At 35.8% G+C, this 60,948-nt stretch overlaps 3 protein-coding genes, 1 long non-coding RNA gene and 1 pseudogene across 5 annotated transcripts; 2 read left to right on the top strand and 3 right to left on the bottom strand.

The window, feature by feature from the left end:
• Nucleotides 1–3,078: 3,078 nt before the first annotated feature.
• LOC148804178 (uncharacterized) lies at nt 3,079–4,919 on the bottom strand. Its single transcript, XR_016080678.1, has 2 exons — nt 4,257–4,919; nt 3,079–4,163 (listed from the first exon to the last, which is right to left on the bottom strand). It is a non-coding gene; the product is annotated as an uncharacterized LOC148804178 (long non-coding RNA).
• LOC104596361 (replication protein A 70 kDa DNA-binding subunit A) lies at nt 3,158–12,179 on the top strand. 2 transcript variants are annotated; one of them, XM_088895324.1, is made up of 2 exons: nt 3,158–3,707; nt 9,446–12,179. In XM_088895324.1, the coding sequence occupies exons 1-2, from the start codon at nt 3,640–3,642 to the stop codon at nt 11,841–11,843; spliced, it is 2,466 nt and encodes an 821-aa protein (XP_088751450.1). In that variant the 5' UTR covers nt 3,158–3,639; the 3' UTR covers nt 11,844–12,179. The 2 variants fall into 2 exon arrangements, with proteins under 2 accessions (XP_088751450.1, XP_010255765.1); XM_010257463.3 differs by lacking the exon at nt 3,158–3,707 and adding an exon at nt 5,115–5,822.
• Nucleotides 12,180–12,328: 149 nt separating this feature from the next.
• LOC104596362 (uncharacterized) lies at nt 12,329–16,203 on the bottom strand. Its single transcript, XM_019197648.2, has 2 exons — nt 13,081–16,203; nt 12,329–12,950 (listed from the first exon to the last, which is right to left on the bottom strand). The coding sequence occupies exons 1-2, from the start codon at nt 15,650–15,652 to the stop codon at nt 12,532–12,534; spliced, it is 2,991 nt and encodes a 996-aa protein (XP_019053193.2). The 5' UTR covers nt 15,653–16,203; the 3' UTR covers nt 12,329–12,531.
• An 8,695-nt stretch (nt 16,204–24,898) lies between these two features.
• LOC148804177 (NADPH-dependent aldehyde reductase-like protein, chloroplastic pseudogene) lies at nt 24,899–25,945 on the top strand (annotated as a pseudogene).
• Nucleotides 25,946–26,362: 417 nt separating this feature from the next.
• Nucleotides 26,363–30,726, bottom strand: LOC104596363 (uncharacterized). The gene is made up of 4 exons (XM_010257465.3): nt 30,509–30,726; nt 27,909–28,079; nt 27,405–27,701; nt 26,363–27,275 (listed from the first exon to the last, which is right to left on the bottom strand). Exons 2-4 carry the CDS (start codon nt 28,053–28,055, stop codon nt 26,628–26,630), a joined length of 1,092 nt encoding a protein of 363 aa, XP_010255767.1. The 5' UTR covers nt 28,056–28,079; nt 30,509–30,726; the 3' UTR covers nt 26,363–26,627.
• Between the last annotated feature and the right edge of the window lie 30,222 nt (nt 30,727–60,948).

Genomic DNA, 60,948 nt, shown 5'->3' with positions numbered 1-60,948 from the left:
GAAAACCCCCTCTTTTGACCTCAATTTGCAATTTTTGATATTTTTATAAACAAAAAAAATTAAAAACTAATTAAAACAACATAAAATAAATATAAAATACATATAACATATCTAAAACATAATTATACATTATTTATTGATAAAATATATATTTACACACACACACACACACCCCTTAGGTACATGTGTGGTGGTCTGACCCGTTCGACCTGGACGATCAAACCGATGACCCACGATCGGAAACAAAAATGGTTTGGCCTTCGAGTTGGGTTTTAAAACATTGAGACAAACTAAAAAACCTAACTAATTTTGGCCATTTGGAATCACTAAACAAGATTATGAGATATGAAAGTTTCATTATTCAATTTTTTTTTATTTTCTAATTTCTATTTTAAAATAAATAAAAATTTTGGAATTAGTTTAAAAGTAACTTGAGAACCGCTAGTAAGGTTAAACATTTTAACTGTTAAGCAACCTGGGTTAATGGTTTTCTAACCATTTCAATAGTTGTTTTTGTAAAATAGCAGTTCTAGGCCAACACGGAACCGGTGACCTGACCGGTTCCCAGGCCAAACAATCTGATTGTTCAGTCTGGTTTGATTTTTAAAAAAGTGACTAAAATACTCATTTTTGAATTCATTCCCTATTTAATTATGCCAGATTTAAATTGTAAATTGAACTACTACTTTTCATCTAGACCTAGCAATTGGGTTGGGTGGGTCGGGTTCGGGTTGGGTCAAGGTACTTCGGGTTGATTTCAGGTCGGATTGAATTTCGGGTTGGGTTGTCAAATGCTAGACCCTAACCCTAAATGTTCGGGTTAGGGTTGACCCATGGGTCAATTTGAGTCATCCCAAAAAATAATTGAAATTAACAAAAATAAAGAAAAATTACATGAAAAATGTCAAAATTAAAAGAATTAACCTTAAAATTGCAAATATAAAATAAAAAACTTGAACATTTAACAATTTAAAAAGTAAACAATAAAAAGTAAAGAGTAAATAGAAAAAATTAAAGAGTGGAAACTTCTAACAATGCATAAATAATCCCAATTAGACTTGACAATCAGGTCAGCGGGTTGACCCATGACCCAACCCGTTTTTTGGGTTGGGTCGGGTTGAGTCAGGTCGGGTCGAATCGGATCATTTTCACATTTGGGTAACTACATATGAGACCCTAACGCTGTTTTTCTCGGGTTGGGATGGGTCGGGTTTGCGGGTTTGGTCAACTTTTTGCGAGGTCTTCATCTCATTCAATTCACTTTATTTAAATCTTATATTTTTTTGATAAATAAACAAAAGAAAAAGGACAAATTACAAAGACCCCCCTTGTTCTATGAGGTTAGTGACAAAGTCCCCCTTGTACTTTTTTTTGATAACAAAGACCTTTTTTTTGGTAACAAAGACCCCTTAAACTTTAGCCATTAGACAAAGACACTCTTAACCGTTAAGTCAGATGACAAAAAGTGTTAAATTACTAAAATACCCCAATAAACCCGGATTGGGTAGTTGCAAGGGTGGAAATCCCACTTTTGCCGGAACAATCACCCCTCTCATCGCCAATCTCTCTTTCCTCCGCCTAATCGACTTGTAGAACAATCACCCCTCTCATCATCACCAAGCTCTTTCGGCTAGAGACGCTCGTTCTTAGCTTCCTATGTCATCCGTGGAGCCATACCCTCCTTGCTTAGCCTCTGTTCTAAGCTTCGACTTCTTGATTTGTCTGATAATCAGTTTCACGGGTCAATCCCACCAGAATTAGGTATGCTATCCAACCTTCAAGATTTGACTATTGCAAAGAATAACGTTACGGGTTCAATCCCTTCTTCCTTTGGAAACCTTTCCTCTCTTAACAACCTCATCTTTCTCTCAAACAATCTTCAGGGATTCATTCCAAATGAATTAGGTCAGCTCCATTTCTTGTTACAACTAAGTTTAGCTGATAACAATCTCTCAGGTGAGATTCCCACCTCTCTGTACAACCTTTCTTCTTTAGTAATCATGAGTTTGGCTAAGAACAAGTTTTCAGGTCATTTTCCATCCAATTTGTTCTCTACTTTACCCAATCTAGATACCTTGTTTGTGGGTGGTAACTTGCTACAAAGACCAATCCCTGCATCTCTCTCCAATGCTTCAAGCCTGAAGCGACTTGATCTCTCATCCAGCCAATTCACAAGACAGGTTTCCCTACTCTCGAATCTTCCAAATCTTTTAATTCTGAATCTTGAGATCAATGGTTTGGTAAGCAACGGTGAAAACGGATTGGATTTCATCACCTCATTGCAAAATTCCACCCTTCTACAAGTTTTTTTCTGTTGCTACAAACCAACTCACTGGTCCTACTCCCTCCTCGATAGGTAATCTCTCAACTCAGCTTTCTCTGCTAGTAATGGGTGAAAATCATCTTCAAGGAAAATATACCAAAAGAAATTGAGAATCTACAGTCTCATAATGTTGTCTATAGAATCGAATTCCTTAACCGGGAAAATTCCTTAAATGTTTCAAAACTGTTGTTTTTATTATAGCCATTTCACCTAATTTCAATGGAGAAGAGAATGAACAATATAAAAAGGGTAGTTTGGACATTAAAAAAAATTTTAAACAGTCGGATGAAATTTTTTTCGAAATTAACCAACAGAACGTTAACGGAAGGAGGTCTTTGTCTAATGGCTAAATTTCAGGGGGTCTTTATTATAAAAAGAAAAAAAGAACAGGGGGGACTTTGTCATTGACCACAATACAAGGGGGGTCTTTGTAATTTATCCAAAGAAAAAAGATACAAAAAAAAGATTCTAGCAAAGCAGGAATGATACTTGAAACTTTACAATTCAATATGATTATGGCATATTTGAATGAAGTGTTTATATAATCAGATTTGGATTTTGCAATCTACATCTAATTATTAATAAAAATCAAATATATATATATATATATATATATATATATATATATATATATATATATATAACAAAAAATAAAAATACATAAATTTTATAAAAACTTTTGGATACGCTATTACTATAATTATCATAATTTAGAATTGCCACGTAACAAGCACCTATACACTTGCTAGTTAAGAAAAAAGGTTCAAATCCCATAGGAAACTATCATTGGTTATACAATCCGCTTAACATGCAAAGTGTTCAACTAATTCCAATTCCAATACTAACCACACTTTCACGTGCAAACAAATGTTCAGCATGGTGGGTCCCAATCTCATGATTGGGGTGCCAGATTATGTTGAAGAACGTTGAGAGGTATTTTATTAGGGAAAAATATAAAATACCGAGACACATGGTGCAGAATTCTGAATTCCAGCCCCTCCTACAACTAGCCTTGTCCCCCCTATAAACCACATCCTGCCCGTGAATTCACGGTCAGATGCATTCCCTTTGTACTTTGGGCCTTAGGAACATTTCTCTCCCATAATACTATATAGGAGGATGAGATATTCTTCGTGAGTGATTGCGATGTTATTGTAGGTAGACGGAGTTCAAATTTGCGCCCCACCGCCTCTCGCCTCAAAAATGCTCCACACACTGAGCGTCCGCCACCTATCCATTCGCATGTGGTCAGCATTCCCACGTGCAGGGCTAACGGGACAACTCAACTGATCCATCGTACTTGAACTGGTCGTCCCATGACCCCGTTCTTCTCACCTTCACCTGAGCTCTCCTTCTCTGGCACCGATGAGTTCACCTTGACCAGGTATACCCCTGTTCTCTGATATTTTGTTTTCTCATTTCAGATACCCTTGTCGTTCAGGTTCAGCTATTTAGGTGATTGAAGCGCCTAAACCTTGCAAATAACGAATGGCTTCTATCTGTGTGGGCCGACACTATAGTGGGTTTGAAATGCAAGGAACCGATGAATATGATGAATTGAAGTTGAAGGGTGAGAGGTCTAAGATCCAAAGTGGGTTTACAACAGACAGATCTCCCGGTTGGTTAAGTTGATCTGCCCAACCACATCAAGAACCTAAGCAACACTGCCGATCGGGACTCCATTCGTTACGGGGAGAGGGAGCTCTCTTTCGACAAGACGCCTTTCTTCCACTTCAAAATGCATCGCCCCCCTTCGCTGAGATTTCAAATTCCATGTTTAAATCCACCTCATGTCGATTTCGATTTCAAAGGGCGACTACTTGGACGATATAGATGGAGTCTGTAATCAAGGCGGCAGGAACAGTTTTCTCATCAAAGCTGATGATGATGAAAAAGAAGAAGATTATGAGGGTGACTGGGATGATAAACAAACCTTTGAGTGTTGGAGAATATCTGGTCAAGGTGACCTCATCGGAGCGGTCGCCGGTGCCGGAGTAGGAGAGCTCGTGTGGAGGGCAAGAAAAACGGGATCAGAGGACGGCCAGTTCTATCACGAGGGATCGGTTGACTTGTCCCGTTAGCCCCGTACGCGAGAATGATCACCGTGTACGAATGGATGGGTGGTGGACGCTCGGTGTGTGGGGCAAGAGGCAATGGGGCGCAGATTTGAACTCAGGCAGACGTGGGTAGAAAATCCGAATTCATCGGCTTCAGTCACTGCAAGGCCCGTTCAGACACTGTTCGAACAGCCTTAGCATCGGGAACATCTCCGTACTTCTATGTTCTATTTGATGGGATGATATTCCCAATGCAAGGCTGTTACGGTTGTTTGAACAGACTTTTCAGTGACTTAATCCCATTTTTTTTGTTATAGGCAGGAGATCCCAACTCCGTGCATTATGATGGCCATGTATTACGAGTGTAACTGTAGACGATTTCGGATCGTAACGAGGTCGGTCGTGTTTATAACAGTGGCAAGATTCGCGAGGAGACGTGGAGAGCAAAGGGCACCCTTTTTGTTATCATTGGCTTACTAAAGAAGTTGCAATCTCGTTGAATGACTGATGTGCTGATTTAATATTGAGCGTCCGATTTTTATTGACCAACACGGAACATACATACACAAGAAAAATCTTAGATTAGGGCTTATAGGTCTCAGATCATATGCATCGAGGAAGCTTTGATTTCTCGTGACCATTTTAGTACGGTGGTCCATGACGTACCAAACACTTCTACGAGACGTTAACAGGGTTTTATAAAAATTTCTATCATTTTTATATTATAGTGTAAAAAGCTATGAAACTCAAATTCTGAAAAAAAGTGGGTTTCGCGGTTTCCCTCTCAAATTGTGGCGGTTCTCGTTCTATTTCTAGGGTTTTAAAACTCTTATCTCTTATTTCAATTTATGATCGATATCTCTGCCAATCTACGACTACGAGGATTTACTCATTTGCTTATTTAAGATCCTCTTCGTTTCAAGTTGCAGAGATTGAAACGTCGACAAAGAAGGTTATAACAAGGAAGGGTTCATCGATCGGATATTTAAGTTAGAAAAAAGGGCTGAAAAAAGTTTGCTTCCTGAAATCTACTGTATCTTTATGTTCTTCTGGGGATAACGAGCCTCGGTTGTTAGAAGATTCGGTCGCAGATCTTGATCTAACATTGCGGTTCTTTTTTCATATCTTTCTTCAGCGAGGGGGAAGTTATTGGGAAGCGCAATGGCGATTAATCTGACGGATGGTGCCATAGCCATGCTTTCTAATGGGGAGGCGCAAGGAGCTGACTTGAAACCCATTCTTCAAGTTGTCGATATTAGGTTAGTGAACACCCAGCAGCAAAGCAACAACGAGCGGTACCGGATACTGCTCTCGGATGCGACGCATCTGCAGCAAGGAATGCTTGCAACCCAGATGAATAGTTTGGTTAAATCGGGGAAACTGCAGAAAGGCTCGGTCGTTCGGCTTACCCAGTTTGTCTGCAATGTAATACAGGGCCGAATGTGAGTTCAGAATCCTTTCTTTTCTCACTAGTGTTTAGCTTTATGAAAGTCCATTAGGTTAGATTTTTTCGTCCTTTTATCTAATTGTTTGTTACTTTGTTTTCCTGCAACTTGCTCCAATCGTTTCTTGTTGTTAGCAAGCAGCCGTGTTTGTTAAATAATGGAGAAGAAGAAAGAAAAAAATATCAATTGCTCAGGCTTATTTATACTTCTTTTCGAAGCAGAAAAATACCTTTGATTTGGAATTTCTGAGGACAAGAATGAATAATAGGTTCGATTCCATTTTCCAGTGGATCTCAGTAATGCTTAGAGCGTTACTAGCTTGGGGCTCCACTGAATTTCCCCTTGTTAGGTACATGAACAAATTTAAGATACGACAACATAACTAGAAGTTTGGGTGACTCTGGTCTTATTTCTGTCTGCTTGATTTGATTGGCTCCATGTGTGACATCTTTCTTCTTAGTCTTACCGCAGGGTGGTTAACCTTTACCTGTGACAGGTATTCAGTGAGGCTTCATTGCTGATTGTCGTACTTTGTAAGTCTCAACCTTGTCATGAGAACCACCAAATCAAGCTGCGAGCTGTGCACTTCATATTTTCCTTTGGATTGTTAACCTCTGTCTCCTAGCTTTTATGCATATCTTTTGAGCATCGGTGTCATCTAGTTTCTATTTTCATTGAGGGCAGATGTCTGAAAAGGAGAAGAATTCAGACATTCTGAAGTCAATTGGGGACATCTGATAAATATTTATGTTTATGTCTTCCAAAAATAGCCTTATTGATGTTAATATCTTAGATGGTTCAAAGATATCGCATGATTGTCTTTGGTATGAGAAAGAAACACTATGTATTTTAGTTTCTTTGTTGTATTTTAGTTTTTCTTGGTCTCCAAGTGGTTCTTCTTTATGTGGCCCAAGTTCTTGCTTCTCTTTCTATTGAAAATCTAATCTGTCAGATGGACCCTGTGATGGTTACAGTTCAGAACTAATCCAAATACTAAATTACTAGGTATAACCAAAACCTAGTACAACTGTACAAGTAGGAAGCAGAAAACTGATCAATAGTTGGTTAGGTTGTACTCTTCACTTGCCTTGTCATTCTCATGAATATGACATTAACTGGTTTCCAACTTGAGGGAAGCCTTGACTTACGATTACCATTTGTCTCTTTGGAAATGGATGGAATTCATTTTTGTTGGTCTTCTCATCATTTTTTTTTTCATTTTCCTTTTCCCTTTTACCCTAATAGAAGTTTCAATTATCCAAAAGAAGGCTCCTTCATTTGAAATTGGAACTTTAACCAAGAAGATGATAGAGTAATGGAAAGCTGAAGTTTGGTGTTTTCCTCTGTTGCATGCTGCTGGGTCAATTTAAGTAGAGATGCATTCAGGGAATCAGTGTTAGCAAAAAAGCGACTGTAAGGATGTTCTTTGAACATATTGGAGAAAGGTAGTTCTAATGGTGAGTAAATTACACAATTTTTGAAGTTGTTTCACATGTTCTCCTTTACTTGGATGAAGCATCTATCAAACAGGTGCTGGATTCCAACACTGTGTGGATCCCTGTCTATCTTTTTCATTTTCTTTTACCCTTGATTTTTTTTTGTCCTTTCATGATACCTTTTATCTCCCTCCACTTCACCTTTGATACATTCTTCCATTTATAAAAGAATAAAATGATTATATGAATTTGATGACTTTTCCTGTGATGATCTGCCAAGGAGTTGGGGTATAATACATTAATACCAGGCACCTGTCCAAAGAGGTGTAATATCTTTGGGGTGGTCCCCATCTCTCCACCAGTTTCTGGTGAATTTAAGTTAAACTTCGATGGATACAGTTTGGAGAATCTAGGGGAATATGGTATAGGTGGGTCTATACTCTATAGGGATTATACTGGGATCATCATGGCAATATGTTCAGGTCGTATATGGATGGGAAACTCAATGAGGGCAGAACTGCCAGAAGTGCTGCATGGTCTAATAATGGTGAGGTCTCCAAATTTGAGAGATGTCACAGTGACAGTGAAGAGGGATTCAAGGGTGGTTGTGCAATGGCTGCATCAAAACAAGCAAGTCCCATAGCAATATTGGTATCAGTTGAAGGAGCTTAGGAAGCTGGCAGCTGAAGTAAATGCAAAATTCATTTGGACTTGCAGATCAGCAAATAGGCTAGCTGATGAAATGGCTAGGCAAGGGGTAAACAGGGTGCAGATGTTTTGGGATTGTTGTTAGAATGAAAGCTTTGGGATTGATGTTTTGGAATTGTTGTTAGAATGAGAAGAGGGAGATTAAGTGGCTAACTAGAGGACTGGAAATCAAGTTTCAGTGGGTCAAGAGAACAGCAAATGCATTTGCTGATGCTTTGGCAAAGCAGGGGGTGGGAAGAGATCAAATGTTTTTGGGCTGTTCTGTAAATTTTTCCTTTTTGTTTTCTTCCCAGAGAGAGTTAAGCCTGTTTATCTCTCTTTGGAGCGCTGTAACTAAATTCTTTTAATCTAATGAATTCCAGTTATTGATAAAAAAAAGGAACACTTCTGAACAGAATTCCCTCATCTTAGGTGGAACCAGCCTATTCTGAAATTTTGAATTGAGGCGATTGACTTGACTTAGCCTTGAAGGCACAAGGGAACAATCTCCAAGGATCTAGGATTTAGATGTGGGCGACGAGTTGTAAAAAAGCCAAAAGAAGTACCTTGCAAAAAAGGCAACAAAGGCTAAAGCTTTTGAGTCTTGGGAGAACCTTATATTTAGATCCAGAATTGAAATTTTCTAACTGTTTTCACATTATGTAGTTCAAATTGACTTTTATTTTTGTATTTTGTATATTAGGTTACTTTGCTAATTAAGGTGAGCTTTAAAATTCTCAACCAAGGATCAAAGTATTGATACTTTATCAAAATTTTGGGTATGTTTGGCTTGCAGTCGGAATCCATTAAAATCAGAATCAGAATCAGAACCGAAATGGTCTATTTCTCCACCTGTTTTGTTCAGATGGGAATTGAAATCAGAATTGGAATAAACTGGAATGGGGTTGTCATTCCCAAGGGAGGGGGAAGGAATGGCCATTCCTTCAAATGGCATTTAGGCAACCAAAAGATAATACCATACACTCGAAATGGGGCTTATTGTATTGATACTTTGAACCTTGGTCTTAACTTCTATTCTTTCTGTTTTCAGATTGAAGTACCAAAATATATACTACAATTTATTAAACAAGTGAGACTATTTTTGGGATGCACTTATTGTTATTGTCATCTTCTTATCTCACTTTAGTGTAGTTGGTAGCAGTGTTTAGAGAGTGAGAATCGGCTGGACTGGCTGGTTGCTTCAGAAAAACCATGAACCAGTTAAGTGGCCAGCTTGGTCATACCCCCAGTACTGGAAGTCATAAAAAAATTGGCTGATCAAACTGGAGGGCATAACTTTGTGCTTGGACTTCCAGTGACCCAGAGGGGGGAAGTGGTTCTACCTCCTGTCTGGTTTGCTAAACACTCGGCATCATGAATTCCTTTTCCTACATAGTGTTACCAAATTCTGTCCTTGGTTGATATTAATAACTGCTTTCATTATTCAATTTGGTATTTTCTTGTATATTCTCCTCTGATCATGCTCACTTGTATCAGGATAATTATTATAATTGAGTTGGAGGTGATACTGGAAAAGTGTGATCCTATTGGAGAACCAAAGCAATATGTGCAAGGTGGTGCTGCTAGTGGTGCTTCTCAGGGAGTAAGACCTTCCATGCCCATACAATCATCTGTGAATCAAACTGGGACAGCAACTGGAAATCCTCAATCTTATGTTGGCACTTCACTTCCTGGTGGTCAAACTGGTGGACAAAATGTTTCTGGTGGACCTCCTCTGCATCATTCTAAGACAGATCCTGTTGCAAATCCTCAATCTTATAATAGTTCATTTGCTGGAAATCCTGACTCAGGACGATATACTGTGAATAATGGACCTCCTGTATATCCTAAAACCGAACCAAGTGGCAATATTCCAGCATCAGGACCATTACCCATAAGTTACAGTGATCAGAATCAGGGTTTTCACAATCCAAGAACAGATGGATCACGTGCTTCTTCAAATACTTGTGCACGCCCAATGCAATCTTCATATCAGCAACCACCCCCAATGTACGTGAACAGGGGGCCTGTAGCTAAAAATGAAGCACCGGCCAGGATCATCCCCATTGCAGCTCTAAATCCCTACCAGGGTAGGTGGACAATCAAAGCCAGGGTGACAGCAAAGGGGGAACTGAGACACTATAACAACCCTCGGGGTGATGGAAAGGTATTCTCTTTTGATCTTCTTGACTCTCATGGTGGAGAGATACGGGTGACCTGCTTCAATGCAGTGGCTGACCAGTTCTACAACCAAATTGAGGTAGGAAGAGTATATTTGATATCCAAGGGGAGTTTGAAACCAGCTCAAAAGAACTTTAATCATCTTAATAATGATCATGAGATTCTTTTAGAGAGCACTTCAACAGTACAGCTTTGCATGGAAGATGACAGCTCCATACCCCGGCAGCAGTTTAATTTTCGCCCTATAAGTGAAGTGGAAGGCATGGAGAATAATTCATATGTGGATGTGATTGGTATTGTTTCATCCATTAATCCCTCTGGTTCAATAATGAGGAAAAATGGAACTGAAACTCAGAAGAGAACACTCCAGTTGAAGGACATGTCTGGCCGAAGTGTTGAGTTGACTCTATGGGGAAATTTCTGCAATGCTGAAGGACAAAGGATGCAAGAAATATGTGATTCAGGAATTTTTCCTGTTTTGGCTGTAAAAACTGGTAGAGTAAGTGATTTTAATGGGAAAGCAGTGGGGACAATCTCTTCAAGCCAGCTGTTCATAAATCCAGATTTCCCAGAGGCCCACAGGTTAAGACAGTGGTTTGACAATGAAGGAATGAACACTCCTTCTGTCTCTATTTCCAGGGAAACATCAGGTATTGGAAAGACTGATGTCCGCAAGACTGTCTCGCAAATCAAAGATGAGAAGCTTGGAACATCTGAGAAGCCAGATTGGGTTACTGTTAATGCTACAGTTTCATTCATAAAGGTTGATAATTTCTGTTACACAGCCTGTCCCATCATGATTGGGGATCGTCCATGCAACAAAAAGGTCATTAATAATGGAGATGGGAAATGGCGGTGTGACAGGTGTGATCAGTCTGTCGATGATTGTGAGTACAGATACCTTATACAGTTCCAGATACAGGACCATACAGGTTTAACTTGGGTAACTGCATTCCAAGAATGTGGTGAGGAAATGATGGGTATTTCAGCAAGAGACCTGTATTATTTGAAATATGAAGAACAAGATGATGAGAAATTTGCCAAAATTATACGGAAGGTTCTGTTTACTCGGTATTTATTCAAGTTGAAGGTAAAGGAGGAGACTTTCAGTGATGAACAACGTTTAAAAGTAACAGTGATCAAAGCCGAGAGGGTGGATCCCTCAGCTGAGTCAAGATTTCTTTTGGATATGATAACTAAACTTAAAGGTGAAGGTCCTAGTGCTCTGCCCCAAAGAGCAGCTGTCATTCCAGACTCGGGAATAACCAACATTGGATACGGGAATATTGGATCAAGACCTATTGCTCCTGCAGCAAACAACACATGGAGTAGCAACAATGCTGGTAGGGGCATAGGTGCACAGTCTAATCAAGTGGGACAGTATGGAAACCAATATGGTAGTGCAAGGGTGCCTGTGGCTGGGTCTATGGGTGGGTATCTTAGCTGTAACAGCTGTGGTGGTACAGGGCATAATTCCAACAATTGCCCCAGTATCATGACTGGACAGGGACAACACATGGGCGGGGGTTTTGTTAATAGAGTTCCTCCTGGAGCAGGTGGTGGCAGCTCTTCAGAGTGCTTCAAATGCCACCAATTTGGGCACTGGGCGAGAGACTGTCCTGGATCAAGCGGTGTAACATCAACATATGTAAGTACTGGTGTTGCTGGGCGATATGATGGTGGTGGTTTTAAGCAACAAGTTGGGGGCTTTTGAATTTTGAGTCTGTAGACTCAAGTTTGTAAAAAACTAGTCACGCCGCATCTATGTTGAGGCGTCCTCTTTTTCAACGAAATGCAACAGTCAGGTCTTGTGCTTATGGTATTTTTTGTACAGTGATCGCAAGATCTGTATAACCTAATTCTCAATTTCAGACTCTTTGCTCACTCAGCCCGCTCTCTAGCGGTTCTCTGAGGCCATTTTGCCAAGGTGCATGGTAGTCCCTTGTCTTATCCTTTGCCTGCCCCTATTCCTGTAATAATTTTTGTGGTGTTTGGGTACCAGGACTTACGTTATGTTGCTTTGCAGTAAATCTCTTTCTCTCTCTCTCTCTGTGCTTAGTTGCTTTTATATACAGGGTTTGACACTTTACAGTACTGCAATGCATATGGTGTTTGCATGAACGATACACTAAATACTAAGAATTGGGGACATATGTCAATGTATAAGTAGGTGTGAATAATGGACAGAAGGTTACCTACTGAATTAGAAACTAAATAAAGGGTCATTTATCGCAAGTCTATTTCTGGAATCCTCTTCCAATCTTAAGAAATCTTTGCAACATTGGCAACATTGGCACCATTCCATAAATGGCTTATTTACAGACCCCACCACAACCACCTCTGTATGCATGCAACATGACAAGCGATTCCCATTTCCCAGCTAGTAATTTTGAAATGGCAGTTCAGCCATCATTCATTTGTCCTTTTTTTTTGTCGAGTCCAAGGTAAATGCGCCTAATTAATTGTAGTTTCTTGGTCACATTTGTCATGTCCATTCGCTCTCTTGGTGTTTCAACCGAACAGGCAACTCCAAGTCTTAATACTGAAATCAACAATTCTTGCAACTCATCTTTTATGTATCTCTGGTTTGCGATGGGGTGAATGGCTGCCGCTTTTTCTTTGCTTTCTTCCTCGGGGAGAAGCATTGGATCCATAATTTCCATCACTTTGTCAGGAAAAGCCATCTTACTGAAGTCATGAAGATTTAAACCATCTTTAAAAATTTCATCTGTGGGTCGCTTACATGTAAAAATCTCCAACAAAGTAATACCATAGCTGTATATGTCCCCATGGATTGATACATCGGCACCAACACCGTACTCTGTAATCCATACAATAACACAATCTTGTTCTAATTAATAGGAATAACATGAGACATGAGACAAGGATGTTATTCTCCCTAGTCTCTATATGATAAAGATTCAAGAAAACTTGTTTAAAGCCTACATTACCTGGAGGAACATACCCAATAGACCCCTTTATTCTAACTGAGCTACTTTGGTCCAGAGAAGTTGTGTTGCTTCTCTTCAAAAGAAACCTTGACAAGCCAAAGTCAGCCACACGAGCGGTAAAATCGTCATCAAGAAGAATGTTGCTTGGCTTTATATCACAATGAATTATTGGAGTTTGACAGTGGTGATGAAGATAATCCAGTGCAGAAGCCACATCAATGACAATGTTCAATCTTTGAAGAATGTCCAAATGCCTCGGTTTGCCCCAAGTACAATTTTCTTTTGGATGTAACCACTCCTCTAAACTCCCATTAGGCATAAATTCATACACCAAAGCCTTGAAGTCATTGCCTTTAAAATCTATGCTTGAGCAAGAAGTTACAATCTTCACTAGATTCCGATGGCGAATATTTCTCAATGTTTCACACTCAGATGCAAAGCTCTTATAACCTCTCTTCTGTTGAAGGTTTAATACCTTGATTGCAACAATTGTTTCATCTTGGTCGAAAATTCCTTTGTACACTGATCCAAAGCTACCCGCACCAATCAAATTAGCTGAACAAAATCCTCTAGTTGCTTTTAGAAGGGCCTCATAAGATACAATTGAATAACGATGCTCCATTGATGATGCGAAAGAAGTCTCCTGCTTTGTTTTTTTCCTCTGGTGAAGAATAAGAAAAGCCAGGACTGAAATAAAGCACAAGATAACAATAGTGCTACTAATGATAACTATTAGCTTGAATTCTTGAGACGTTCTTTTTTCCTTTGTCTTCTGGGGGCATGCCAACAAATGCAATTGGGGAATACCTCCACAAAGCTCAGGGTTCCCTATAACAGAAATTGCACTTGCATTTTGGAAGACACCATCTGTTGGTACCTCACCGTTGAGATTGTTGAAAGAAAGATCCAATCTCTGTAAATCAAAATATTGTAGATATTTTGGAATGGTACCAGAAAGATTGTTGTGTGAAAGATCGAAAAATTGAAGATTTTCCAATGAACCAAGGAATGGTGGAATGGATCCACGAATTAAGTTTCCCTGCATAGAAAGGTATTGTAGACCCCTACAACTACCAAGGGTACTGGGAATTTCACCAATCAACATGTTCTCTGAAACATCTAATTCTCCCAGATTTGTTAACTGTCCTACTTCCACAGGTAGGGGGCCAGCCAAATGATTTTGTGATAGATTCAGGGAAACCAGAAGGGAGGAGAGATCAAAAAGCGCGGGAGGTATGACACCACTAAGATTATTTTCATTGAGATACAACTCAAACAGATTTTGGCATTTGCCCAGGGATGGGGGTATGTTACCACTGAAGTTGTTTACATTTAAACCCAGTATATTCAATATTGTTAAATTCCCTAGAGATGACGGGATCTGTCCTGATAGCTTGTTTCCATTTAACAAAAGCTTTTGCAGCTTTTGGAGCTTTCCAATGGAGCTAGGAATGCTGCCCGTTAATGTGTTTTGTTCTAATCCCAGCCAAGATAAGTTGACAAGGTTCTCAATTCCTAACGGAATGCTCCCATGAATTAGATTTTCTCCAAGAGCTAATATTCTGAGTTGGGTTGAGAGGTTGACTATAGAATTGGGCAACTGTCCCCCAAAATTGTTCTCTTCTAAACAAAGCACCTGTAAATTACTGCAGTTGGTCATGGTGTTCATAAAACTCAAGTCATCGATTTGCTCACTTCCCAGATGATTATAACCTATAATCAACTCTGCGAGATGTGGTAAGCCTCCAAAATCAATAGGCACTCTCCCAAAAATATTGTTAGCTTTCAGGTTCAAGAGCTCAAGTTTTGAAGCATTGGAGAACGAAACTGGAACAAGTCCAGTTAGCTGATTTCCCCCAACTGAAAACAATTGAAGATTGGGAAGAGACAAGCCAATGTCGTGTGGTAGGTTCCCCTTCAATTGATTATTTCCTAGATCAAGATGGGTGAGGGATGAAAGATTATACAGTGAGAAAGGAACCAGACCAGATAGATTGTTGTGGTGGACTGCAAGGACCTGAAGCTTGTACAAAGAGCCAAGTTCTGTTGGAACCTTACCTGTAAGACTATTGCCATGTAAAGAGAGGAATTTGAGGTTGGAGCAGCGAGACAGATTGGCTGGAATCTGCCCTCCAAGTGAATTATTGGCAAGGTCCAAAACTCGTAGCCTGAACAAACGACCGATTTGTTGAGGGATTTCACCATGGAAGCTATTGTTCAGGAGCATGATCTTCCTAAGGAAGCTGAGGTTTCCTATCTCTGGGGCCAAGGAGCCCACCAATCCCCGTGACTCCAGATCCAAGGATACGATCCTTCCTGGGTGTCGACGACCGCATTCAACACCTTCCCACTTACAGAAATGGAGAGAATCATTCCACGAGCTCATGGCCAGGAGAGGATCCCTGGTGATTCGAGCCTTGAAGGCTAGTAAGGCAATCTTATCAGTTTCATTTCCACCAAAAGTGATGGCAGTGGTTGTGGCCGAAGTGGCGGCAGCGAAAGACGCTGAGTTCATGCACACACTCAAGAGAACAACAAAGATGAGAAACAGCCAACATTCTCTGTAACTCATGTCTCTGAAGGTCGCAACTAGCAACGGCCAACTGTGAAATGGAGGATTTTTACTCTGAAATCCACTGTGAAATTTGTATATATATTAGTCGAGCAAGCTTCCTTCCGACTTCCGAGCATTCACTTGTGAAGACTGAAGACGTAAGCCGTTCTCACGTCAGCCTGGAACAAAAATTTCGTGCTGGGTACGCGTCCAATCAGTAGCCAGTAGGGTGCTGGGGAAGGACTGCAATTGACGAGGAATTAAGCCAAGCCAATGCGGGAGAACCTGTAGAGACCATAAACACAATGAACACAACAGATTTTAATATAATAATGACTAGAATCAGAATGTAATGAATTCATCAACTTTTTTCTTAGAAATGTGCAGTGGTCCAGCAGCTGAATAACTCCATTCCAGTGACAATAACTATTTTGAATGCTTTAGTCTTGTCTCTTGACTGGTTGGAGCAAAAAACTTTTCCACCATCAAGGTCCTGTGGAAAATAGTAGCTACTGGAAAACGATGGTTCCAGTTCAGTTCAGCCGTTCCTGGAGCCTTGACCGGGCAATTGAGTTCGTCTTTTCAAGTTTTTATTGTGTTAATGAGTCCGAGCCCGGTCTGGCCATTGGGCCTAAATCTTGCATAATTTTTATTTAACAATAAAACAAATTTATTTATATTAAATGGCCTCAAACTCTAAAAATACTGAAAAGATCTCGTTTGAAAAAAGAGAAGAGGGACAAAGAAGAAAACATGTATTATACATTTTTTTTTTTTATTGCCAGAGGATCGGGCCTAGTCTTTTTGAGCCCAAACCTAATCCTGTGGGCCTACAATCCTGTCCAAGCATGACCAAGAATGAGCCAGGCCAGGCTGGACCGTCAATCCCCCTGAACAGGTCTAATGCCTAAGTTGTTGGATTAGAGGCTGCAAAATTGGTTGTAGTGACAGGGATCTATTGGGGTCCATTGCGGAACTCCCTTCTGACCTGTTGGCCAATATATGAGACATGGAGGTTCCTTTTGTCTCAAAGAACTTCCTCCAAACTTTCTGTTTCTCTATTAACAAAATAACAAAATTTGTGAATTTCCTTGAACCTTCACTCAACTTTCATTCCTCTCTTATTTTCTATTAGCCTTGGTTGCGGGTGCAAATGATCTGATCCGATCCAAGATCCGATCTTATTTTGTTGAATTTGGATCCCATTCGGATCTTCGGATTAGATTGGATAATAGGATCTGATAAGAAATCAGATCGGATTCGAATCACCCCTATCCGAATCGATATATATGTTGTTTATTTACTTATTTATAAATATATTATTTATATTGCATGTTTGTAAATTTATTATATTATTTATTTTTTATAAAACATGTATATATGATCAAAATAGTTGAAAAGATACTTGTATTTTTTGTGTTTCTTTATTTAAATTATTGCATTTCTTTTTTCTTTTAATAATTTATTTATTTTTTACAAATTAGATCGGATCAGATCAGATATGAAGATTCGATGGTTTCATCAGATTCAAATTCAAATCCACATTTATGAGATTCGGATCGTATTAGATTCGGATATACCTTGATTTAAATTTGACCCAATCTGTTTGCAACCATAGCCTTGGTGCTCTCAAACTACTAGTACCATAAAAAGCCTTAGTTTGTGCCTTTAGGCTCTGTTTGGTTTGTGGAATGTGAAGGGAAATTATTAAGGTTTCAAAAACTGACCAAGAATCAGAACCGTTCTGGCCATCGGTTTCTAGGTTGACGGTTCAAACAGACGACCCATTCTAACAAAAAAATAAAAAAATAAAAAAGTGGCCAAAACCATTGAATGGGTCGATGATTCAACCACTTAGGTCAGTGGGTCGCCAATCAATTCAACAGTTTTTGGCTAGGGACCAGGTTTGGGGTAAAACAGAACCAGTTTCTTGGATGGTTTCTGGGCCAAACGGTCTGACCATCCAAGTCAATGGCAATTTGAAAACATTAGAAATTATGGAATATTCTAAAATATTCCTCCCTTCCCATGTTTGGTTTATGGGTAATGGGATGGAAAAAGGTAGGATTATAGATCCCAATTCTTGGGATGTGGAGTCCCACTAGGAAATAAGGGGGAATGTTGGGGGAAGCTTGTTTAACAAAAAAGAAAAAGCACCTTGCTTGCAGTATTTCTAAGAATTAATATTAGATCCATGATCCATAAATAAATTATTAATTATTTAATAACATATTAGTAAAATAATTTAATTAAAATAATTAATAAATAACATACATCAATAGTTTTAATAAAAAATTAATAATTAATTATTTTTTAAAATAAAATATTAAAGTTATTAATTAATTCATAAGTATTTACAAAAAATAATAATAAATATAAACTAAAAAAATAAAATATTAATTAATGTTAATAATTAATTAATGCCAAATTAATAATTAACAATAAAATACTAAATTATAAAATATTATTAATTAATTAAGAATTAAAGACAAAGTATTTATTAATTCATTAATTTACTAATTAAATGATTTTTTTTTATAATTAAAAATTTAATTAAAATAAATTAAAAGAAATAATTTATCAATGAAAAATAATTTAATAATTTGTCAATAGTTAATATAAAAATATAAAAATTATTAATTAAGTCCTGGGTATTAATAAAATATAATATTAATAATAAACTAGTATTATTAATATAATTAATGATTGAATAAAAATAATTATATAATAAAAAATTTAAATAATTCAAAATAGTTAATAACACAAACAAAATTATTAATTAATTCATAGTAAATATTTATATAATAATTTTGGAAATATTAATTTGTAATTAATAATTAATGAGATAATTATCAATATTAATTAATTATTGAATTACTTCATTTAAATATTAATAATTAATAATAGTAAAATTTAAAATAATAAAAATATTACTAATTTATTACTTAATAATTGTTACTAGGGTTGATTTTCCCACTATCCTTCCCTTTGGAACCAAACAATGGGACTTAAAAATTTCCACCCATTTTCCCTTTCTCATCTCATCCCATCTCACCAAAATCTTCTCATAAACCAAATGTAGCCTTAAGTAATGGTTTAGTTTAAAAAGAAATACGTACCATTTTGAACTGAAAAAAAATTACATAGTTACATAAATGAAAAAACTAGGAGTTTTGACTCAAGTAAAGAAAGTATGATTAGCTATGTCTATATCATGCATGCTTTAGTTATTTGGAATGTTGAAATGTATCCAAAGCCTCCTCCTAGTCAGACACGTGTCATCCCATTTTTACAAAAAATAGAATTTCAATTCAACTGCCCACTTTCCCATTTTTATAGGAAATAGAATTCAAATTCAACTATCCACATTTTCAGGAAATAGTAATTCAATTCATTCATGGGTAAGCACACGTTGCTTACTTTTAGGAAGACAAAAAAGTAAGCACACTTTGCTTTCTCCATAATCAATAATTACCTTAATTCAATTAATTTAACTGAATTAATTAATTCATTTACATAAGTAACAAATTGATAAGAGAAATACAAAAATATTCAATTATAAATAAAAATGATTAAATAATTCAAAACATTTACTTAAACAAAACATTATTAAATAATTAATAAATTGAGACAAACAAGTATAATTGATTATTCACTATTTAATGGATAGTTAAATAATAAAATGATTAAGTAATTTACTAATTAAGAATTACATCAACAAGAAAAATATTGAATTATTTATTTTATTCAAATAAAAAATTGATCAAGCAATTAATATTGACTAATTCAATAAGAAAATAATTGAGCAATTAATAAAATGTTTAAAAATTAAAAAAAATTGATAAAAGGAAAATGATTAAATAATTAAATCTGATTAATTAGAAAAATGATTAAATAGCAAAAGTCAAATCCAACACTCTATGCATCCCACGTGTAATACATTCTTTAAATGTTAGCAGTATTAATTAACAGTATTTAATATAGCAGTTTATATTTTAAAACTTTACCCTATAAATAGTATTTATTATTAGTATCTATTACCAGTATATAAGGACACATGTTTAACTTGTAATTTTTATTTCCAGTGTTTCAAAAATGTTCTAATAATTAACAATAATTACCAATAATATTAATTGTCAATAACGATAATTAATAGTAATATTTATTGACAAAATGTATCAAAATTATATTGATTAACATTATTTATTATGGCATTTATATAATTTAATTAAATATATATGTATATATATATGTATGTATGTATATGTTTGTATGTATGTATGTATGTGTGAAATTAACTTTCCCATACTTGGTACATGGTCATTCACTAGTATGTATTGATAGTAAAGAGGCTGCAGAAGCTCTAAAGCTAACCACAAGGTTATATGTATCATCTGCTTGGTTTTTCATGGTGGATACATACATATCCCCATTCCCTAGTGAGTATGTGATCATTAGGCTGTGTTTGGCTGTAGTGCAATTTTATTTGCACTAGTACAAATACATGGGAGTGCAAATGTAAGAAAATGCAAATTCTTATTTAATTTTGTTTTGGATTTTACTTTGTTCTGTTTCATGTCTTAATTTACTTCATTTGCACTGCAATCAAACAGAATAGGCTAATATTTGAAATAAAAATAGGTCAGAATATACACTCAAATCACTTGCATTGTCATGGTTTTGCATCAGTGCAAATTTATTTGCATTGCAACCAAACGCAGCCTTAACAACTAATTAAAGGATAAAACAGAAAAAAAAAAGGAAAATATGAGCCAAGAAAATACTAAGAAAGAAACAAATGAGCAAGAGAATGAAACTGATGAACCAATAAAAGACATAATTTCGTATGAAAATAAAAAAGAAGAAAATTTTCAAGAAAAAGGATCCTGAAGAATGTTAGTGAGTTTTCTATTAATATCAATACAATGTGATACCATCTAGAAGAAATGGTTTTGGTGTGGCGTCCTCGCTGTAAAGGGCCATACTGGCCCAATAAATCAGGGAGGGGCCCAACACATGGGTTGGCATGAAATTTTATACACAGGCACTGTGCCAACTACCAAGCATAACCTGTTCTATACCTATATAAAAAAAGATACGAGTTGAAGTAGTAATTAGGGGTGTTAATGGATTGGTTTTGGGTTTGACTCCGTTCAAATCAAAATTCATTTGGACGGATTGGATGGACCAATAATATATATTGAATTTGGATGGATTAAACGGATCAATATGACATATTGGATTGGACCTGGTCTGTGCATAATGAATTTATATTAGATTGAGCCAATATCGTCTATTGATAGAAGATAAGAACATAGGTGTCAATAGATCAGGTTTGAGTTGAAACCAATCTAAATTAACAAGAATTTGAACAGATTGGACAGTCTCTGGACCAGTCCAAAATGGTCCAAAATATTCATTGGACTGGATTGGGCCAGGCCCATTTGTAATGGACTCACATAGGACTGAACCGGATTGGACCAAATCCAGTCCAATTGACACCCCTAGTAGTAATAAATGATTTAGGCTGAGTGGTTGTGATGCAAATGCAAATATATACTCTATATAAATACCTTTTTTTTCAGTTTGAGAATGTAAAATGAATTTAAGTGTAACCCGTTTTTTTCATCTTCTTGTTTGTTTGAAATCGGTGCAAAGCATGGACTTCATCAATAAATGTCTTGAACTTTTGATCAAATGAATATAACACCAAATAGAGAGGAATGTGAAATAGGATTGATATAGCTACCCCATATATATATATATATAAAGCGGTTAAGAAATTTTCTCCTTTTTCTGATTTTTTTTTTATTTTTTTATTCCATGTCATTTTCAAAACAACCAATGAGATGCACTTTCCCCATAACCTAAATAATCTCTTCTCCTAAAATTTATCCTAAACTACCTCTCCCACTATCCCCCACTTTCTCCAAAATTATCTCTAATTCCTATTTATCTTCTAAATTATCTCTAATTCCTATTTATCTCCGAAATTATCTCTAATTTAGTAGAGAGTTTCTTTCCTAAATTATCTCTAATTTCTATTTATCCTCTCCCATACTTTTTATCTATATCTATCTAAAGAAAGTATGGATTAAAAAATTTAAGAATTATTTAAATATTCTAACAAAATTATATAATAACTTTAAAATATTTATTAAAAACACAAAAAATAATTTTATATTTTTATAAAATATATCACGAAATTATGTACTAACAATTAAAATTATATTTTTCTGTATTATCAATTTAAATGTTTAATATTTAATAATATGTAATAGTTTTAAATAAATAAAATTCAAATAATAAAAAAATTTAAATATTTTATAGATTATTTAAATATTTAAATAACTAAATATTTATCATAACTAGATTTTAAATAGTTAAAATAACGAAATTATGTAATAAAGTTTAAACATTTCTTCAAAGTAGAAAAATAATTATAATATAATATTGAAACTAATAATAATTTAGTATATTACAAAATTAATAATAAAATTATGTAATAATAGAATAAATTATGATTTTATGGATAGTTAAATTCAATAAATAATTAATATTTTAAAATTTAAATATTTTACATCTTATTTAAGTATTTAAATAACTAAATATTTTATATAACAAAACATTTAACATAACTAGGTTTTAAATAGTTAAAATAAAGAAATTATGTAATAAATCTAAAAAATTCTAAAAAGTAGAAAAATAATTATAACATAAAATTGAAAGTAATAATAATTTAGTATTTATAAATAATATTGTAAATAATTAATTTCACTTATATCAAGTAATAATTCAAGAAAATAACTTTCAAAAAATTAATATTTATAAATAATAATTTTAAACTCTTAATATGTATTTATTATATAATTATATATACTAAAATTAATATTTATTGTATTTCAGTATTTATTTATTGTTTTTTGTGGTAAATGTATTTTCAATGATTATGTATAAATTTATTTTGTTTTGTTATTTAACAGAAAACTTTCAATAATTATTGGAGATTAAATTACTATTATTGAATTTTTTAAATTTAATTTATTGTACTTGTTGTATTTATTGTATTTATTGTATTTTTGTTATAAGTTACTGATTAATATTTATTAGAGATTAAACTATTATTTGAGATTATACTATTTATTGACTAAGTTAATATATTTTTAGTACTTATTGTATTTTTGTAATTTATGTAATTATTGTATTTTTCATTATCAATATATTTTCAATAATTGTGTATTTTCGCTATAAATTTTCAATAATTATTGGAGATTAAACTATTGTTATTTATCAGAGATGAGACTATTAATTTAGTTGAAATTATGAGCGTTCATGAGTTGATTTGGTTCGGTTGTAGGCTATTGTGCCAACCAAATTAACATAGTCAGGTTGGGGAGTTGGTCACCTGAAACCGACTAACCCTTTGTGAAAACCGACCCACTCAAGTTATATCGGTTTGGGTCTGTTTTTTGGTTTGGTCAGTCAGTTCAAAAGATTTAAACTTAAAAAATTAAATTAAATTTTAAAAATTATAGTACAATTATTAAAAAATAAATTTAAAAATTAGATTTTTGATATATGACATTTTAGACTAAGAAATATGGAAAATTTCCCACTTTTCCATATTAAAAATTATATTTAAAATATCATCATTCAATTTTGGTTAGTTTACAAATGGCTAAAGTAAAACTGATCCAACTTGGCCGAGTTAATCAGGTTGGTCAGTTTCATCAGTTTGATGAATAAACCTAAATGAAATTAATTATTGTTATTTTTGTATTATAAAAATTTTATTAAAAGTAGTATATAGAATATGAATAATTATTAATTATTTAAAAAGTTAAAATATAAAACAATTGTATACTCTTATGTGTTTCTATTAGGGTCATTTAATAGACACTTTAGGGATGGCAATTTTCCCCATCCCCGACGAGGACCCAACTTCCCCGACCCAATGGGTTGAGGATGGGGATTGTTTTGGCGGGGCAAGGACGAGGACGAGGATTAATAGGAATCCCTGGTTGGGGTCGAGGCCGAGGATGGGGATTGAGGTCCCCGCCTTGCCTTGACCCCGATTATATATATATATATATTAAATGTTATTTATATTAAATATACTATTATATTATTTATATTATATATCAAAATATATTTAAAACATTATTTATAATTAAAATTTTTTATTTATTTAAAAAATACTATTATCTGAAAACATTTTGGGGATTCGGGTCACCACAGGGATCGAGGACTAGGAATATGATCCCAGCCCCAAATCCACCCTGTTTCCATTTCTACACACCTTATAGTTTTACATATTTACTTAAACCTACCTTATAGTTTTCATTTTACTAAAACATCCCATATATTTTATAACTTATTTACTTAATCAACCTTTCATTAAAGAGTGTTTATTTGGCCATTAGGCCCATGATTTTTCATTCAAAAAATACCCTTAAAACTTTTTTTGTATAAAAAATAAAATTGACCAAATATAGCCAATAGAGTGGTTGCCTGTGTCTTATTAAGGACAAAAATGGTATTTTATTTTTATTTTCTTTTGATTAAATTTATTTAAATGAACATTAGGGTCAACACTGTCATTTTCCATTGTCATCTAATGGAAGATTGATTTAATCCATTACAAATTAGAAGTGTTGTTTTAGTAAAATACTAACTATAGGGTAGATTTTAATAAATCCATGTAACTATAAGGGGTATTTTAGTAAATAACCCTTTCTATTATTTAGCTTTGGCTTAATAAATCCCGTGCATCGCACGGGTCCCCGCTAGTATATTTGAAACAACATTTAGATGACGAGAATGATGATGATGAATTTGATACCATTACCAAGGCAAGAGAAGGGCGTTGGAGTTTGAATAAATAAAATTTAAATTTGGAATGACAAGGTATTTTTGGGCATATGAAAAAGTTGACTGTGATAACATTTTATAAAGCCTATGTGACAGATATCCAAATGGAAGGGGGTTTTTGTGCCTACCGAAATCTATGATGTGGGAAAAATATGGTATTAGAAGAGTTTTAACCAATCAAAACCCATTCATAAATTTTGATAAATAACACCTGATTGACTATCATGTTTATGATTCTAGTTGATTGGTCAGATGTTTTTCAGATATCATATGTTTTCCATATCATAGTCGAACCCAATAAATTTAGTAACGGATGTTCAGAACAATTTCCTAGAAGACGGGGAAATTTCAACCAGTCCCAAATGATAAGAGAGGAAATTTGAGCTTGGGGCAATGATGCAATCAGTGAGGTATTAACCGAGGTTGAAAACTATCTCCAAACCCCCTCTTAGGCCTGAGGCTGCTCCTGTGCCTCTCTGAGGAAGAGTCCCCTAAGTAACAGGGTAAGAGTTAAGACCTTGGGGCTGTCTTTACTCTTTCGTCATGTATGAGTATGACCTTAGGCTTGGACCATTGGAACATTCATACTTTTAGAAGTGTAAAGCTCCATTGGTATTCTTTGATTTCTTTTGTGTGTGAAGTGTAAACAACCACCACCTCTCCTGTATGGCTGTATCAGAGCTCTCCCCGACTTTCTCCACCATGGCTGGAGCATCCATAGCCTCTGAGAACCAATCTCTCAACCTCCCTCTCCAGTCTCCACGGACGGGTTGCAATAGTTACAGGTTCATCCCGTGGCATAGGCCGTGCCACCGCTGTCCACCTTGCATGCATCCCTTGGGGCATATCTTGTGTACTCAATTACACCAGCAGTTTGACACAATATCTGAGGAGATCAACTCTCCCTCCTCCCCTTCTGCTCACTCTGGAGTGATCACTGTCCAGGATGACATCTCAGACCCAGCCCAGGTCAAGATGCTGTTGGACCAGGCTGAGAAGGCTTTAAACTCACCACCCCATATCCTGGTAACTTCAGCTGGGGTGGGGATGTTGGACCCCAAGTACCCCCCTAACTCTAGCCAATACTGAAATTGATAATTGGGATTAAGATATTTAGCATCAACACCAGAGGCACCTTCTTATGAGCCGTGATGGTGGTGGGTGGATCATAACGATATCATCCTCTATGGGTTGGCCGCCCTGGATTCACTGCCTATTCTGCTTCCAAGTTCCAAGGCTGCCGTGGAGACTATGACCAAAGAGCTCAAGGGTGTAATTGTGTGGCACCGGGGCCGACAGCCACTGATATGTTCTCAGTTCTCAATTACAGGAGAGGAGGATGCTAAAAAAGCGATGGAGGAATGCCCACCGGGTCGGTTGGGCCAGCCCAAGGACATGGCTTCCTGGCGAGTGGGTAAATGCTCAGGTCATTCGCATTAATGGTGGTTATGTTGTCTAAGGTTTGGTATACACAATACACAAGCGATGCGATGTGCTTGCTTTTCTTAATAGTTATTATATTGCTTCAAATTTCAAACCAAGAATCAGCCAATGCTAGCTTGAGTGAGGAGGCTTCGGGAGCAAAGCTATTTAGAGATGGCAGAAAACAGTTCCAAGCTTGCTTTTCAAGTATACAAGGGCATCAATATTTCTGAGCTTTCTCCCATAGTTTTAACACGGTTATGGCTTCAAGTTAGAAAAAAGGAATCCTTAATTTGTCCAGACTCTCAAAATAAAAAATTTGGAGCTCTGGTTACCTTTTCCGCGCTTTACCAGGAAAAGAAAAGAGAGGATTGAAGAGGCCAAAGAGGGGAATTTTAAGAGAAAACTAAAGTGAACGAAATTACAAGAGTGAACTTTATATGGAATCAACCATAAGATATCTTTAATTGTGTGGATAGAAGCACAAAATAAAACAAAACATAAAAAAAAATATTGCATAACATCACTACAAGTGAGAAGTCACTACAAGTGAGAAGACTCTTTCCTTATTCTTTCATTCTCAGTTTCTCTTTTTCTTCCTAAATTGCAATCACTCACAATCTGCCACAGACTGCAGGACCTGCAGTTTAATCTTTCAAATGAACATGGTACAGCACATCATAGAACAAAGCATTGAAAATCAGAAACAAACATCTGCAGATGAAGTAGGTCCAGATGCCTTGAGTGGAAGCGGGTCCCATATCATCCTCTCATCACCGCAATGTCCAACTTTAATGTCACCAATCTGATGTGGAATAGGTTCAGTAATGGCACATGCTTTAGTTTCCAGTTCTGTTAACAACCTTCCCTTTTCAGCTATAGCTTTCATCCGGACCCTTTCTGCTCTGGAGCCTATAATCTGTCCAAGGATTGAAGCTGCAATTGTAATGGCCATGGCTGTCTTTGGCATCATGACAGACTTCCTAAGCATGGCTATGAAGGGAACGGCTGCATGCACTGCCACAAACCAGGATGGCGAGAACTTTCGAGTATGTTCTCTCCATACTCCCAAGGGTACATTGGCTGCCATGCCTAATACAGCAATCGCCAGCATCTTTGCAGGTAAAGGCTGGGGCCGGAGGTTCTTCACAAGAGCTGTCCGAGCTAGTGCTGCTCGTGCGGCAACCACAGCAGGTGGACACTTGAGCTTCATGCCTTGTGGGGGCTGAAGAGCCTTGGCAACAAGTGGCAGCACACGACTCACAGCTCTGTAGGACTTGGCAATTGGGCAGTTTCCAGTCTCCAGCCACTCGTTGCTCATAGCCTCATGTTTTGACGAATCTCCTCCCTGTGAGATGCAAATAAGCAACTGCATCAGAAGGCTTAGCAATGAAAGACTTATCTGGCATCCATATTTTTGCAGAACCATATAGTACTTTTGACTTTTGAATGCTAATAAAAATGGAGTTTCGTGTACCTGTGAAGACTGTTCTTTCTTGTTGGATGACTTGGATTTCTTTTGCTGCTGCTTCCATTTCCCAGAGAAGAAATCAAAGTTGAAGGGCCCCCCTCCTGGACCAAATGCTGATAAACTGATAGTAGCTGCTTTTGCTGCTAAGGGATTAAACTGGGGTGTGGGTTCAGGCCTCAGATTATCAGAATGTGAATATGACCTCCCAGAAAGTGGGACCACTCCATCCCGCCCATGAAAAAGCCTAAATGCCAGATCAAAGTTAGGACCATCTTCAAAAATAGGACCTTTGGCACCCCGCACCTGATGAAAGGACAGAAAAAAACAATTTACTTATTTGGATTACAACTTCATCATACTGATGTCAATTGGAAATGAGTAAAAATGATCAGGTCATAAAACCAAAACTATATTATATCTATACTATATAAAACGGATACTTGCCTTGGGTTCCATGCAGGTTATAAAAGAGGGAGGGGAAGAGAGAGAAGGATGAAAAGGCAAACTTACAGGCATGGGGAAATTCCCTGTAGAGAAGGAAAAGCTTGTGGGTTCATTGATATTCCTCAAGAAAGGGCATCTTTGAATATCCTGAAGATCAAAGGGTCGCTCAGTTGACAGTGACTCCTCATTTATCCCTCGAAAGAAGAATTCCATTCCCCCTTTTTCACAGCACTTTTCCTGCAGAGAAAGCATTTAAGTTAAATAAAAGCATCTTTGCAATAGGCCATTTGTCATATGCTTGAAATTTAATGGCATAATTTAAATAGGAAAAGCTATGCTAGATGCTACTTAGATTGACAATGGTCATGGATAGAAACGAAGATAAAAATTAGAGGGTATAGCACAAATTATATCCTCAATTAACTTGGCAATTCAGTTAAGGAAAACCACTTAACCCAATCCTCTTGGTTTAGCTTAAGTGAATTTTATGGAATGGTCAACAATCAACTAACTCAGGGAAACTACTTAAGCTTACTTCCTCATCATTACATATTCCAAATATGCTTTGCAAAAGTCTAGAGAGAATATCATGGGTTCTCAAACTTGATAATTCTAAGATTTTTTTTTTTGATAGGTGACTTGATTGATAATTCTAAAGATCATTCATGCACAGAGAGAAGTCAACCAAGTTATTGCCCTCTATTTGTTAAGGAAGTTCTGAAATGACTATAGAACAAAACCATGCCAAGCAAACTATGATGTTCTTGGTTGCATATTTGTATTTCTCCTCATCTTTAATGCAGCTACTGTATACCTGCCTATCAATATATATATATATATATATCAAACTTTCCTTTCTAATTGGTAACTATAATTTTCATCGATGAAGGCAGAACATGATACAATGACTGGTCATTCTATAAAGCTAGAGCAAAAAGGGGGGTGGGGGATGACTGTCTCATGCCATGAACAATTGAACATTGCAGTTCTATAAACAATAAAAGGGCCTAAGATCTTAAATGGCCAAGTCATAGACAGGACACAATGCATTGGAATTTCCATTATCAGCACACACTGCCACTATTCATCAATCTGAACCAACTCAATTGTTGACTACAGAATACAAATCCTTTCCTTACCATGAATTCATGGGGATAACCCAAAACAATTGAGCATTGCAGTTCTATAAACAATAAGAAGGGTCTAAGATCTTAAACGACCAAGTCATAGACAGGACACAATGCATTGGGATTTCCATTATCAGCACACACTGCCACCACTGCCACTATTCAACAATCTGAATCAACTCAACTGTTGACTACGGAACACAAGTCCTTTCCTTACCATGAATTCATGGGACTAACCCAAAACAAAACATTCATGAGACAAGAGGAGTGGGCATCGTACAGCTTGATGGGAGTTTTTGCCTTTTTTTTCTGATGAATATGGGAGTTTTTGCCTGTTATAGATGTACAAGTTAGGCATTCATGATATTGTGTTCATCAAGGATATCATTTTTTTTTGATAAGTATCCAATTATCCATCAAGGATATCATTAACAAGAAGGGTGAATGATACAACTCCAAATAATGGTACAAGTAGTCATGTAGGTTGTAAGAGGGGAAGAAAGAAGAGCACTCACACCATTAGCAAGTGTTTGAGTTTTTAGTCAGTCCTACGTTGGTTTTTTTTTTTTTTTTTAAATTGTATTGTCTTAGGTATAAAACAACCTAGGACAGTCACTTTGCAATAAATGTTCTCATTAAAAACTGGATTGTCCCAGTAGCAACTCTATAGATGTCTATTTATCTATTTGTTAAAGGCTTGAAATGTTAAGTAACAGGACATGAGTACAAAACGCATTGCACCCAACGAGGAATATAACAAGAAATCCAGGAAAAAAATGAAGCCTAGCTTTGCAACATTGCAGCTTCATCAGAACATTTCTTTTTGTCCTATTCAGAGAGCATTTGGCCAACAATATGGATAATCTGGAAAAAATATAGAACTTAAAGAAAAAATTACAACCAAATAAACTCATGTAACGCTCACTAAAAGAACATGGAACATCAGAATGTAAAAGGACCCAGTAATCAATTTGCTTCTTCCGATCAAAATCTCCGTTGATTCCATAGATGGTAACGAGTTACGTTGAGAAAACTAAAATGTCTAGTCCAGAAGTACATTTAATCTTCGAAATGAACATAAGCTCAACCTAGAAACAAACAATTGGCCTTTAAATCTTCTACATGCGAACACACCTCAAACAAAGCTAAATCCAAGACAATCTAATTAAAGATGCTTAATGGACTAGAAGCCCCGGTATCAAAACATCTACAAGAGTTCAATCAAGAAGACAGCTAAAACACAAGTAAACACCTCAAATAAACTCTGCAAATTCAGCCACCTGATGGAAAGAAATCCCAATCTTCATGCGCAAGGAATCTAAAACCAACAACAACAACCCCAAATTCTCTAATTCCCTAAAAATCTTCAAGAAAATCGAACCACCAAGGCCTCAAAGACTACCTAACAACCAACTTAATATCTCATATCTCCATGAAATCACAGTCTAATTCATACATTTCCAATCGAACAGAAATTCAGAAAAAACAAATCTCTTACGGGCTCAAACAAAAAAGCGGTAAAATTCGGAAAAGAATTACCAAAAAAAGGGAGATTCAAGAATACTATGTAAGAAACTCTCCGCCTGCAAAAAGTACTCCTTCTCTTGCTTCGCCCGGCAAAATCCCGACCTGAGAGAGTCGTGTGGACGACACAGATGGGTTCCCTACGATTCGGCCCTCTCTCGTTAATGCCTCACGACTCACGACGACGGCTCCCAGTTGAGCCGGTAATGCTCTCCAAACTTCAATGCTTTTCCGTGTAATTACGCCTGGCTGCGTGCTTATTTTCTACCGTCGGATCATCACCTAACGATGATCATCCGCCTGATATGCACACTTATTGAATTGCAGATTAGGACACTGCAATTATGGGCTTATTTCACTTTGGTACCCGAATTGTAAAACATGTCAGTTAAAATACCTTTAACTTCCAAGTCGCAATTTGGTCAAAAATGGAGATAACCGCCGTTAAGTAGCGTATGAAAAGATGCAAATGTTCGTCGTCATCACGTAATATAGATAACTAACGGAATATTAACATAGGGACTACACTTATAAATTGAGACGTTTTGAGAGCTTTGAAATTGACCCAAAATATAGAGTATCAAAGTGAGATTAAGCTCAAAATATAAGGTACTAATTTGTAATTCACTCTAACGTTAGTTCTAGATCTAGCTCTCGAGATGGAGCGGTTGGATCTTATTTGACTAATAGATAGATAGGATGGAAATCGTGGTTGACAGTTGACAAGGGCTAGGGGAGGTGGAATTGGGATCTGCTCCTCACGCAAGACACCTCACACTGATGTCACATGCACATCCTACCCTTTGGAAATATTTTCTATGAATAATAATGTATAAATAGGAGAGATGTTTCCAATGCATGAAGAAATGTATCTGTGAGGTCGGTGTGAGGTGCCCTGCGTGAAGAACAGATCGCAGATCTGGTCCCGGGGAGGTGGTGGGGACTGGGTAGTGATGACAGGCTGTGAGATTGAAAATGAGCTCGTGATGTCCGTGGGCGGATCATGCGCTTCAGGCTTCAGTCTTCAGCTTCAGCGTTGGCTGATTTGCTTGTTCTTATCGTAATTCGTAATTGCCTAACCCAAAGAAAAAGATGAGGCAGGTGGAGGAGTAGTTGAAACTGAAAGTAGAAATAATACTGTTTTGGTGCAACGACCTTGCAATGGCCGAAAGGGGTTCTCTCTTCTTCTGTTGGGGTTCAGCGCCCGGCCTGATTTTCAAAACCTTGCTGCAACCATCACTCGAGTGCTTTAGGGATCCAAACGGATTGGATATCCAGATTGGATCCCATAGAAAATGATTCTAATTCAAATTGAATCCGGTTGGATTCTCCAACCCTTAATTAGAATTTGATTCAGATCATTTTATCGAACATTCGATATAAGGACCTGATTGATTTGTTCACATGTTAGGTTGGGCCGGGTTTTGTCTCTTTATTAATAAAATACATTTAAAATAGGGATTTTTTTCTTTTCATTTAATAAAAATTAATTTATTTATATTAAATGACCTTAGAACCCAAAAAAGTTGAAAGGTCTCTCACTATGCCTTGAGAAAAGAGAAGAAGAACACGGTGTATATGTATTTTTATAGAACAATATAAATATTATAAAAATTCAAGTTATAAAAATACAATATATAAGATTGATTCGAATTCAATCCAATTTTAAAACGAATCCTATATTTGTGGTTTGATCCGATTTAGAAAATCCAAAGGGGGTATCCGAATCCAGTAAAATAGGATCGAATTTGAATTCGGATCGGATCATAATCTGTCCATTTGCACCTGCGAGTGGTCACAGATGCCAACAATCTTTGGGCTCCGTTTGTTTGCTTTTTACTTTTTTCTTATCTATAAGGGAAGGAGATTTTGTTTATAGACCTGTTCATAGGCCTTCAGCCCATGAATATTTTACATTGCTTTGGGTTTGGGCTTTGGGGCAGGGTCCATTCAAATCTAGATATTGCAGCTCTCTTACCTTTGCTTTCTATCATTCAGTTGCTTGGTTAACTTTATGTGCTCGTGAGCATATGGAATCCCTGTATTTGGTTCATTTGCTACTAGTGAATGATCCCATAGGGGGAATCAGTAATGTTAAATTTACATTAATGAAATTAATATTGTTAAATTTATATTTATTAATATTTTAAATAATTATTAAAATTTCAAAAAATAGCTTTTCAATAATTATTAGAATATGGATAATTTTTTTTTATTATGATATGTAGAGGGTTAATGATTAAGTGAGACTGATAAAATGTAGATAGAAGTGGTTGTTTGTATTTTTTTAGGAATGGATTGAAAACGATGGTAGTGGGTTGTGGGCTTTAGCATCAACTTTTCAAAAAATGACACGTGTCTAGCTTTCTAGAAAAACGAAGTTGTGAGTTTTAGTAGGAATTTCTTAGAAATTGCCACGTGCCTACTTTTCTAAAAAATGAGAAGGCCACTTGTCTAAATGGTGGTAGTGGATTGTGGGCTTACAAGCAACTTCTCAGAAAATGTCATGTGTCTAAATTTAAAAAGGTTGATGATGTGCCAAGGGGGCTTAGGTTGCATTTCGCATTCCTTATTTTAAGGACTTATCTCCTTTTTAGAGTTAAAATGACTCTATGAACACATAATAGATTAGATAGGCACAACGTTGTAAGCACGCTAAATGAACACTTTGAAAATTCTTTGATACATGTCCCTTAAAATACCCCCAACCTACCCTTGAAAAATATTAAAAACCACTTATGACAATTGTTAGTTTATTTATCAAATGCTCATTGAAAGTGTTACTATATTGTGCGTTGTGCCTATTAGATCCGATCCCCTATGAACACTGAATTTTAATAGCAAAAAGGAGATAAGTCCTTAAAATAAGGAATGCCCAATGCAACATCAATCTTCTTCAAACCAAGAGATCACCATCTTAAAATCACCTTATATCCATGCCGATCACTTTTCATTTTATTTTGCCTATATGAGCTTCACTAGTCATGTAACTGTTCAAAACTGATTGTAAACTAGTCTACGAGTGAAAATCCAATTCTAAACATACATTGATTCAAATTTTTATCTACATAAATTGTTTTTAATTATCACTTTTTGTTGGAGAAGATACACTTCACTAGCAGAAATAAGTGTGAATACAATTCAAGACAGTAAGATTCTTATCTCCAAAGTTTTGTATTATAAAATGGGTTTGTCAACAACAATAATAACTAATAAACATTTTAGTCAAACAACAAAAAATATAATAGCAAACACAAAAAAAATAGCACACCTGAAAAACTCCAAAGCTGGGGAAAAACCACAGGACCTATGGTCCATAAAAATCTTCCACTAATTTAGAAAAATTAATGGGTACAATAGTCCTTTCTAATTGAAACTAGAGGTTTACAATCATCAAGGAAGAATCCTTTGCTCACAACTACAGCATCAACATTACCAAATGAAAGGTGAATTTCAACAAAAACAAAGGTTTGAATCTCACCAAATTGCTGTAAATATGAAACTGAGAGAGAAAGAAGAAAAGACAACCAATCCAAACTGGAATGAGGTTCTTATCTCCTTAATAACACCAAAAAATCTCATCAACAACGAGCATCTAATTCATCTAAACTTGGCATTGAATGAAAGAGAAAATATACTCTTTCCTTCTCTTCTTCACACATTCAAAACTCAGAAAACCCTCGCTTTTTCTTCCTTTTTCTCTTCTCCATGTCTCTACTCCGGTGGTCACGAAAATGGGGAGAACGAAACTAAAAAGTTGGAAGCCTTTGGGAGCATAAAAGGTAGTGTGGGCCCTTCAACAGAGCACTTTGTTTTAAGCTATAGAGAAATTAAGTGAGGTTTCTCCAATATTCTAACTTTGTTTCTATGTTTGTGTTTGATCAGGTACACTCAAGGTACAAATAATGTTCAATTGGCTTTCACGTTGCTTATTTTGGTTTCAAGGTTCTCCGCACAATCATCGTTGGAGTCATGAAGATGAGGCAACATACCACCAAGAATCCAAAAAAGAATAGAAATTTGAGGTTCTTGATGCTACCAGTGATCCAAGGAAATCAAAGAGCAAATAAAGAAGACAATGGATGAGAAGAAGGCTAAAAAGGCTGAATTGATGGCCAAAACTCAAAAAGGCCTGAGTCTGTCAATTAATATTTTCTTTTTGTTTGTTGTACTTATATTTACAAGTATTCAACTCAATACTGGATGGATGAAACTTTAATTTAGGTTGGTATTTTCTTCAACAATACATGGATGGATGAAACTTTATTAACCGTTTGGATCACTCCTTGTTGGGAGTGATTCTATTAATTAGGGTGATTCTTGGGATGAGAATCATGTTTGGTTAAAACTAGTTGACCGATTCTCATTTGAAATGGGATGAAAAAAATCTCTCCAGAATTGTGATTCTGCGGAGTGAAAAATAGACACTTCTAAGAATTTGATTCTTGTGGCCCAACAATTCTTGTTAGGTCCTATTTACGCATGAGAAAAAGGGTATAATGTAATTTTGTATAAAAATATAACATTGACAAGCCCTAAGTCCATAATCCCTCTTCTTTCATATTCTTTTCTTATTTTCTCAAGGGATCTATCTATCTATCTATCTATCTATCTATCTATCTATCTGCTCAACGGCTACATGAGCTCTGTTCATCTTCTTCGTCAGTGGTCATCCTTTTTGGTAAGGTAACTTTTTTTTTTGTTTGTAAACAAAGATCTACATCGATGGTCAAGAGATCTGCTTAATGATTCCTTTGCTCAATGGCTACATAAGATTTGATCTTCTCCGTTAGTGGTCATCATCTTCGGTAAGGTATTTTTTGTTTGTAAATACAAGATCTGCATCAGTGGTCAAGAGATCTACTTAATGACTCCTTTGCTCAACGGATACATAAGATTTGAGATTTGATCGCCTTCTCCGACAATGGTCATCCTCTTTGTTTTTCTTTTGGTGGGAAATTGTCTAAAACTCACCATGAGTTTTCAACATTTCTCTTAAATTCACCATAACTTTTCAAAATGTCTAAAATTCACCATGTCACTAACTTGACATTAAATAGACTAATGGGTGTTAATATATTACCATTTTAACCTTCATAGAAAAATATAAAATATAAAAGAAAAATTCCAAAAAATATTTTCAAATATAAAACACATAAAAACACAGAAATTACAAAAAATATAAAAAATTATAGAAATTGCAAACAAAATAAAAAATTATTTTCAAATTATTGAAATTTAAAAACAAAATCAGAAAATAAAAATTGTAGAAAAAACACCAAAAAATTATAGAAAAACACAGAAAATTGCAAATAAATAACAAAAAATACAAGAAAATTTATAGATCATAGAAAATATAAAAATGTAAAAAACAGAAATTATAAAAAACATTGAAAATTATAACAAAACACTAACAATGCAAAAAAAAACAAGAAAATTGAAAACCGAAAAAGACAAAAAAACTCGAAAAATATAAAGAATGGATAACGGTGCACCCTTTTCCTCTAACTCACCATTCAAGGGTAATTTGATCATGAAAATTGTTATTTATTCTGATGTGGATGCCTCTGTTAAGGAGAATTAATGGTGTACTAACCGAAGGTGAACTTTGGAAAATAAAAACGTACTGACATAGTGAGCTTTAAACATTTTAAAAAGTTGCGGTAAGTTTAACAGAAATGTTGAAAACTCATGGTGAGTTTTAGATAATTTCCCTTTTTTTATTTGTAAACACAAGATCTGCGTCAGTGGTCAAGAGATCTGCAGATTGGGGCAATTCCTTCTATAGAAGCTTTGAGCTATAGTTGAGACTGTTTGAACAGTAATGAGATGTGATGGATAACTATTTACAAGTTTGCTTAATGTGATTGTCACTTATGGAATTAATTTGAAGAAATTGATTCATGCCAAACATCATTCTTATTCTAAGAAATAAGAATTATGAACTTTTGCCAAACGCCTAGCTATTTGGATTCTTAGAATCATAAAAATTTAGAATCCATTCCTTCTGGAAGGATTCTGAGAAATAGAATCTTCAGAATTGATGCCAAACGGGGCCATAATTGCCATATGAATTTAAATTTTGAAGGCTAATTTTTGGGTAAACAAAAAAAAAAACTTAAACTTAATAACTTAATTAACTAATTAAATGCAATAACTTATTAATTATCTCACTTTCAAATGAACAATGTAGTATACAATACCTGATTTTATCCATTTGGTATATGGGTGTGAATTAAACCATGTCCTTTAAAGGTGCCAAATAATTTTATTATAATTCATAGCTTAAAAATTAATTGATTAAAATTCAAAATTAGGTAATAAAACTTTAGCACATATTACATTAACAAAATTCATTAATAATATTATAACAGTTCTAATTAATTATAACTTGGGTAAATTTAAATTTAATTATTAAAAATAAATTTGATTAAAAATAATTACATTAATAAAATATAAATTTTATTAATTCTTAAAAATAAATTCAATCGTAGAATTTAGTAATTAATAAAAATTAACAAAGCCCATCTGACCCAAAAACAATACATGGATTGGACTCAAACCAGCTTAACCCAATTTCGAATGTCCCTTGGCTTCTTTTGCTTCAGTTTAGCCTAACCAAAAAAAAAAAAAAAAAAAAAAAACTTGGGATTACTCTTTTGTTTCAATTTTAATTAGTTCCTCATTACATTGGATAGTTGATTTTCCCGGGGCCCTACTAGTTTTCTTTTAAAACTTGATAATAAAATAAAGAAATTGCAAATGTATGAGACATGTCTTTGATTTTTTCAAATGAAACATGCTTGAAAGAGTCATCATCGATCCTAAATAGAAAGAAGATAAACGATGATTTATTTTAAGCATGATTTTGTTTCATGGTTCCTCTTAATATGGTACCTGTGCCTGTCTCCCATTGTGATACTCCTATGATGGGCTTGATTGCAACTGAGGTGGAGTTAGATTGGGCTTAGAGACAATGAAGCCTAAAGCTAAGAATTGGGCCCAAGTGTTGGGACCAGCTCAAAATGGAAATAGGTCAGAGCATACCAACACAAACAGGTACATCTCAGGCTGAGTGGCAGCAGGTAAGCGTGAGAAGTGCCACTTTGTGAGTGGCCACTTTGTGAAAAAGAAGTGCCAAAGGTAATGTCTATATGACTATATCTAAGAGGTTGTTTGGTATCAATGGCGTTTATAAAATAAACATTTTGTATGGTTTTGTTTTGAAAAATGAAACAAATCTGCTTTAAACATTTTGTACGATTTTTTTACACCTTAGCGCCATTAAACACCATTAGGCACCATATAAACCAAATAGTGAAAAATCGGTCTTGAAAATGAAAAACGTCAAAATTGGTGTTTTTTTAATAAACAGTTCACACAATTTTTGAAAGGCTCAACCAAATAACTTTTTAGACATTTTTTTTGTTAAATGCATCTCCAATGCTGAACTGGCACCATTTCTTCGAAAAGCTACATCGATGCCAAACACCATCTAAGTCCACCACACCCTAAATAGCCGTTTTGTATTATGGCCTTGAGGTAAGGCTGCTCATGTTTTGCCTCAAGGCTTAACTCTCATAACTTTCGTCAGAGGCTTAAAATTTGTCAAATTGAGGTTCAAGTCTTAAGCCTCAAGAGGTGTGGAAAGGCATAAGCCTCAAAACCTATGACAATTGAGTTATATAAACACACAAAAAATTTATGTATTTTTGAGTTTAAACTTTAAAACATACACAAAGGGCATTATGGTAATTATGAGCCAATAAAAAAGATTAAAAAAAAAACTAATAGAGCAAATAGATAAATCACTAGTCACTTTGTGAGAAAGAAATTCCAAGGGAGAGGTACCCACCCATGTATGTAGCCCACCCCTTCCAAATAGCCGCTCTTATATAATGTATAATACTGTATACATATAAATTCATGCTATATATATATATATATATAAAGCGAATCCGTTCACATGTCTTCTATTCTCTTCCAAAACTCCCTCTAAAATCCAAAATTCAAATTTCTTTTTGATTTTTAAATATTCTTAATCTTTTAAAGCCACTTAATTGGGGAATTCAACAAATGGTAGCCCTATTCCAACATTTGAGTAAGTTTAAAGCCACTTTGCTCCTATAATTTTTCCCACTACCTTCTTTCTCATATTAATTAGAAAACTATATCCCACCTTTTTCTCATAAAATCTCATACCCCTTCCACTCTCCTTTCAAGAAACCTTTTCCATCATGTCTCTTAAGGAAGATAATTAGATTACACTTTTCAACTATCCCACACATTGCTAGCTTGTCCTAAGATAACAAAAACTAATTTTTGGTAACCTTGGTAGGTCTCATAATTAGTTTTGATAAATTAGGTAATTTATTTGGGTAAAATTAATTTTAGTAACTTTGGTAAATTAATAGCATTTAGAAAAAATACCGAAAATTATTTTCAGTAATTTTATTTTGCTTAATTTTGGTAAATTAATAATTTACCAAAAAATTACTAATTAATTTTCATAATTATCAAACAGTAATTTTATTAATTTAATAACTTTGTAAATTCAATTAGAGATATTTAATTTTTGTAAATTATTTTTGGTAAATTTCATAATGAATTTTAATAAATTAATTTTGTCAATTTTGTTAAATTTTGGTATATTCCCAAAAATTAGTTTCACTACATTAATTTTGATTTAGTTTGGTGAATTAAATATTAACCACAAATTATTATTTTTTTCTAATTTATAAATGAATAATTTTGGTAATTTTTGGAAATTATTAGTTTATTAATTTTTGCAATTTTGTTAATTTGGTGAATTATTAATTTATGAAAGTTAAGTAATTTAAGCTAATTTTGGTACTTTAATTTTTTATATAGAAAATTATATTTGTAATCCATTTTTTATATTAATTTTGTATATTAATTTCCTAAAATTTAAATTTTTAGTAAATAAATTTTGGTATTTTAATTATTGAAATTTTTGTTGTTTGAAAATTTAATTATGGTAATTTAGGTAAATTAATTTTGGTTCACTAAATTAATTTTTATTTTATTTGTAAATTAAGAATTAATCAGAGATTATTATTATTTTTCTAATTTATGAATAAACAATTTTATGAAATTGTTAATTTATTAATTTTGGCGAATTATTAATTTCCCAAAGTAAAGTAATTTGATAGTTTTGGTAGTTTTTGTACATTAATTTTGTTAATTTTGGTGATTAATTTTGTTATATGGGAAATTCAATTTATGATTCATTTTGTTATATAAAATTTGGTAGATAAAATTTTGTAATATTGGTAATTTAATTATTGTAATTTTGGTTATTTGGGAAATTAATTTTGATAATTTAGGTAAATCAATTTTTATAATTTTGGTAATTTAGGCGAATCTAATAATTAATGAATACAACATAGAAAATTTGTTGCTTTCATTACAACTTATTTGAGATTCAATCTGCTAGACAAAATGATGGTTCTCATACTCTTGATAAACAAAATTTGGGTGTAGAGAGTTTCATTTGATTAAAACTATTTTTTTTTTTTTGAAAATTGATAAGAGACCTTTCACATCACCTATTTTCATCTAAAAACATTAAAATTATCAAACTATTTATATAAAGTATATCAATGAACAAAAATGATATACCCATTGGGAATGTGATGTGGTTCTTTTTATTTCAAAATTTCTTAGATGCACGGGCTCGACTAGTACTATGACTAAATACACACAAAGTATTAAATTGTCAAATACAAAAAGACCAGCCAGCCTTAGGTTGTGTCAGGTTGCTCAAGGCTCAAACATTCCTCAAACATCCTAGAACCAGACTTGGCTTTTCAGAGACAGCCCTAAAATCCCAAACCAAACTTGAAAACCATGCAAAAGTTCAGGTTGGGTAAGCTGGGTTTTGGTGCAGCCTGACTTAAGTTGCACCCCTAGTTATAATTAGGGCTGTCATCAATAAATTTAAAAAATCTGATACTCAATTCAGCCTGAAAGACATCATACTAGAAAGACTTACATCCAATCAATCCGCATCATAACCCATCAGACGGATTTTCATCAAAATTTGCGGAGGTTTTGTTTGGCTAAAGTCTTTCCAATATCAAGTCTTTCTGACTTGACATCTCCATTAGTAAATGCCACGAGTAAAGCTTTTTTATCTTGTAGTAAACCCTAAAATGAACAAAATGGGCCCATCAAATTGTAGAATTGGATTCTCTGGGACTCCCAGCTTTTGATTTTAGATGCTTCAAAATTTCTTCTTTCTTCTCAAAAGATAGTAAATTTTAAAAACAGAGATCTTTCACTCAACAATTGCAAATGAAAAATCTCAATCTTACGTTGGGCCCATCTAATCTTGTCTTGATCTTCTGAAATATCTGCTCAGTGGTAGTTATGAGGGCCCCAGCCTACAACCAGCAGTCCTGTGTCCCCTTGAAGGCCTGAACTTTGTCTATTGTAACAAAAATTCTTCATATACTTTAACTATCTATATTTGTACCCAACAAATTCAACTTCTCCCACACAAAAGTCAAATTCAACTTGAAATTATTTTAATGACATTTTTACCCTTCTATGCAACTGGTAAACTGAATAAAACAAGTTAATCAATGAAGGTGAGTTTCATTCTCTCCCTTAAAATTTACCTAAACATAGAATTTTTCCCTATTTATAATTCAATTTTTTTTTGAAATGTAAATTTCTTTTTGAAATCTCCCTGTATAAAAAGCTAACAAATAGAAAATTTAATTTGATGCCTCTTTTGTATCTAATGAACCGGTTCCAACAAGCTAGACAAATTAACAGCTACTTTTATTAGACCTTATCAACTTGAATGGTCGAGTCATTTGCCTACCACCTGCACAATTGCGGGTTTGATCTACTGTTCAGGCTTTAAAACATTGATTCTACATAAAGATTTGGTTAAGGATTATTCATGGTCCATTTGGTTTGTAGGAATGGGGTCTGGTATAAATATAGATAATCAGAGTACATGAAAGGATTAGTAACTATGATAAAATTTAATGGAAAACTTAAAATTTATCCTAAAGACGAATTACATTAATAATCCATTTGATAGATCAGTATTAAAGGTAAAACTGACATTAAGGGTATGTTTTTTTCTACTTAACTCTTACTTTTTAAGAGGAATTTTACAACTTTAAGAGGAAAATGGTTGTTTGTTTCCTCTTATCTCTTATCTATACTATATATAAAAGTGTTGATGTAATATGAAACTTTTTTTGGAATAAAATTATCCTCTATTTCTTTGTTTGAGAAAGGGTATAAAAGTCATTTTGTTATAACTTTAATGCCAGTTTTAATAGCTACTAAAATGCCCATATTTGTGTATTTAATACATCTATAATTGTAAGGGTTGAATAGTATAACTTGTATTATTACTTTCCACCTCATTTAATACTCTTTCATTAAGTTTTATACTTAAGGTATTAAATCACATTTTATCTTATTAAATCCTATATTTTTAAATTATTTTTTAATAATAAATGCTACTAATTAGATCTATGTCAATATTTTTAACAATATAAACTGATATATTTAAAACCGACTAAAAAACAAAACCATTCTTTATCCAAGTGGTGGCTAAGTAATTCAACCATTTGGATCAAATTGATCAACATATGAAGTCATAGTTATGTAAATAAATTTTGAAAATATAAATAAATATAGGAAATTATAAAAAATTAAAAAAAGTTAGACACATTTATGCAATAAAATTAAAAAATAAGTGTAATAAACAAGAATTATTTTTATTGATAATAAAAACAAAATACATAATATAGAATTGACAGAAAATGAAATATAAAATTAATAATAAATAGTTCAAATTTTGGGTTAAATGTATTAACCTTTAATGTCATAAATAAATAATAAAAAATTAAAAAAATATAAAAATACAAAAAATGAAAAATACATACATTTTTCAAAAAAAAAGTATTTAGGTAATATATAATATCATATATTTATCATATTAAACAAAAAGTAGGTGTAATGTATCGAAATTATTTTTTACACACAAAAATACAAAAAGAAATATACAAAAATTTTGAACAAATCTATAATTCTATATTTACACTACTATTAAAAATATGAATAAGATTGTGAAACTTTCTTTTGATTAAAATACTCATTTTTGTATTTATTCTCTATTTAATTGTAAGGTTTAAATTGCAAATTGAACTACTACTTTTCACCTCATTCAATTCCTTCTTTTTAAATTTTACTTTTTTTAATAAATGAACAAAAGAAAAAAGATACACCAAAAAGATAAAACACTACAAAAAGACGAGTTTAGCCAAACAAGTTGGTTTGCCAATGATACTTGAAACTTCACAACTCGGTCTGATTATCACATATTTGTATGAGATGTTTATATAATCGGATTTGGATTTTGCAATTTGTATCAGATTAATAATAAAAAATAAAATAATATAAAAACAAAAAATAAATAATACATAAAGTTTTAGATATATTATTACTATCATTATTATCATTTAAATTGCCACGTGCAATCCGCATGCATGCTTACTAGTCTCTTAAAGAGGAATCTTATTTTTTTTTTTGTTTTCTAATGATACCCTCAAAACACAAAACACTTCTCTTTTCTTATAACTCAAGGGCTTCATATGCAATAATAATAATTATTATTATAATTAAAAGTTAATTAATAACTAATTAATAATTAATAATTATTATAACCATTCTTATTAAATATTAATTAATTATTAATCATTATAATGATTTTTAATATTATTTATTTATTGAATTACAAAAGTTAATAACTACTTAATAATAATAATTATTAATTATTAACTAATTAAAATTTTTATTAATTAATTATAATTAACTATTAATTGATTCGAATTATTAGAATTAATAATTAATAATTCACAACTCACAATTATTAATTAATTATTTTAATAATTAGTATTAGTGGTAAATTAATTATTAATTATTAATTTACAATAATTAGTTATTAAAATTTAAAAATTAATAATTAATTAATTATTAATTATTAAAAATTATTAATTGTTAATTTTTTAGTCATTAATTAATTATTAGCTTATTATATTAATTTGTATTATTTAATAATTAATAATTAGTAATTATTATTAATTTTAATTATTAATCATTATAATAATTTTTAGTATTATTTCTTTATTGATTTACAAAAATTAATAATTAATTAATAAGAATTATTATAATTAATTATTAATGATTATACTAATAAATAAATAATTACTAATAATTATTAATTATGAATAAGTATTAATTGTTAATAAATAATAATTAATTAATATAATATTTTTTTAATATTATTTTTATAGAATTACATAGACACAAAAATTCTCATATATGGGGCTAAAATGGATATTTGAAAATTTTCACAATTTAGAATTTAGAACAACATTCTTTGCATTTAGAGTTTAAATGAAATAAAAGTTCACAAATACCAATAAATACCTTAATGTAATTATTGCACTTTTAGATGTTAGACATTTGAGCAAATGAACTGGGCCGGGACCGAGCAATCATGCACCTCAGAAATAAAATGTAACCCTTAGCCTGGTCTTAAGAGCCCATTTGGGAAGGCTGGCTTTTATTGAGCTGTGTAGATTGAATCAGTTTGAAGAAGAGAAGCTACTAAAACTGACACACCAAAAAGACAAATTTGTATTTTAATATACTTTAATTAAGCTGTACTTTGGCTTGCGGTTTTTTACCAATCATAACTTTTAAGCTTTTTGCCTTCAAAATCAAAAGCCGCTGCATGAAATCCCTCCCAAACAGGTACTAAATAGGTCGAGGAATGATCATCACTAAAAGGGTGATTATGAATTGAACTCTAATATAATGGATACAAATTTACATGGTTAAATGACATTTGTTCATTCTTTTTTTTGTTTTTTTTTGTATTTATAGTTTTGGAGTTTTTTCTGATGCATTTCAGTTATTAGTAAATATTTTGGCATGTAAAAAAATTTTAATTGAAAATAATTATTTTTAGAACTATTTTTATCAAAATTTCTAATGTTGATTGAAACTTTGAAATAAACTTGGAAAATGGGGGTTCATGGTTTGAATGATTAAATTTGAGGCTTATATGGAGAAGTGAGACTTATATTAAACCTAAGCTTTTCTTGGGTTTGAGCGATTCAAGGAGACAATTTTTTTTTTGATAGAAATTCAAAGAGACAATTTAGGTCATGTTTGGTTTGTTGCCAGTGGTCTCATTCTTTTAATTCTTGCCGATTTTGAAAAAGAATGGGCAAGAATGAATGAGATGTAGGTGTTTGAATATTCATTTCTCGCCGCAGAACTCATTCTTCCTAGAATGAAATTTGGGTCTTGGCAAAATTTTGTGGCATGAAAATTTTTCGTGCCCCATCCTTTCTTTTTTTTTTTTTTTTTTTCGTTCGAGCTCGAGTTCTCTCGACCTAAAGTCTTTAACAAGGTAAACCCTCACCCCTCTCTCTCTGTACAAGGCTCGTACCTCTCTCTGCTGAGCTATCTCGATCTGTTGAAATCTGTACAAGGTAATCGACTCTCTTTCTCTCTTTGTACAAGGTAAAGAGCTCAAAACCAAGGTAATCTCTTTCTCTCTCTCTCTTCGTCTTCTTCTTCTTCTTACTCTATTTTTTCCCCTTGACCACCAATATCATCCCTCTAAGCATTAAAAGAAAGCAGCATCGATTAAGGTATTTGATCAATTTTTGTCTCTTCATTATTTTCCTTATTGGTATTTGTGTGTTGGAATTATTATGAAATTTATACATTCTTTTAAGTATAAATTATTGTTGTTATTTCCCTTATTGCTTTGCTGTTATTTTTCTGCCATTGTTGATCTTGATCCTATTGCTTTTCTTTTTTATGTTTGACGTTTTCCATAGTTAATTTGCACTAATACAATTAAGAGTTTCTTCAATCGTGAGAACCTAACCACCCATGGTTTTGGGTTGGCCGCTGAAAACTGCTAATCCACTATTTTTCCATTAATGGCATACTTAAACAGTTAACGCTTATTTCAAGTGGTTTATCAGTTAAGCAGTCTGCTCTGAGCTGACCGCTGAGCTAGCTTTGTCATTAGGCAGCCCGGCCCTGAGATTAATTTATGGTTAAAAAGTAGACTGCCAATGAATTTGATCAGCTGAAAACTAAGGTAAGCTTCGCAGATATTCATATTAAGTTTGATATTTTATTGTATGAGCCAGGGTTGAGCTCGATTGTTCTGAGGGGTATTTGCTAATATGGTTGATTCGGATTTGTGCCATTTCAGAAAATGGAAATCTTCAAACTATAGGGCTTGGACTAATAATTGTAACCACCAATTATATTACACATTCTGAGTGAATGTATATTGACTCTACATATTGCATTTGCTTGACTCAAGTTTTGACCTTTTATCTTTTATTCTATTCTAGAAATATAAATAAGCACCTAGTCTTCTTCTCTGCTTTAACAGACGAATTATTAGCTATGTCCTCAACCACTAATATTTGAATTGCACTCTTGCCCCTTGGTTTCTGCCACATCAGGAGGGCTGCTCGAAGAACAGACTACTCAAGTAAAAGATTATGTGTAAAAGTCACTTACACTGTCAAGTTCACTGCTATGTTACACTTTAATCCTTGACTGCCTAAATTTGCCAACTAAATACATATATAACAAGCAAAATAGATGACTTTACCTCTATGCTATTGATGGAAGTAGATCATTCTTCAGCAGGAGCACGCACCAAGAAAGCACTAAGAAGGTGAAATTAGAGGGCAAAGTTGAGGGAGTGGAAACTGAAGTAAGGTTTGCTTCTCTTGGATTCCATCTTGGGACCTTGTGAGTTTTTCTTGCAGAACGATGCCACTGACTCTTTCATTGATTCAGGTCCACAGACTAGAACTCCTGTATTTGACCCCCCACATTGAGTTGGAAATTGAGCAAGTATGTCTGCTTAGATCACACATAGACATACACATTAAGATAGAACTTCCAGATCAAATGTTAATGACTTGAATTAAAAGCAATGAAATTTAGTTTCCTAAACAAGTTACCGAGGAAATCTTAAGAAAATAGTACCTTGAAGGTTGGGCCTCTTTCCAAAGTGGATTTCGTGTTTTTCAATTGTATCCCCTGCTTCAATGGAAATCGCTTCAGTTCTTGTGTTGATTCTGGGAGACGTGAGAATTTTCTTTCTTCGTTCTTCTCCATCTCATAAAAGCCAGGGCCAAAGTGGTTTAAGATACTGCAATAAAAAATGAGCATATAAGGAGAAGATCTGTAACCCATGATGGGTTCTTCTCAGAGGCTTTCCTTTCATGATGAAGGCACGGTTTTAAGCACCCAAGTAAAATGAGGAATATAATGGAGGAAAACCCAGCTTGAGAAGTGGTGTTGGCGGAAGCGTATCGTTAACCACTTTGGAACACCAGCTTAGAGATTTATAAATTTTTCCAATCCTCACGTAACCTTAAACAACGTAGTACGTGGTGAGGAAGGGGTCGAACCCACAGGGAGCAAGAGTGAAAATTATTATTTTTTGTTTCGGACAAATAAAAGGAAAATGGATCTAGGATTTGCAGAAAATAAGAAAATAAAATTTATTAATGCTGAAATTAAAGGTTCGGAATTAAACAAGACAATAATTAATGTTCAGAAATTAAAGAACACTGAAATCAACAAAAGAAAGAAATAAAAGTAATCCAAAATTCGGATCCAATGGCGGTAGCTGTCCGTGAAGACGAAATACAAGCTTTCTCCCTCTGTTTAGCCCTTGAACCCCTCGAAACACCTTAGCCTTGAACTGGATGAATTCAGATATGCAAAACAAACAAACAAACAAATAGAAATTAAATCTAAAAGATTGTTGGAATAAAAATAACATAAAAGAAAATAAAGAAAATGAAAAGGATGGCTGACCAAATCCAGTGGTGGTAGTTGCAGATTGGCTGGATTGCTTGTACGAACCCCTCCTGGCAAGATCTGGGCGCCCTTCCCTTCTACAACCGTTTAAGTCCTCACGAAATCTTAGCCTTGTGAACTGGGTGAATTGACCAACCCCTTCTCCAGGGCCCCTAAGGTCATTTTTATAGAGAAGGGTGAATAAAACTGGGATTAGAGAAAAAGAGGGGGGCGACAACTGGATTTTTTTGCAGACATATAGGCGCCCTAGGGTTTAGAATGGAGGGTTAGGATTGTTGTAAAGTGATCCTAAGGCTGAAAAGAAAATGAGAGGGCACCCAATATTATGTAGGGCTGAGATTTGTGTGCCTAGAATTGGATGGTGGAGATTTTGGCGCCTAGGGCTAAAAGGTGGAGATTAAAAGGAGTGGGTGGCGCCCTAGGGTGAATGGCTGAGATGGAGAGTGAAATAGAGGGCTAAGATCTAGTGGCTAAAGGCTGAATGGTGAGGATTAGAAATTAGGTGGCGCCCTAGGGTTAGAATGCACTCCAAAGATGGTGCCCTAGAATGGAGGGTGGAGATTAGATGTTAGGAAGGGATGGAAGGTGAGGATTTAGTAGTTAGGGGTGGCTAAGGTTTGTTAGAGATGAAAAGAATGAGTGGAGAGACGCCCTAGGGTTTGCTAGGGAGAGGGGAGTATGCTAATACAGTAGGATGGGCGCCATTCTGGGTTTAGCAGATAGGAGACGCCCTCCTATGCTCAGTTTTTCACAAAAACACCCCATCTCTCAGTTGGAATTCACACCAGCTTCCCAATAACTACATTTTAGCCTTGAAACTTCCCTAGTTTTCCCCAAGATTTGCACGGAGACCCTCAGAGGTCATAATATTGAATTTAATTGGAAAAATGGGACATTTTAACTCTTCTAAGAACTAAAATACCCTTGAAATGATGCCCTTAAGGCATCAAACTACAGAGTTATCACACCCTCCCAACTTAACCATTGCTAGTCCCTTAGCATTGCAGCCTTAAAATTAAATTGAATAAAGAGATCATTCCCATTGCAAGATCATCCTTGACAAAATTAGCCAAGTATCCTGATTTCAGAATCCTCAAACTTTGTATAGATCGGTATTGGGCGTAAGGGGTAAAACTGTCTTGCTTTGAACATTACAAAAACTGGGCTTAAAAATCTTATATACCTTTCCATTTGCAGACTATCTCGATAAGCTGAGATTGATTTTTAAAATCAGGTGGGTATTCTTCTTATCATTTCTGACAATGGATTTCTACCCCTGAACTTGATATGCACATTTATTTTTATTGCTACCTTCCAACGTTTGACGCGAATCTCGACACTTGCCTTAGGTGAAGAGACCTAGTTACTAAGTGTTAGGTGATTGTCTTTGGCATTCCCTTTCTCGTTTAATGCGAATCTCGATACTTAACTTAGGTGAAAAGACTCGGTTACTAAGTCTAGGGTGTTCATTGACCTTTTATTCTCTCTTTTTTCTTTTTTTTTTAACACTGTTCAGGGTAGTCCACTGTCTCTAACAATTTGAAGAATTTTTTTTTTGTCTAATTTCTTGATCTTTCTCTTCTTATCTTTATAGGAGCGAACATGGGAGTATTTTCCAATTTGTAAACAGTTTCGACAATATTCAAATAAGACCAATTTTCCATTGTCCCTAATGGCATGACTACAATGTTGCAAAGGGACTTGGTCCAAAGGGAACAATCAAGAGGTTTTTCCAAGGGGTTCAAGGTCAACTAATTGGTTTCGAATCAAGAAGAGAAAAACTCTAATCCTAAAAGAAAAAGCTCTGAAGGCTAAGTTGGGTTGCCTCCCAACCAGCGCTAAGTTTATCGTCTCCAGCCGGACACATTCACGCACTTCTCTCATCTACACTCCCAGACTCGCTTTCTTCTTCACATAGATAGGGCTCAGATTGGGCTAACCAAGGGGTAGACATGGCATCTAAAAGATCGCCCACTATATCTACCCTAAACTCATCTTTCCCTAGGTTTGGATACTTAATGGTACTAAATACATTTAGCTAGACTTTCTGCTCCCCAAATGAAATGTCCATTTCTCCTGATTTACAATTGATGTTTGCATTAGCCGTTGCTAGAAACAGACGTCCTAAGATTATCGGGTTATGGTTTAGTTCCTCGGTCGACAAAATCCACTAGGAAGTAACAATCCTCTATCCTGACAATGACATCCTCAATAACACCTCGAGGAGTCTTGACTGACCGATCAGCGAGTTGTAGAATTACCGAGGTAGGTTTTAACTCGCTGATCCTTAACCTATCATAAATAATAGAGGAAAGCGGATTTATACTGGCCCCAAGATCCAATAGGGACCGACCGAAAGTGATTCCAGAGATGACACAACTTATGAGAGGAGCACCAAGTTCTTTCATTTTCCAAGGAAGTTGGTTTAGGAGGACTGCACTAACATTTGCCGAGAGCATCACTTTTTGTGGAAACGATCGTGGCTCCCTCTTTTGTGTACACAACTCTTTTAAGAACTTGGCATAGGTCAAGACATATTGGACTGCATCGAGGAGAGGGATGTTAATATGGACTTGCTTGAATAACTCCCTGATCTCCTCGTTGTGAGTCTCTTTCGCCTTTCGCACCGGCCCGACTGTGAGTGCGGTTGGAAAGGGAACTATAGGTTGGTTCACTATATGCTTTTCTTCTAAATTTTCCTTTCCTTTTTCTTCCCCCCCCCCCCCCCCCCCCCCCCCCCCCCCCCCCCCCCCCCCCAACTTATGGTCTTCTTGCTCCTTTTCTTCTTCATTGATCTTGTCAACTTTCTTTTTCTCATACGGGTTCTCTTAAATCCTCCCACTCCTTAAGGTTGTAATAGCCTTGGTATTTTCAAAATGAGGGTTCTTAGGAGGTGGTTGAATTTGTTGTAGAGGAAAACCCGGTGGCTGATTTCTAGGATTTGCAACCAGTTGACTTGGTAGTTTCCCTACTTCTCTCCTCGCCTTGGCTTCGGCTAGCTGTCCTATTTGGCTCTCTAATCTATTGATGGACTACTGTTGAGTTAGAATCAGTTGTTGAAGCTGCATGAATTTGTCATCAACTATACGGGTTTGAGGAGGTTCTGGGTAAGCCAAATAAGGTTGGACCGGTTGGTTCCTAGGGTACATCTGCTAGAATTGGCTCTGCACTTGTGGCCTTTGTAATTGCTGGGCCATGGAGTTAGATGGATGGTGCTGTTGGGACTGTGTGTAGGTTTGACATGGTTGAGCCGTTGGTAGGGTGGTTTCTTGGACTTGGGCCTTGGGCCCTATAAGTGAAGTTGGGCTGATTTTCCCACCTAGGGTTATATGGGTGAAAGAACGAATTAACATTGGGTTGGAAAAATCTGTTGGCCGCATGTATTTGGTCTGGAATGACTGGTTGACATGGGCTCACCGCAGGGCACTGGCTAACATGATGGGCCGGGCTTGCACAGATGAAACATGTGGGATAGGATGACAAGGTTGGGTATGGGTCACTTTGTTGACGAAATGCAAGGACTTGATCAAGTCTTTGGGCCATCCTATTAATCTTATCCAGTTGTTGAGACATATGGGTCCAATCTATCCGTGGCTCAAGTTGGAAGTAGTTTCTCATTCCACAAATTCTGGCTATTGAATTCATTTTATCTTATTTTGTTTTAACCCCTTTTTTCTTCATCCTTTTTTTAATTTGAAATTTAAATTCTGCAATTTAAACTCAACTTTGAATTTTTAAATTTTTTATTTTCTCTCTTTTTTTTCTTTTTCTTGAAATTTGAAATTTAAATTCAAATCTAGATTTTGAAATTTAAATTCAAATTTGAATTTTTAAATTTTTAAATTTTCTTTTTCTTTTTTGAAATTTGAAATTTAAATTCAAATTTGACTTTTTAAATTTTAACAAAAATGCAAGAAATTCAAACACACGACCTACGGGCTGACCTAAAGTTTCCTAAACTAGTGGCTCAACCAATGTGAATCCTCTTAATTTCACTTGGATTTACACTAATTCTTTTGGTTAGCCAGGTAAGAGGTGGGGATGTGGGAGGCTCCCATTGCTCTCGCAAGGACCTAATTAAGTAACCACAAAACCCGCTTAGGCTTAGCCTGTTAACCTCTTTCCTTAGACACCAACCGCCAGTTATGGAAAGTAATCACAAGCTTCCCTAAAATTCAGCACACTTTTGAACCAAATGTGTGGGGCTCCCTAAAGAATCTTGCTATCCAAATTTTAAATTAAGGTTTAGGGTGAACTGCACGTAAAAGGGTGGTGGTTTTTGGGCCATGGAAGGGTGATGAAATCCCCACCTTATCTTATTTAAGTTGGATTTCCCTTAAATGGATTAACGAAGAAAAACAAAATAAATGCAACTAATTACAATGCATGGATGATTATTTGTAATATGCAATTCAACAATTTAACAGAAAATAATAAAATAAAACTAATTCAGCAAAAGGAACAATTAAAATAATAAAAAAAGAAAACCTAACACATTCGCAACTAACAAGATAGTTTCAACTATTAAATAATCCTATATGATGCATGCTCTAGAATATCAAACCCTAAATGTTGGAATGCAAATGCAAAAATTTTTAAATATTAATTAATTTTTTTTATTATTTTTGAAATTCGAAATTTGAAATTTAAATTCGAATTAAAATTTAAATTTTAAACTCAATTTTGAAATTTAAACTCAAATTCGAAAATTTGAATAATTTTCTATTAATGATTTATTATTCAATTAAATAACTAATTAATTAAAGGGGAATTAAATAAAGCAACAAATAATTACAGTAAACCAAAAATAAAAGGATTAATAATCCTAAACAGAAAATCACTCAAGAAATTAAAAGAAAAAATAGATCTAAGAACAAAACGAAAAAGAAATAGTACAAAAAAATAAATCGGATCTAGAAAAAAGAAAAAAAAAATAACTAAGAATTCGAAAATCACTATTTTACCAAAAAAGGAGTTTGAAAATAAAAATTAAAAATACAAGACTAAATTAGGACGACTACTCCTGAAACGCAATCCAATTTCTCTTCTCTTCTCTTTTCTTTAGCAATCCGATAATGCTCCGATACCTCACCTTTTGCTAGTATGTCCTGCAAAATCAAAGAGAAAAAAGAATTAAAATGAGATTACAGATCAAGTAATCAAACGAAAATAAAAAAAATAATGAAACAAATTCGGGCAAAGCAAATAAAAAATTTTCTCCATTGCTTCCCCGACAACAGTGCCAAAAACTTGGTGTTGGCGGAAGCGTGTCGTTAACCACTTTGGAACACCAGTTTAGAGATTTATAAAATTTTTCAATCCTCATGTAACCTTAAACAATGTAGTACGTGGTGAGGAAGGTATCGAACCCATAGGGAAGCAAGAGTAAAAATTATTATTTTTTGTTTCGGACAAATAAAAGGAAAATGGATCTAGGATTTGTAGAAAATAAGAAAATAAAAATTTTTAATGCTGAAATTAAAGGTTCAAAATTAAACAAGATAATAAATAATGTTCAGAAATTAAAGAACATTGAAATCAACAAAAGAAACAAATAAAAGTGATCCAAAATTTGGATCCAGTGGTGGTAGCTGTCCGTGAAGAGGAATACAAGCTTTCTCCCTCCGTTTAGCCATCGAACCCCTCGAGACACCTTAACCTTGAACCGAACAAATTCAGATCTTCAAAACAAACAAACAAATAGAAATTAAATCTAAAAGATTTTTGGAATAAAAATAACATAAAAGAAAATAAAGAAAATGAAAAGGATGGCTGACCAAATCCAGTGGCGGTAGTTGTAGATTGGTTGGATTGCTTGTAGGAACCCCTCCTGACAAGATCTGGGTGCCCTTCCCTTCTACAACCGTTTAAGTCCTCACGAAACCTTAGCCTTGTGAACTGGGTGAATTGACCAACCCCTTCTCCACGGGCCTAAGGTCATTTTTATAGAGAAGGGTGAATAAAACTAGGATTAGAGAAAAAGAGGGGGGTGACAACTGGACTTTTTTGCAGACATATAGGCGCCCTAGGGTTTAGAATGGAGGGTTAGGATTGTTGTAAAGTGATCCTAAGGCTGAAAAGAAAAGGAGAGGGTGCCCAATATTATGTAGGGCTGAGATTTGTGTGCCCAGAATTGGATGGTGGAGATTTTGGCGCCTAGGGCTAAAAGGTGGAGATTAAAAGGAGTGGGTGGCGCCCTAGGGTGAATGGCTGAGATGGAGAGTGAAATAGAGGGCTAAGATCTAGTGGCTAAAGGCTGAATGGTGAGGATTAGAAGTTAGGTGGCACCCTAGGGTTAGAATGCACTCCAAAGAGGGTGCCCTAGAATGGAGGGTGGAGATTAGATGCTAGGAAGGGATGGAATGTGAGGATTTAGCAGTTAGGGGCGGCTAGGGTTTGTTAGAGATGAAAAGAATGAGTGGAGAGGCGCCTTAGGGTTCGCTAGGGAAAGGGGAGTATGCTAATACAGTAGGAGGAGCGCCATTCTGTGTTTAGCAGATAGGAGGCGCCCTCCTATGCTCAGTTTTTCACAAAAACACCCCCTCTCTCAGCTGGAATTCACACCAGTTTCCCAAAAACTGCATTTCCGCCTTGAAACTTCCCCAGTTTTCCCCAAGATCTGCACGGAGACCCTCAGAGGTCACAATATTGAATTTAACTGGGGAAAATGGACATTTTGACTCTTCTAAGGCCTAAAATATCCCTTAAATGATGCCCTTAAGGCATCAAACTACAGAAATATCAGTAAGCCATCCAAACTAAGCTTTCAAATCCAAACACTGCATGAGTCGAGTAATTTCTCTTGAAATTGACTGTCTGAACCTGAGAGAGCTCACCCAGTAATTCTCTTAGTGTTGTACTAGATCTTTCTTCTTGAGTTACAAAAACTTTTTGTTTTATACTGTTTCCTTGCTTACCCTTCTGGTTCAAAATTACAGATGAGATTGGGTTTAACAGACTGATATCTTGAGACTTCACAACATATATGAGTTGTATCTCTGTCAGAAATTTGCTCCTTTTTGTCTTTGGAGAAGAAGCAATTTCCTGAAGAATACTTGGAAATGGAGTTATCCCTATTCCTCCTGAGACAAGAAGTAGGCTGTCATATCTGCAGAAACAGATTGCTTCAGGTTAGGACATAATCAGCCTAATCTTTTAGTTTTGTCTGAGACAAGGATGAGAACATTACAACAGTTGCTAAATTAAATCAATGCCAGCATTAATTCTGGAATGAAAGCCATGATGAGTCTGTTAAGAGTTTAAATAGAGGTCTTGATGACATTGACAATTTCTTTCTTTTCTGTACCTGCATATTTTGTGGTTTTGTTTCCCTTGTTTCAATAAAACTGCACTTTGCTGCACTGCAGCATAGTTTAAGTCTACACTTCTAGTGACCTCATGAATGAACTTCCACCAATTGGATTTTACAGAATTTCTTACCCACCACTAAAGCTGTGAGACAAGTTAAAATGAATAAATATTTCAATTGGTGGAATATAAAGGGCAAGCCATTATATTCCATTCCCACTCTCTTCTTTACCAAAAGAAAAATCAAAAACAAAATATTGCATTCCCACTCTGCTTCATGGAAACAAGAAAAAGTAATCAAGAAAACAACCTTTGCTGCTTTAGCTCACCAGTTAGTGTGTAACATCTCCATTGTTTCCTCTTCCAATTGTTTGAGTGTGTTTTAGTCGTCAATAGTCAATAGAAATCAAACTTGCCGGGACGAAACAGCAACGATCTAGAACCTAGATCAATGGTTAGAAGTTGACCTTGGTACACAACTTGGACGACTGGATCTTTAGTCTGAGATTGGTAGATTACATGGACTATCAAATTCTATACCAAACTGCTTTTGGCACGAAATCTAGAAAACCCAGATAGAAATAAGAAAGCATTATTAAATTATTTTCATAATCTTTTTATAGCTTCAGACTTTAGTTATAATGAGAATATGTTTCTTCATTTGTGTTGTGGATGATTGTGAAAGAGATATTTCCCTAATAAAAGTAAGGTGATTTGGAATTTTGTTTTATAAGTCAAACAAATCCTGCGCACTTAATAAGCAGATTTTCCATCATTTAAAAAAGTGCAGGAAAAGATTAAATCAAACGACTGAAAGGTACTTGATCATTTGGCTCTAAAATATAGAAATGTCAAATGGGTTTTGGGCTCAATCGGTGGTTTTCTAGACATTTTATATACTAGTAAACTAAACTCTGTGATTTGACATGTAGAAACAAAGACCCAGTTAAGCCACTTGTTGCTGAAAGCCTACAAACTGAAGATTGAAAAATAAACATCTAAGCTTAATTATATCAAGTTATCAACCCCTAGTTTAAGAATCCGGCATTGAACTTTGACATTGAATTCCTTCTTTAGAAAGAGTATAAATACAAAGTTTTATATTTAATTTACCCTAAACCATGATTTACATTCCATTTGCATCGTTTCTAAATACAACCTTATCTTCACTTTTACTCTCTTGGCTTTGAGTGCAGAAATGGATGTCAATGAACCGGGTAGGGTAATTGGATACTTGGTCCCACTTTTATGGAGGTAGGTCTGGTATCATGACAATAGATAAGTTAAGTTGGGTTTGATTTGGAAAATATGAAATCATGATGGGTTTGATTATAAGGTTCTGTCATGACATGAAAATTTTTAGTGTTTAAATTTGAAAAAGATTTCAATGCCTTTACGTTTATAAGAGGGTGACAGCTAGCTTGATAGTTTGTCGTTAGGAAGACCCGCATTAAGACGTTTCATGTCATCACTTTCCTCCATACCCAACCCATGAAATCAAAGCACTTGGTTTATGTTTCAGATTAAGCATGGATTTCTGGAAAGACGGGTAAGCACCATCTCTTTGTCAAGCAAAAGAGTGGTGATTAAATTATATGGTAAATTGAATTGTACAAGGTAGCATGTCCATAGTAGAGTGTCTTCGATATTTACAAGCATAATAAGTTAAAAAGATGAGCTACTGTATTCTTAGTTCTACATAAGTCTCTAAATTGATTTTAGAGATGCGAGATTCACTCAAAATGAACTTGATCGATTCATGTATGTTCCATTACTAGAAGGTTTAACTTTTCATGATTTCAAATCATGGTCTATTTTTTAGGATTGTTCTCTACACTGGCCTTAATTTGATCCACCCATAAAAGTTTACCCTTGCTTATTTAAAGGGGGTTAAAAGCGGTTAATGGAGATTTAAGAGAAAAAAAAAAAGAAATTTAATAAGGAAAGGAGAGAGAGAAAGATTTAAGTATGTGTGATCATGGGATAGGCTAAGCTTTGCAACTATGATAAGGGATATAGTGTAGGCCTAGTTTTGGGGCCTTAAACACTAAGTCTAGGCTGGGATTAAAAGCCTCTAGGCTGGGTTGGGTATATCTATAAGTACGTTAAGCATATATGTTATGGTCCCGCGCATAGGATCCCGTCACGGGTCGGTCCACGGTACGAAGCCCTGCTTCCCCTTGCGCCTTCCCTTGCGTGTAGACCCTATTGTGGAAACTGAATGGGTGATTTGTCCAAGAGACCACCCGAACTTTCCTCACTCTTTTCTTGACTGGAAAACTGAATGCCTTTATTTCAATTCGTAGCTCCTTAAATAGGAGATTACAGAGGTAAATTCCTAATTAAACTCAAACTCCAATTTGAACTCAAACTCCTAATGGTAACTCACTCTTACTTAAGATAAAGATAAAGATAAGATTAGATAAAGATAAGGGATAAGGGATAAGATAAGGATAAGGTAACCTGGCGGCGAGTTGGCTTGATGCGTCCAGATAAGGGTGGGCCCACCCCCATGAGCTGTCGTGTGGGCCCCGCTCTACTGCTGCTGCCGGGTGCGTGCGCGCGGCTCATGGTGCCACTGCCGCGCGGTGCGTGCGCGCAGTGCTGCTGCCACGCAGTGCGTGCGCACGCCTCAGGGTGCCGCTGCCGTGCACGCGCCTCAGGGTGCTGCTACCATGCTGCTGCCTGGCGGTGCGTGCTTTGCCATGGTGCCGCTGCCGTGCGGAGCCGTGTGTGTGCGCGGTGCGTGCTGGCATGCAGTGCGTGCGGTGTGTGTTGCTGCCTGGCGGTGCGTGCTGCGCGCCATGGTGCTGCTGCCGTGCGGTGCCGGGCGTGTGCATGGTGCGTGCTGCCGTGCGGTGTGCGCTGCTGCCTGGCGATGCGTGCTGCGCGCTATCGGCGGTGCATGCTACAGTGCTGCCAGGCGGTGCCCACTGTTGTGCGGCCTGTTGTGCGGGCTGCTGCCTATGACTACGCCGCGGTGCCTTGCCGGATGGTGTGACCATAACATTACACCCCTCCCGGAATACGAGCTTGTCCTCAAGCTCGTGTTCTGGATACATGGCTTGGGATTCTGCGAATGGATCCAACGACTGCACACAATTTCTCAGTCCAGCAACAGTTTGAACAACAGGGACTGTCCCGTCTCTCCGTGCGTCACGCTGGATTATTTGGTGCCGATCCCAGCCACCTTCTTTTGTTTCCCGCTCCCAGGCATAGCCATGGTTTATAGTGACTACACGCTCTGCTGCACTCAGGCCAGCCGCAAGGACATTGAAGTGTTCCCTACCTCCTGGGTCATATAGTTTGAAGTAGTTTTGTGGAAGGTCCACATAACAGAAATCACGTACTGGACCACGACCTCGGTGTGCTATGTTGTGGATCATAAGAATGCACCGGGTATGCTTACAGTCGAGGACCTCAAGGGCGGCCTTACCGAAGAGGACCATGCATTTTAAAATATCCTCTCGGCCTTCCCCATATATATTTTCCTCAATATTACGAAACATAGGGCTGTCCATGAACACAAAATCTATGCCATCAATATAAGCTTGGAAGAAAATTACCTCTATATCTTGCCCCTCCACCTTACATCTCTTGCACACTCCTGTTTCTTGGATTTCTGTATAGTTACCATACTGTGGTGTCGTAACCATAGCTTTATGTCCACGCCGAGCCAAGGCCTTCGGTAAAGCCCCAGCAACATCACCAAGCCCACCTATCTCCGTCAAAGGAGCGCATTCTGCGGGTTCTACTATAATGTTCGTGACATCGTCCCCGGCCAAAGGAGGAGACTTTACAGTTTCATCCTCCATGCGCTGATCCTTGGAAATAACTACGGCTGTAGGGGCAGCGATCTGTTGTTCGCTGCATGCCACTGCCCAGCCCGGACGATGTTTGTTGGTGTTGGCGATTCCCTCCGAACCCATTTCTTTGTTGGAGAGGAATGCTTCCAGCAGGCGTTGCATCTCTTGGACGTCTTCCCTGACTTCACGAACCTCCATGCTGGTTTCTGCAAGTTGGTGTTCCAGTTCGTGGACTTTGGAAGACAGCTGCTCCATATCGACCGTGATGTTTGGCTCTGATACCAATTTGTTATGGTCCCGCGCGTAGGATCCCGTCATGGGTCGGTCCACGGTACGAAGCCCTGCTTCCCCTTGCGCCTTCCCTTGCGTGTAGACCCTATTGTGGAAACTGAATGGGTGATTTGTCCAAGAGACCACCCGAACTCTCCCTTGGGGTGATTTGTCCAAGAGACCACCCGAACTCTCCTCACTCTTTTCTTGACTAGAAAACTGAATGCCTTTATTTCAATTCGTAGCTCCTTAAATAGGAGATTACAAAGGTAAATTCCTAATTAAACTCAAACTCCAATTTGAACTCAAACTCCTAATGGTAACTCACTCTTACTTAAGATAAAGATAAAGATAAGATTAGATAAAGATAAGGGATAAGGGATAAGATAAGGATAAGGTAAGCTGGCGGCGAGTTGGCTTGATGTGTCCAGATAAGGGTGGGCCCACCCCCATGAGCTGTCGTGTGGGCCCCGCTCTACTGCTGCTGCCGGGTGCGTGCGCGCGGCTCATGGTGCCACTGCCGCGCGGTGCGTGCGCGCAGTGCTGCTGCCGTGCAGTGCGTGCGCACGCCTCAGGGTGCCGCTGCCGTGCACGCGCCTCATGGTGTCGCTACCGTGCTGCTGCCTGGCGGTGCGTGCTTTGCCATGGTGCCGCTGCCGTGCGGAGCCGTGTGTGTGCGCGGTGCGTTCTGGCGTGCAGTGCGTGCGGTGCGCGCTGCTGCCTGGCGGTGCGTGCTGCGCGCCATGGTGCTGCTGCCGTGCGGTGCCGGGCGTGTGCATGGTGCGTGCTGCCATGCGGTGCGTGCGGTGTGCGCTGCTGCCTGGCGATGCGTGCTGCGCGCTATTGGCGGTGCATGCTACAGTGCTGCCAGGCGGTGCCCACTGTTGTGCGGCCTGTTGTGCGGGCTGCTGCCTATGACTGCGCCGCGGTGCCTTGCCGGATGGTGTGACCATAACAATATATAATATTATATATTATATGCATCTAATATAGAAAATTTCAAGGATATAATTGGAAAATTGCTGGAGATTTTGACTAAGGGGGTGCCACCTCGATTACTGAAGAGCACCTATGACTAGAAGAGAACATTAGAGGCCCCGACGTGATATCCCGAGGGCATAGACTCTAATAGTCAAGTCAGTAACACTAATAGTAGATAAGATGATCTTGAGAGCTTGATGATACATGATATAGGTGAGGTGAGATGAAGTGAAATGTGCTGGTGACACTGGCAACGGGCGGGTTTGGTTTGGGGTGGGGATTACATTCTCCATCTCCAACCCCGATTTCCAAATCATCTCTCATTCTTGTCCTCAATTTCCATCGGGGAAACAAATGCTCCTCCATCCCCAACCCCGATGGGGATGGGTTCCTCGTCGGAGACCCGGATCCCCGGTTGCTTTTAACATCTTGTGTCCTCTTTTGTCCCTCCCATCCTCCTCTTTGGAAACAAAAACCAAACAAAGCTTGTTCGCTTTCAAGCGTCCACTACTCCAGCCAACACCTTAAATATTTGGAAGGAATTCCAAAATAGTTCTTTTCGCGTTGGGAGAAGCAGAGGGAGAGAGAATGTGACGAAGGAGGATTCAATTCGTATTCGGAAAAAGCCTCACCCACTTTAAATATAGTCAAGATCAGAATAGGAAAATGGAAGATTCAATTGTTTTCGGAAGGTGTCGGAACCCATAGAGCTTAAAATGAAGGAGGAATTTTCCAAAGAAAAAAGTGTAGTAGAACTATCCAATTCCATAAAGCATAAGATAACCCATGAGATTCTGCATTGCGGCGTTGCCTTACCTGAGATTTGGAAGACTAGAACTGGAAGTACCACGATGAAGAAGAATAGGGTTTTACCGTTTCAATTTCAACCACCACCACCAAAGTTCTTTTTCTCTATTCTATCGTCGAGTTATTTAGTTTAGGTCAGTAGAAGTGTAGAACAGTAAAAGAGACTCTCGGGAGTTATTAGTAAATTGTTATTTGTTAATTAAATAATTATAATAATATTATAATATAAATATTATATAAATAATATATAGTATTGTATATAAATATTAATCAGGGCCGGGGTGGGGCGGGGCAGGGATTGCATTCCCCATCCCCACCCCCGATCCTGCCAAAACATTCCCTGTTGGATTT

The sequence above is a fragment of the Nelumbo nucifera genome, chromosome 1 (genome assembly GCF_055504915.1).
Source record: "Nelumbo nucifera cultivar China Antique chromosome 1, China Antique-T2T, whole genome shotgun sequence".
Lineage (NCBI taxonomy): Eukaryota > Viridiplantae > Streptophyta > Magnoliopsida > Proteales > Nelumbonaceae > Nelumbo > Nelumbo nucifera.
The sequence above is the reverse complement of the archived record's forward strand: the minus strand, read 5'-3'. Positions and strand labels throughout refer to the sequence as shown.

Excerpts from the sequence above, each read along its gene's own strand:
- LOC104596361 (XM_010257463.3), top strand. The coding sequence starts at position 5,542 with ATGGCGATTAATCTGACGGATGGTGCCATAGCCATGCTTTCTAATGGG. Across the intron at positions 5,823-9,445 it reads AATGTAATACAGGGCCGAAT|GATAATTATTATAATTGAGT; the intron begins GTGAGTTCAGAA and ends CACTTGTATCAG.
- LOC104596362 (XM_019197648.2), bottom strand. The coding sequence starts at position 15,652 with ATGAGTTACAGAGAATGTTGGCTGTTTCTCATCTTTGTTGTTCTCTTG. Across the intron at positions 12,951-13,080 it reads TATTGGGTATGTTCCTCCAG|AGTACGGTGTTGGTGCCGAT; the intron begins GTAATGTAGGCT and ends TATGGATTACAG.
- LOC104596363 (XM_010257465.3), bottom strand. The coding sequence starts at position 28,055 with ATGGAATTCTTCTTTCGAGGGATAAATGAGGAGTCACTGTCAACTGAG. Across the intron at positions 27,702-27,908 it reads CAGGGAATTTCCCCATGCCT|GTGCGGGGTGCCAAAGGTCC; the intron begins GTAAGTTTGCCT and ends TCCTTTCATCAG. Across the intron at positions 27,276-27,404 it reads AGAAAGAACAGTCTTCACAG|GGAGGAGATTCGTCAAAACA; the intron begins GTACACGAAACT and ends TGCATCTCACAG.